Raw genomic sequence first — 66,193 nt, 5'->3', positions numbered from 1 at the left:
AACAGCAACCCAAAAATGTTTAGTTTATTGACAAACGCTCCCACATGTCTTCGTAAGACTATTGTATTCTCGAATATTAATTCATTTTTATTATAACTAGCGTTTTCTTATACAAAATTCCTTTTAACCATTACAAACCATGAAATATGTCAATACGTACTTTACGAAGTACGCCAGTTTTCAATAATTAACATAAGTATCGGACTATTAAATCGATTCAAATAACCCACAAGTTGGCTGTAACCCCGTAAACTTAACGTGATACTATTAACGGAATATTCCGTGGAAATATTTTCTAACCACCAGTAAAATATTCAAAATAATATGTTGATTTCCCATGAGAATAGGCTACACGGGAATGTTCGTGGACAAATATAGACATTTCAGAGTATCTTTTTACATTTACATAGCGCTGTTTTTTGAGAGTTTGTCTCCCGGGTGCTTTACGATAGATTAAAATATATCTTGGAACTATCTTTCTATAGCTTGGTGAAAGGATTCGAGAAACAGACGGGTATGGCTACCGCCACCCCGAAAACCATTCATTAGATAGTCAACATAGGTACCATTTGGCGACTTAACAGGGGTACATAAAGTACCTACACAACACACACTCTTTGGGATTGTGTGTATTGATGCATATTATGATTGATTGCACTTCTAGGTATTTTCTAATATTTTAATACATGTCTATAGGTTTAACCAAATATATTTTCAAATATGAACAACAATGTTCGTTCAATGTTTTTACCACTCAGATTGAAAATTATTTTAAGCTCACACTTTCGTTTCAAAAATCAATTTTAAAATGGTTTACGTATAAAAAATTATCTTTACTTTTTTAAACAATACCTCACAATTTTTTTAAATTGCATATATACAATAAGATCTTTTATCAAATAATTTTCACATAAGTGCAGGGCTTATTTTATGATCTTATTAATGCACATTAAAATTATTTCAACGAATTTTTCTGCTAGGTGGATATTGATATTTGGTTCAATTAAATAATCTTACTTTAATGTTAGTTCGTAGACATGGGGTAAATATCGGAATATTAATTTTCAATATATTCTTGTTATTTTCGTGGTCGTGCGTGCTCCCGATAATTATATTGAAAATATTTTTGAATTAACTTTTTTTTAATTCCTCTGGCCCCTTTTTTTAATAACGGCTCATTAAACTCCCCTAAAAGCCAACGGCTTATTATCGTGGAGACCAGAAATTACATGTTTTCAAAATGCCTTAAGCTAGTTTATTCAAAGTACTAATGAAATAATTAACAATCTCTTAAGCAACATTTAAAGTACGTAATTATTTTCACTTTTCCCGATTTAAAATGTTTTTCACGGTATTGTTTTTAGTTACTTTATTTTGTACGAAAAGCTTTTAAGGTTTTGTTTTGTTTTGGTATATTTATTTTAAAAGTAAATACTTCTAAAATTTTTTGTAAAATTCATTTAAGTTTATTCTTTAATATAGTTAGAAAGTTTAACATTGTGGAGATTAATTTATTAAGTAACCCTTTGTTCAGTTTGTGTGCCGGTAACCCGGGCACTTTATTTATTTGTTATTGCATTGTTTTCTTTACCTGCCTCACTAGACTGAATAGACAAATCTGTTCTGAGTGTGGTATTTAACAAATTATATTTATAAATATGTGCATTTATTGTATAATTAATGCAAGTACACATATTTTTAAAAATTAATTTTATAACTGCATACGATGTTTAAAGTCTATTATATTAAATATTAACAAATACTATTATTTTATTTATTAATAATTCACTTAAATTCATTTAATTTAACTAAATTTTAATACTAACTAACCATCACGCCGTTTCCCGCAGGGGTAGGCAGAGAGGACGGACCGCCAAACAAGTCGGTCTCGGCACACAATTCTTGCCTCATTTACATTCATACATCGTCTCATACATACTCTTCTATTATTCTGACTCTTGATATGGCCCAACTCAAATATTTGATTCACTTGATTGTGCCATGTCTTTCTCGGGCGTTCCCGATTTCTTCTACGGTTCACATATGCGTCATAAATTTTCCTTATACTCCTTTCTTTGTTCATTAACTCTAGATGTCCAAACCATCTAAGGGTCCTTTTTTAATCTTACTCATTACGCTTCATCAGCTTTGCACTCTTTGCGGATCTCCACATTCCTCACACGATCGTACATAGTTTTACCACACAGACGCCTTAGGTATCTAATGTCTACAGCATTCAGTATACTTTCATCCTTCCTCTGCCAGTTCCATGCCTCACTGCCATACATCAGGGTAGGTACCAGGACTCCATTGTGGACTGCTAGCTTCACTTCTTTGGACAATTTTTTTTTCAACGACAACCGCGTTCAGCCCCCATTAATGAAGTTAACTGCATTTAACTTTCTTTCAATATCTCTTTCAGCATACCCGTCTCTCGTAAACGTACTTCCCAAATTCAGTGCACTTATTCAATTTCACTCCGAAGCCAAGTAAATTCGCTCAATTATTGGATCAACTGTTCATGTATTTTTATTTAAGTGTTCTAAATTCCTAAAATCTGCGGAAAAAATCTTCTGCTTGGAAAAATGTAGATTGCTGGTGATGTATTATATTTAGATGAGACATAAAGCGAAAAAATTGGTCCCGTTTTTTTACCTCCAACTGACCTCCAACTCTCCCAACTACCGATTCCGTTTATCGCGTTCTATTAGTGGAACAAGTTTCAACGAGATATTAGTACGCATTAGCACCTCTAATTATAGCTCCATGAGTGAGATGCTATTATTATTGTTTTAACTTTACAAGAAATGTTTACATCAGAAGTTTTGTACAAAATGCACTGACGAAAATGATTTTCATCAATTTCACTTTTTGTAATGCTGTGTGAAGGGTTATTTTAAGGAAAGGAAGTAGAAGATATAGATATGAGGGTTGGGTAAGAAACTGGCTTTCAGTATGTTCAGGAGTAAAGGACGTAGGTATGAATCCATCCCTCCCACTGCGGTTCAAGGCGACGTGGTTGAGAAAGTCCTGTTGGAGAGATGAAATGATCTGCCTCAACTGGCCTCTCCCAATTTCCCCCCCGTTGATGAATCGCATTCGCCGTCAAGACATGGATAAACCTCACTCCATGAACCCGAGCACTCCTACGTCACAAAGCGTAGCAAACCACTTGGGTTAACTCATGTCACAGGTGTTAGTTATTTCATTTTACGTCACGTATTTCACGACAAAAAATAAATACTTTTACTCTAAACATTGACTTATTGTTGTAGAGATTGAGAAATAGTTTCACTATTTTGTAATTGTGATGTATGGTAATCAGGTTAGGTAGTTAAGCAATAGATGGCGCTAGTCATAAAGCTTACTCCAGAGTCCGCCAGATGTCACTAGAATGTAACAGATACTTGAGAGGTTATAGTGAAAGGGAATAAGCTTCTCGAGCCAGAGAATAAGCAATCCTCGGGTAATGAACAGTACAGCTATATCCAACCCTATTAATTGTAACGTAAATAAAAACAATTATAATAAAGACCCTTTTTCTGCTACAAAGAGTTCCCAAAACCGAAATCTGCATAGTAACTCAGATATAACAGTAATTTTACACGTTTCTTAGCAAAACGAAACCACAACTTAAAATATACAATTGTTGTACAAAGTTTAATTATTATACTTCCCTTACTGTAATGTATACTGTACCTGCAGTATCAGATGTGTTTTCCCACCAATCATCGATCATTTCACCCCAGTACACATTATACCCCATGGTCGTAGAAGTTATAGAATGAACATACGAGTATTACAGGTAACGGTTAATGACCGGTCGGTGGCTGAGTTGACATCGCATTTGGGTCCCACCCAGGCGTAGTGTGTTCAATTCCTCAACAATATACAACATCACAATACAAGCAACATTTTCTGCTTTCTGTGGTTGTAGTGGGAGATTTTCAAATATTGTTAGGTTATTCGTAACCCGGGAATGTTTGTCTTTCTTTTTAAAAAATAAAAAATTGATACGTCTTTCTATTTCGAAAATGATCACCGCTATCTAAACGAGGACCGCCCTTATGTACTGTAAAAACAGGCTATCACTTATGCAATATTATTATAATCACTTCATCGGAAGCATCACAATATGATTCAGGTTTGAGGTGTATCAAGTTGACATCGTCATATCATGATATGATGACAGGAACGGTTACAGTAATTACAGCAGCTACGAAGATATGCCAATTCTCAAAATGAATGAACTATGAAACCATTGCGGTTACAAAATATTAAGTTTTAATGAAAATACGCACCAGCCTTTATTATGGTGGTACCATAATAATTCCTTGTGTGTATTTAATTACCATATCTTCTGTAAATTATGTAACATTAATTACACAAAGGACCGTTATCTTTAAACAAAACAACAAAATAAAAAATACGGTGTATGGCAAGCCTACGCACGATGGAAGTGAAACTTTTAGTATTCTTCTCTCTAAACCACAATCAATAGGGTCTTTTCACAGTTTTTTTGTATTGTCTAAAAAAATAAGTAAAAAATTACGATAATAATGAAATTTTTATTTTATTTTTACGACGATGAATAAATTTTTTATAACACTTTAAAATGGGCTATTTTTAAAATGCCGCCGAAACGATAATTTCGCGCCGAATAGCTCTGTGACGTCAGCGCCGTCGATTCTGGCCATAAATGATAGCTGTTAGTTAGTAAATGGTCCGTAAGTTACAATAGGGTCTTTTCACAGTTTTTTTTATTGTCTAAAAAAATTTAGTAAAAAATTACGAAAGTAACGTAATTTTTATTTAATTTGTACGACGATGAATAAAATTTTTATAACACTTTAAAATGTGCTATTTTTAAAAAGCCGCCAAAGCGAAATTTTCGCGCCGAATCGCTTTATGTCAGCTCCGTCGATTCCCGCCAGTGTTACCATGTGCATGGTTTTTACCATGTTTTCATGGTATTTTGGGTCATTTCTAACTCCATGGTTTTTTCAATAAAACAATGTCGAACAAGACACCAAAAACCTGTACTTTCGAATGAGATACGAATTTTCAGCATGGGTCGAGTGGGGAAAATCCCAAACTTTAGGAATGTAGTTCAAACTTCAGTAGGTACCTATGGGTTCACATGATAACAATGTATATTTATCTACTTATTGTCTTTGTCAATAAATAATAAGAATACATTAATTAAATTAAAAGAAATATTATATATCATGACTTTATGTAGGTACCAAAACTAACTGGCAGTGGAGTGCAGTGAATTTTCAGTGAGCAGATTGCTATGATTGAAAAATACGACATTAATGATTTTATTATAGCAGAATTTTTTTTTTTTGTTTGAAGATTTTTTTAGCAAAGGTAGGCAATTTTTAATTAAGCTACCATGGCTAAAAATACTTCATACAATAAATTGACATTTCGAAAACAAAAAAATCATTTTCAGCTACAACAACATCATTAATGTCGTATTTTTCAATCTTAGCACTCTAGTTCACAAAAAATTCACTGCACGCCACTGCTAACTAGGTACTGTAAGATGTAGGAAATTTTTTTATTTTTATAGTGAATACCTCACAAGAGTCCCAACTGCTCCCGTCTGGAGCCAGTGAGACTATGGCATCCCCAATTGGGGGATGTTGTGAGGCTGAAGGTAAGTGGGGAAGGGAAAGAGGAAGGTGGGGAAGTACCTGGCTATTCAGATCTAGTCACTAAACACGGCTAAAGCCATTTGGAGCAACGTTTCAATTCTGAATGGTGGTCTTACATCAGGGCGATACTGGTAGTATCTTCCACTCTGGAACGTGCCGCAAATATACTATATATTATTTTAATTAATTAATTGTGAAATAACACAAATTAATCAAATAAAATTTATTTGCGCACGCCGGGTTCGAACCCGCGACCTTCGGAATGGCAGTCCAATGCGTTACCACTGGACTATGCCGGCCGGAGTTCTGGGAGAATTTTTTCTCCCTCGTCTCATGGGCCTGAAAAAGTTATTTAATTTTCATTATTATTTAATAGAGTTCTACAAATTTTACTTGACAACAGCAAAAAATGAAATTTAAACTTTTGTTTTTGTCCTATTATTGAAAGGAGAAATATAAAATCCGTTACTGTTGTTTTCGTATTTAAATTCTCAATAAAAAAAGCTTTAAAAAGGGCATGTTTTTTTTTCTTCATAATTTTGTAAAACATGGTTTTTTGTTTTTGGGACATGGTAACACTGATTGCCGCCATAGGTGATACCTGTCAGTTTGTAAATGATTCGTAAGTATGTATATTATAAATGGTGACCAGATAACTCAGACAAGTGGCATTTTAGACTCCCTTTTAAAAGTTATTAAAAATTAAAAGAGATGAAAAAAAACTAGCTTATATAGGTTAAGTTAGATTATGGTTTATTTTTTTTTTATTTTTCATCACTTTTAAAGACTTCAAAGGGTTTCTGAAATTCCACTTTTTCATGTTGCCATGGAACCATTATAATTATATTTGTGTCATAGTATGATAGGAATACATGATGATTGTGGTGTTTGAACGCATAATATGTATATACATTATATTTTATAGTAAATAATTACTTTTAATTTATTATGTATCAACATTGTGTAATAAATAATTCAACCTACGTTACTGTATTAAGTATTAAAATAATGTTTTCTACTGAAATATAGTTTTTCTTTTACTCACCTAAATAAAAGTACTTAGATTATTACTATACATATAGTATATCCACATACTACACGTTGAAAAATGTTCCACTATATTCAATTGAAAGGTTATATCAGTAATGAGAAGGAATCCAAGGAAGGTAATAAAAACACTTTATATGTACATGTCACACATCTACCCATTTATATTTAAGTTTTTTAAATATAGCATTGGACCAAAATTGGGTACATTTAATAATAAGTTCTTTGCATAATGCTTCATCATACATAACATTAGACTGTATGACTTTCTTAGAAGTCTCAAAGTCATAGTTAGCAACACAATAAAGTGCAGCCGGCTTCCGGGCAAAATGCATTTGTAGTTGCATCTGTGCCATGACTTTGGGAGTAGGTTCCATGGAATCGGTTAGGTAGTTTTTCATTGTCGACTCCTTCGATGGGCATTTCACTTCAACAATGAAATCTTCTCCCAAAGCATCTGGAGAAGCACCAAAAATTGGATACTCCTTACTCAAAATGAGACCACACTTTTTTAATTTAATTTTATTAGTAGCCTCAATTACTTTTAAAACTTGTTTTTCGAGGATTCTACCACGCTGAATAGCTTTAGTCTCAAAGACTTTAGCACCGAGAATACTTTCAACTAATGACCCGTCTAGTGTGCAGCAGTGAGCCGCTTCATAAAACTTTGATGCCGTCACCCTACCGTAACGTAAGTTATGCCATAGTATATTGTCAGACTGGCCGATGGTTTTATAGGCTGCCTTCTGACAGGCCTCAACAGTCATTGCCTGTTTACAATATTCAATAAAGTCCCCGGGTGTGGAGCCCATATTATTTACAAAAAAATTACATTCCATGATGTGGATTGACAGATTTTCAAGAGGTGTTGGGTTTGCATAAACTTAGTTAACTGTGTATTTATGTGAATGCTATCAGCTCTCTTGCGAAACTCCCATCATCCTCTGGCAAATCCATATGTCCTATGGTCCCCATGTCTTTTGCTTTTATAAACTTCAGGCTTGTACCTATTCCCGCCATCTTGGAGCGTTTCCAATAACATTGGATTGAAGTTTTTGGAGGTTCCTCACTGCGTCTGTGGAGCCATGATAAGAAGGCAAGTGCGTGCTTACAGCCACCTGGAACAATGAGAAGATGCAAAAATTAAGTTACTTTTATTTTAAATGTATGCTTATTTGGCGCCATTGCAGATTGAGGATCAGACATTTTTAAACATTAACTGCATACTTGGATCCATGTTGTCGGAGGGAGGAAACATAGAAACCGGCAAATCATTCTTCAGCCGAGCTTGTAATATTTTCGCCTTTTCACCATTTTCTTTTATTTTTATTTGTTTAAAACAATATAAAATTTTCTTCTCTCTTGGCTATGACCGATATTTAATTTTTCCTCTAAGGCTTTGCATATGTGTTCGCAGGGATGGAAAATTCCTCCCCTACAACACATAAGCCTCCATGAAAATTGGACCCTTTTCTTTGATATCTACAGAAAGCTACTTAAAGCTCTCTTGTACTATATATCTTCATAGACATATGTACCCAACTAATTAATACGTTATTTACGAACTTGAACGCAAATATTTCCGTATTTATATTGTAATTAAATTCCATCAAACGTTGTGTAATTTTTTTGATTTATGATATAGGATTTTAATTACATTCATTTTTGTGGTAACCCCCTTGGTTCTGATCGAGGTGTTGAGTTTCACAATTTAATTGGTCTTTCCATTGCAAACCTAGACTTAAATGAATTCTCCGGATGAGCTAACTTTCCTATTGTAATTATTCTGATTCCCTGCATCCTAACAAAAACGTAGTTAAACGCTGATAAAAGATATTATACATGTTTATTTGGACAGGTAATTAAATATAACTCAAATGGTTAATTGTTAGTAAATTTGATTTTGGTAAACTCTTGTGTCTGTCTGGCGCCAATCCTTTATGATTCTGCTGCTATAAGGTACATGTAAAGATTGATTTAGTAGGTTAATGTAATTAGTTAATTGCATATTTGACGAACTCGGAATAGCCCATTTGCTGGCATAATTTGGCTCCAAATCCTCCTGCAAGTAAACGAGATGATCGTGAGTCAACAAGAAATTTGCACAATCCTTTGACACGGCTCTTTGATTGATACCTAAGTTATCGCGTCCCAAAGAGCCTTCCACGTCATCATGTACTGCATTCAAGTTTCCCCTCGGGTCTCGATACCCCCAAATTCCGACCCCTCCTTGGACTACAATTTACTTAGGGCGAACCGGTTTCGTCCTATATACAATCATATACTCACGGTTGGTGTGGACTTACGGGTCGTGAATCCTCATTCCACGTTTAAAAGAGAATGCGAGAGTGGTCTACCGACCTAAATGCAAGCTGTATGCAGGTCCGCATTCTCCAGTAAACAGTACATACGAATAAATATATGTATACATACAGTTTGGGAAAGGTTTATAACTCGCAATACGAGGCTATCTACCTCGCATCCCGAGCTCGGATCTCGCGCCAAGAACTCTGCGAAGCTCTAGGTCTGGTAACCGAATATATACGTACTAATAAGGTGATACTAATAAATACTAGTAGAATAAGGTCATATTTGATAGTTTGTTTTGGAGAGCTATCGAACTCCAGGCTTTTGTTTGTTTGGTTTTGACGTTTTTATTTAAGAGAATCGCCATCTCTATTGGATTTGGTTAATGGTCTTGTTATAGGAGCGACCACTGCCTCCTATTGATGAACTGTATTTGTTTTAAATTTTACCTCCAGGGTTCAACATTAATTTTTGTTCATCCTATCCCGTGATTTTCCAATTGTTTCAAGGGGTTGATTGCCACATTAGAGAGTACTCGACCCTCAAATATCTCAGGCAACTGATGGGGTTTTGTATGAGCACCCAATCAATAAAATTCAAATGTTTCGTATAATTATTCGATATAAATCTGGCTAACCCGTGATTTTTCAATTGTCGATTGTGAATGATAAGTATTTGTAAGCACGCAGCTTCCAGCTGTTTCAGGTAACTAATAAAAACTGTGCGATTATCTAATCAATGGTATTCAAATGTTTCATGTAATTTTTTGATATAAATCTGGCTAACCCGTGATTTCTCAATTGTCGTTTGTGATTGATAAGTATTTGAGAACACGCATCTTCCAGCTGTTTCGGGTAATTAATAAAATCCTTTGTGACTAACTAATTATGGCCAAGGTCGTTTTCAAACTATGCGGTTGACCCAATTCTCCAGTGATCCTTTGTTTTGTAAACAAATAATATAAACATCTCCTGACACACTAACCTAAATGTGAGATTTGTTTATTTTAAAATTCCTTAGAAGTCATTTGTGCCTCTTTACTTTTATTGTGCACTATTAATTAAAATATTTTTAAATCCTTTATTGAAGTTAAACTATTTATTTCATTTCCCGAATTTAGTAAATTTACTAGAAGTTAGGTGAAAATAATATAAATATATATATATGTACACATATCTCGATTGTCAAAATACGTTAAATAAGATTACATATATTAATAAATAAATATAAGGTATATGATTCTACATGGTCTTGAATATTAATAAATACATATTTTCTTTTTCAATAATATAGGTATGTCCTCGGGTAGGTATTAAAAATCGCTACCATTTCGATGTTTCGATTAATAAATAAAATACATATATATAATTACATTACTCATATATATATATTCTTTATATACAATATTTTATTTTATATTTATAAATATATATACAAATATTTATAAATATATATACAAATATACAATATACATATATTAATGTGTAATTCTTTGTTTTGTTGTTTTAATTTAATATTCAATTGATATACTTCCACTTCACAGCCCTTCTGTGTCTCCTGGGACCTGAAAATTATTTATAAAAGGAAAACTCACCCACGTCAAGGTATTTCCGGTCGGGTAGTACACAACAACCTTGATGAAGAAATCCTACCTAATTAATTGTATTTTTCAACTAATTTCAAAATAAATCTTTTCGACTATTTATTCCTATTTAATATTTTATTCTCGCTTGAATCGTATAAATTAGCTGATATTTAATTTTTCTTCCAAACGAAATCCTAATCCAGAAAACCCGTTGATTTAATAACACCTTTTTAGTTTAGGCTTTTGAATGATAGCTGTTTCAAATTCTTTTTCGAAATGATAGACTGATGATTAAAATTCCGGTTAAAACGACAAACACTTTTAACACTGTCGCTATACGCACGATGGATTTTAATTGAACAATTTATTAATTCTAAATTTCTTTTTATATAAATTGATAAGAAAATTTATTCCAAATTGTGCAAACTTTTAATTTACTCGACTATTAATAAATTAAATTTTTTCTAACTGTTAATTTTAGAACAAAGATTTAAACGTTTATTATTATCGAATCCTTTTTTTTGTTTTTGTGTTTCTTTTAACCTAAGATGAAGTATTTATTACTATTATTATTATTTTTTAACCAAATTGACGTTAAATTATAATCTATTTTTAAATATCAATACGCGATCACGTTCACTTTAGATTAACGATAACAAACTCTTAAATTTAATTTGAATGTTTTCACTTTGAATGAAATAATTATTTTTAAATTTTTAATTAATTCACAATTCACTTTTTAGCACTTCTCACTTTACTTTTAAAGCACTGAGTTTAAACTGTATTTATTTTCACTGTTTGATTTAATTTAACTGACTTATTAAATTTCACTGACTCTAGCACTTGTATTTTTCACAAAATTTTCCTAAGTCCAGGGCTTATTTAAAATTTAACACTTAAAGATTTTTCACTGTTAGTCCTACCAAAGACGTAGTACTGCCACGTAACAACTTTTCGAATCCTCGGCGCGACTGTCTCCTGACTGATGTGTTCCATCTTTTATACCCCTCTCAGGTTCCAAAAGACGTATCTGAATTTCTCTTGATGCTTAATTCTATCTCCTATCAACTCGTAAATCCAAACACCCCTTCCATCAATATCGATCGTTCCTACATACGATCTTCTGTTGTCCGGCTTTGGGTGGCGGTCAATTTTTATCTCACGTCGCTAACTTAATAGGGTCCGAATCGGGTGAGTCTGTGTTAATCGCCCAAGCTCCCTTTGTCCTCTGTTCATACAAAAATGTAGTTAAAATCTCATGATTTTGCGTTCCTTTTTTTTCTCAATTCGCGATAGGTCCGTCCTCAATAACATATATACAGATCTCAATTTTATGCATCTCGTGCGAAAATTGTTTAAATCCATGTCGAAATCTTTACTACGCATTTTTGAATTTCGATTTGTTTAAATTCTACTTAATTTTATTGTTACTTATGTGAGCTTTTCCATTTCCACCCGTACTTTCTATCTCCCTGTCGCAGATTTGAGTTTTTCCTTTATCTTTGAATTTTATTTTTATCCGCGACGTTTTCTTGCACAATTTCTTCTTGATTCTTATGTCATTTCTCATAACTCTTATAATTACTCATTTTCCAAGTCGTATTTATTAATTTCACGGATAAATTCGAATTGTATCGCTTTTCTCCACTTGGATTATTCTTTATCTCCGTTCTTTACCCTTCCTTTTATCTTTTCTCCACTTTTCCCGATGTGTGTGGTCTCCAGGAAAATTTCATACTTCATCTATTATTAATTAATATATAGTTTTCCACACTTCTATGGGAGATATACCTAATTTGACTCTGGGATATCTGTCACTTTTATTGCCTGATCCAATCTCCGCCCCATCCTCCATCCCTCACTTACAAGATTTCACATAAATTATATGTCTGGACACCTGTTTACGTTTAAAATTTTGGTACCAGACTCGTAAATTTAATTTAATTTCAAACCTATTAATTTTAATCTCTTTTGCTTAATCTAAATACTTCATAAGGTCCACGTTAAAGTTAATCGCTTTTCTAATCGTTTATTACCTTAACGTAAATAAAAATCATGTTCGGATTTTTATTGTTTATCCTTCAAAATATACATGAGACCGCCAACCTTTTATCTTGTTTCGATCCCTCCGTAATATTGGGTAACTCTAATATATATCTAACCTAATAATCATGAAAAATGTCTACTTTTCCTGAATCTAATCTATCGCTATATGTTTAGTTTTACTGTCTTCTTCTGATACTCGATTTTCACGTCCCTAGGACCTTCGTAGCAATTCAAAATCTCTGTATTATCCTTCCATTCGGTCGCCGCACTTTTCTAAAATGTCTATTTTTTTTGCGAGATTTTCATTCAAGATTGATTTACCAATATGTCCGTTTCATCTTAAATTGATAACAATTAATTTCCATTGTTTCCAACACTCACTCCTCTCTTTAGTACGATTTTTATCGAACATGACACCCTCCTTCTATCATAAATAATTGCACTACAGTTGAAATTCCGCCAGTAACTTTCCTTCGCTTTTCCCGTCCTTTTTTTATACTATCACGTTTATAAATTTTCCATTGCATTTTCGTGCGTGTGTTTTTCAATTTGTAAAATCTTCAAAGCACTCGATTTCAACGGTTCGATACCCCATAAATGTCTCAGTCATTGTAAATATTCCCAGGAGTTTGTCACCTTGAAAGTCGATGTTGACCCTAAAGTGCGTTCACCTCTAATTTCTGTGGGAAAGAAGAAGCCATTAATTATCTATTTCATTGCCCGATCCAAAGTTTATTCTTTTGTCTGTCGTAGACACACTCCCCTCCGCTCACTGATTGGTTACTCAAAATTTTATAGCTCTTTGTTCAGATCTATTGGTTGACAAAATTCAATATTTATTTTTTAGGCCTAGGAAAGGGGAAGTACCAGTCGTCCTAGACGATTTTACGACCTCTCTGCTTAAGTCCCGGAACCTTGATTTAATTTCAACTATTACAGGTGTCTACTGCAAGCAAGCTGGATCAATTCTTTCTCCGCCAGATGTCGTTAGCATGTCCGTTTTCATAAATAATTTGCATATTTTTTTGCAGCTATGGTTTATCTGTTTTTTTTTCACTGTGATTTAAAGCCTTTCATCACAAGCTGTTGAACTTTAGAATGAGTTTTAGAAACGACCCCTTCTCTTGTGACAAATGTTAACCGTGTAAAAATGTGGGGCGCCTGTTTGGCATGTTTCTCGACTATGAACCAATGCCGAAGGGATCAGTAACACTAGGTCCATCGGACTATCTTTCATTAAAATAACAGTAGAACAAGGATAGCATTCCCACCTAACACATGTGCTCTAAAGATTGCAATCTAAGTACAGGGTCAGCAGTTGTGTACTATCTGCAGTATCTATGGGTCCTGTACCGTACGCACAGCTTCTGAGAGGCTAACTTGACTCTGTCTTCGATGGCGCCCCAGTACCTGGGCTGGTCACTTAGAGTTACACCGAGCATATCAATGGAAATAATATCGGGAAGATTGCTTCCATTGAAGGAGACTAGTAGATATAAAAATGAGAGTAGAATAGAATAAACAAATTAGGAACTAACCTTGGGATGCAGGACAATCTTCACACTTGCATGAATCTACAACCTCCAGTACTTCATTGCAAATCAGTGTTACTGTGTAAGCCTTTGTTCTGATTTTGTGCTCCGGAGTGACTCGAGCTTTCACAGTGCAAATATTGTCAATTCGTTTCACTTGGACATATCCCACTGCACTGTCTCCATAATTTTCCCGTGCTGATCTGTAATATACATAATATTGTTTATCAAAACATTAATCTACCAAACCATAGCATTATCAGCAGGCAGGAGGGAATGTTTTTTTGCAGATTTGACATTTAACATTACAATGAGAACAAATTTATTAACTATTTATATTCATAATTTAAAGGTGGAAACAATTCTACAACCTTTGTATGCGGTTGTAATGTTCAATGTTCTACAGAGCATCTTCTGTCACGGAGGTTAGGAGGCTTGCTGTCTTGTTTTAATTTCATGAAAAGGGGCCAAAATAAACACTATTTGTTCGCATGTTTTTGAAATATTGAAATACATATAGGATTAGTGTGTATACAATATGTTTTTCTTACCTTTTCGCTTTAAAACCTCTAAATTCAGCACTTAGAAAATCACTATTTCCAGCTATAAAAGATGCCATCATTATAGCGTCTATTTTAGGCAAATTGTCCGACTGAGCACGTAAAAAACCGCTGTCAGTCATTATAACTACACAATATTATTAAATTACTATAAGAAAATAACACTAGCGTCTTGAATAAATCAAATATAACCGGTAAAAACTACAAATAATGTTTTGCCTTCTGACAGCGACTCGGCGTTCATAGAAATGATGTTGAATGATGTTGACAGTCGGCGGGCGTGACGTCATGATTCGGTCAACCAATCATGGTCCGTTCGGATATGCTCAATTTTAGGCTGCTTTTAAAATCATTAATTATGAATGAAAATATTAAAATTGGACGTTTTTAGTACGATAATCATAATCAGAAAATTAAACTTTAAATCTTCCACATATTTTTAACGGTATCCCTAGTTTGTGAAAATACCCTATTACGTGGCGTCGTTGGCTAGAGAGAGAGGAAAAGAGAGAAGAGAGAGAGAGAACGTTCGTCAGTGGCTCCCTCACCTCAATAAGCGACTACAATGAGAGAGCGACAGTGAACGGTGAGCAGTGGTGGGGGTCCCGTACCCCCACCACCAAATGATCACGGTTTTTCGTGACGGTCATGAGTCGGTTTTACTCCGGTCCTCGAAAATGCATGACGCGCGTAAAGAAGTTTCAATTCAATATATTCCTGTACATCATTGAACGGATTTAAACTCATAACAAACATTGTTCATATATTATAATAAAACAAATAAAAAACTTTATTCCACTTAATTTTATTTTGACCGTAACCGGTTTCAGCTCGTCAAAGCCATCTTCAGACTGATGGCTTTGACGAGCTGAAACCGGTTACGGTCAAAATAAAATTAAGTGGAATAAAGTTTTTTATTTGTTTTATTATAATATATTATAATGGAATTCCACCACGAATTATCGGTCTCAAAAATAGAAATATTAAACATTGTTCAATTTTTTAAAATCTTTTTAAAATAAATTTATATTAATTACTTACTTACGTTACAGATTATAAGAATAAATGCAACACCCTTTTGTACATGGAATTTTATCAACATATTTAAAACTATAAATATTATATTTTTAACTAAAAATTCAAATAAATCAATAAAAATATAAAACTACCAAACTTCCGTATAGTAAAAATATTGTTAGCAAAAAAGCTGCGTTCTTAAAAACCATACTTGCTTAAAAAATACTGTTGTTGGTGAACGGGGTCGTGGGTACTTAGCTAGATTAATCTTTGAAATTTAAATGTTTACTAATGAAACAATATAAGTTTTATAATTTCCATTATCTTTAATACGTCTGATACACCACGTCAAAGCATTTCAAAATTATTTTAACATAGTACATCAATGCCTTAATGTGCAAATTTTCTCCACTTTCAGCAAATCACTATTTTGATTAATCTTTATAACGAATTGGTGTACATTATGAATACCAAAAAATATGCTTTAGATAAATTGAAGGTTTTCCTATCGCTTCGCTTAAGTAGAATACAAATAAATTACTCAATAAAAAATATAAATGCAAACTACTAAAAATTTTTTTTTTTCGATAGAAAAGTATGAACGCAAAAAGGAAACAATTTTTTTTTAAATACTGTATTATACCTTATATCTGTAACAGTTTCATTTGATTAATTTTTTTGCTTTCTTATAAAATTATTTACAAAATAAATAAAAAACAGTTTTTTGCTTGAAATGGAACGTTTCTAGACTCTGTTTGTTAAGCGATTGTAATGCCTATTACCTAGGATATAAGGTATAGATACCAAGAATATACGCATTTTTGGCTTATAGCTTCCTCTTAATTATAAGTAAAACTGGCAGGCAAAAAGTAATCCATAGAATAAGTGATTTTATTAGTATTGAAGTAGTAGATAATACTAATAGTGAAGAGTAAACATGAAACAGAACAAGACATTTAATAATAAAAAGATAACGGCCGCAACTAGGAATCGAACCCGGGATCTCTATCTAGCGGGACAGCTTCTTAACCACTCGACCATTGGGACTTAGTTATTAAACTTCATATTTTTCGATCTCATAGTACCTTTCTATCTTTAGAGTGGTTTAGACGCTGTCCTGGTAAAACAATAGGTCGTGGGTTCGATTCCTAGTTGTGACCGTTATCTTTTTATTTGCTGTGTCTTGTTCTGTATCATGTTTTGCTTAGATTTGTTAGTATTATGTTTATTAATTTAATATTAGGTAATAGTTAATATTCAATAATATAATATCGAAAATAAAACTATTAGTTCGTGGCCGTAACTATTTTTTTCCGTATGTTTCGTTCGAATTTTTTTAAATATTTTCAAGACCAGTATTATTGTGATTTATTTTTGGGGTATTATGCCATGTCGCGCTACCGCCTTCTATTCCATTACACATCTGCCCTGATGATGGACACTTTAATGTTGTCCGAAACGTTGGCTAAAGAAGGAGGTAGCGCAATACGGCATAATACCCCAAAAATAAGTCATTATAATTTTATAAATATTGTTTATCTATTTTAACATTATAATGGAAACGTAAATAATACATGTCAAAAATGAGAGTTAATTTAAAAATTACCAATATCCTTATTTCGGAAAAATATGATTAGATAGACATTATTTTTTAACTTGATACCCATTATTAATTCATAGAGAAATCGGCTACATTACAATAACTATTTACCTGTTAAATTTAGTACCTAAATTGGACTATTGTTCACCATATGAATCTTCACGAAATAATGGCACACGTTTCATTAAAGTTATGCGAGACAATAATGGCCGGCCATAGTTAATATATGCAGTCAGGCAGCGCTATGCAGCTTTCCCGGGCTTGAAATTAATGGCTGAGAAGGGAAATAAGCTGGAAAAACTGGAGATATGTGAGTTTGGCGAGGTGTGGCGCTGAAACCCATCTGCCTACTGTGAGAGATCACAGAGTTGTTCATCTGGCATTGATTTATACGTTAGATATTTGTGTTTATTTTCAAGCAAAAAGCTTCACGAATTTAAAACTAAATATTAATGTTGTAAAAGTATTACGCAAACACAGATTCTGGCACTAATAAAATTCATCCAGGGAAAGTTCACCGCGCACAATTCACCGAGGGAAAGTTCATCGCCCGCAATTCACGGAGGGAAAAGTTCTCAGCCCAAAATTCACAGAACACAATTCTTATTAAATTAAAGTTATTTTCCATTATAATTTGGAAGTGTGTGTTTTTTCACTTAAATATGCTTAATTTTTTATTCATTTATTAACGCCTTTTATGGTTTGTTGCAGTTCACTTTCGCCCCGCCACATTTATGGTTAATTTATCCATAACTCTATCTTCGGATCGCCTACCTGTCTATGGGATTGCCGTCTATGGTAGATCGGAGTCAGCAGCGCCACTGACGGTCACGGAGGATTCAGTACCAAATGGACAGCGGGAAAGGAAACACATTCATCTGGAGGGACTGGAGCGATTGCTCCAGGCGACATTATGGTAGGAATCTTGCGGACATATTGTTCCTGTTTAGCTAGCTGATGTTATCGCCGGACATCACGTTATTCGTTATTAATTTTACAGTTTCGATATTTGAATTGTATGGCGCCTTTCTATGAAACACATCAGATTATAATCGTTGTATTCCTTTGTCACTATTACTTATAAAAGTGCTTACATTTTAATTCCAACTGTGCAAGTAAATCTTCGATCACTGCACACACCCTGAGATATCAATCCTAAATTATGAGTCTCATGTTCTGGTTAAATTTAATTATAATTAATAACTTAAATAATCGATGTTTCGTTATTTGAAAATAAATGATATCTTGTGTCATTCTCAAGTTATTTTAATACTACTTATCTCACACCTACCTCACACATTGGTATTTGTTGTTATAAAATGAATCTTGGTACAAGTAGTGTATTATCGAGTCATGTTATAACCTTTCTGTTACAATGGCGTCCAACGCGTGTTGAGATAATCATTTTATTACAAAGTGGCTTAATTTTTTGGCACTCAACGTGGTAATTAAGTTGACGCAATTTTACAGGTTTTCACATGAAATAGCAACAATAGAAATGTTTATTATGGGCGATGAATTTACAAATACCCTAGATTCTATCTAAGACACGAGTAAAGATTATTTTTTAAATATGTTACCCTCACGTATGTGTCCATTTCTACGTTTCAATATCTAATTTATAGTCTATGTATCTTAAAATATAATTCAATGCTAACAGTCGGCAAAGATTTTCACTATAGTAGGTTTTTTAACAAAATAGAATATATTTTTTTGTGATACATAATGTTTAGGTTTATGTGATAAATCACGTTATGATACGAGGCGTATCCAGAAAGTAAGTGTACCGAATTTTTGTAGGTTACAAAATTTTTTATTGAAACAAAAAAATTACATGGTTACCGGTAATTACATGGTTTGGTATGGATAAACTCGTATCATAACGTGATTTATCACATATACATAAACATTATTATATAATGCAATGCCGTAGGGATAAGATTAAGAAATTATGGTTTGGACATGTACCGCGAATGATTAGAGAAGGGAGTGTAAAGAGAAAATGTATAAAACTACATAGCACGATTAAGGGAATTAAACAACTTTGTGAATGAAGAAAGGAGGATGTGCCGAGAGAGATTTTTGTGGCGGTCAATCCTCTCTATCCACCCCTCCCGATAACTGGTCTGATATTTACTTAGATTCATAATTTTCTTCGAGAATTCTCTGGCCTACGAAGCCCATCCATCCGAAGCCTTCATCCCGCTTCAAACCAGTAGTTCATCTCATCTATGAGCGGCTTCAGCTTCTCGTTCCTAATAACATACTAAGGTTAGTAAGGTAGTGTATCGAACATAATTGGTGAACGAACGATTGGTGAAAGTTGGTTCATCCGCTTGAATTCTAATTGAACAGAATTTATAGATTGCTTAAATGTCCTTGAGGTTCTTGCTTTTGCTATTTTATTATATTTTATTTTAGAAGCTCTTCAAATTAATGTTATTCTATTACAAAATATATAATAACACGTATTCTGACATCTAAATCTAAATTTTCTAAAAGTTTATCAGGAAACCACATAATTCATTCGTTAAAGGTCCGCTAGACCTATGGCCCTGTGGGCCTAGCTCCGGTGTGGTGGATGTAGTTTATAAACATTTCCCATGAACAGCTACTGGCAATAAACCAACAAGCCTACTTTCTCAAACTATCGATTATTTTTAACTTCGTGAAATATCGCGGAAGCACCCCATAAGGAAACGGCTGAAAAGCTTCGGTCACATCCAAAGCTCAATTCAATTTAATAAAAATAGTATTTGGCCACTTTTTTTTAAGCTTCTTTTTAGTTATTCAATCACCGCGTGGTAAAATTTCATTGACTGCTTAATGTATACTTATTCATTTTCATGATAACTCAATACAGTGACAATTTATCACACCTTAAAAAGGTATTCATTCTCAATTCATCACACCTTTCATCTAAAGTTATGACTTGAAAAGTGGCAGAAAAAAACAAACATAAATCTTACCTACGTAACCATCGTAACCATGTTTTGTTTCATGACATTTATGACTCTATAATACTTTTAAAATTATTTTTGAATTGTCAATTTGATGAGTTATCCGGTCACTACTTTTTAATCGTTTTTCTTGTTATTCCAATTATAAAATAAAGCCTTCTGATTGAATATAGAAGTGAAAAAAAACTCCCAAAATCACAACACAATTTGAACAAAAGGTTGTAAAATTATATTTTAAAACAAGGCTGGTCAGATCAGACCTAATGTCGGATCACATGAAGATGTCTATGATAAGCTGAAACTGGTCACTGTCAAAATATAAAATAAATTGAAAAAGTTTTAAATTGTTTCAATATTATAATGGAATTCCACCAACGAAATAAAAATAAAAAATTTTGGCCACAATTTTTTTCTTTATTTCTTGACCGGATTTGACGTATTATGTGATTAAACTAAAATGTGTATCATACATCGAATACATACATCGACTTATTCATTCTAAATATACGAATAGATCTTAGATATTTCTGAACGAAAGCACGTCTCGGCTATTCAGTGCTCAGTACAGTTTGGAACTATTAAAAACTTTTCGTCGTTATAAAATGTCTGAATTACCTTTTTACGAGATAGGTGGGTTCCAAAATTATCACACTTAGAAGAAGTTGAGTTTTTAATGTCTGCCTTTATGCTTGGGAAACAATAATTTTATTTCTGTTACACGCTTATTATGAAGCACTTTTTTCTGTAATCTTTCTGTCCTAATTTAAATTTTGGCGAATCTTAAAAATATTTCTCTGTTTTCCAAATAACTTAATATTTTGTTTTCTAGTTCGGTTATATTTTTTATAAATAGACTATTTACACCAAACAAAAATTAATGCCGTTCACAATAATCTTTAAATTTTAATTTAATACAGACAATGAACAGTAAATACTCATAAATAATAAGTAAATTAGGAAGTTACTAAATAAATACATCTATGAATGATTAAATAATTAATAGATGAAAAACATAAATAAATACAAAGCCTACAATCTTAAGAGATTCTTTCTACAATCACACCAAAAGACCGCCACTGAGAATGGGAAAAACAAAATTATTGTCACACCTAATTTCGACACCTTGGCCTATCTGGTCCGGTGAAAAAGATACGACTTCAACATTAGATTTTTTTTTATTATTTTCACCTAAAGTGAGGAATATTTGACCTTACTTTGGGCACACTAGAAACATTAATAACACTATTATGTCAGTTTATCTCTTCAGATGTCAGTACAATGACAATTCATAGTTATAGGATGATTTCTATAACACAGTTGTTGTGGGAAAATCACCTCAAAAGAGCTTTAAATTTGCATTTATTTAACCTACAACTTATCGCTTCGACTTAAAATTTATAACTTACGGCATAAATTTATAACTGGTAATATATAACTAAGACCAGTGGCGTTCTTCCGTAGGGGGTACAATGGGGACAGACCAAAGATATTAGAAGAACGAGATGTGCTATGAGCAGTTCATACTGTGTGGAATTGTTTGGCCGAGTGTCGCCGGTTTTGTTCACCAATACTACTGCAAACCTTCGCTTACGCTAAGGTATCCGCACTAATACATAGAACAGATTTCTGTGCGTACACGTCCCGATACCGTTCAAAGTACCCTAATTAGGTAGTACTCCGGCTACGGTCCGGCGGCCAACATAGCATATCTCGTTATTCTAATATCTTTGGGACAGACCCTCCAGATATCCCCAAAACCTGCTTAGGAAAAAATAACATTCGATATCTTGTCTACATCAAAATGAATAAATTCTATTAACATAAAAGCAATTAAAGTATATAATAACCTTCCACGTAGCATCAAACAAATAACCGACATACTTAAATTTAAATCATCATTAAAAACATTTCTTTTAAACAAATGTCACTACACCTTAAATGAATACCTTACAAAAATTAAATACCTCTGTTTTTTTATTTTTTATTTATTATTATTTGAAAGTAAACGTTGTCCAGATCAATACCATCCAATTCTGCCCTTAAAAAATCATTAATCATCTCTCAATAGCGCAATCCATTCACCGTAACTGATGCTCCAGCCTCATTTTCGAAAAAATAAGGTCAAATGACTCCGCCGGACCATAAACCACACGTTGAGGATAGAGAGGCTTTTCAACAATAACTCTTCCCAGATGCGACAATTTTGCTTGTTGACGAAGCCACCGAGGTGGAAATGGGCCTCATCACTCAAGATGATTTGCATTTGATGACAGCTTCAAAAGTAACATCTACCGAAATAGCGAGCTATTCAAAATAACACCTCTTATTTGAAAACCCTGTATATTATAAATTGGTTCATACCTATATAAATATCAATTGTTCAGTCATGGCGAGTCATAAACGTTTTTGTTACAAAATTTTATATTATATTCTCCGGGTAGTAAGATTTCAGTAAACTACAGTATATAAAAAATGTCGATCCCCACCATCGAAGAAGTGCTCGAGCCGCCACTGACTTAAGACTTATTCCTAGAAACTAATGTGATAGCTAGTGACTTACAACAATCACATACTTATTTATGACCGAGTGGATTTTAATACATAATACTTCTATATGACTAACAACTACGGCTTAAAACTGGAAACTTGCAACTAACATACATTATTTTCTTTCATTTTCAAATACATGTTAAGATTATGTATCAATGACAAATTAATGTTTTTCTTCTATCTTTATTGTAAATAAACGGGAATAATTATCATGGCTTGTATTCCAGTTTGGCATTATTATTGACGGATTCTTCCAAAGAATTCGAACAAATTCTTATTTAAGATCTGTTACTATTCAAGTACTTTGAGACAACCGGCCCATGATGATATATAAAAATAACTTGAATAGAACTATCACAGAACTAGATTTTTAACTTTTAAATTTGATGAATCGTTAAAATTCTGTGAACTATTCAGACACATTATAAATATTAAAGAAAGTATTAAATTGCACAACATTATAAAGTACTGTTAAAGTTTTTTTGTTTTTAATAATACAACTGCACTTTGAAGCTCCTAATGTAAGGAAGCCCTTTTTACCGTTCCAAGTCTTATCACGCGAACTCTTCCAAGAAAATGTAATCGGGGTGCATACAAGGTGCGATGTTCTCTCGTCGTGCCTTTCCACCACCGCCCGCTCTGCATGCCGCCCGGTAACGCTTGAGCGGAGGCCCTAACGAATATTGATGGACTTATTAGAGTGATTGAGTGGAAAAACACTCCTGGAATAATTTGAAGTTATTACAGGTATTCGTCATATTCCTACTTTGCTGCCAATTGTGCTCTTGTTTAAAGGAAACAATAATGTCGTCGGTCGGAGTGCAACACCGCCTATCTTCAATTTCGTTGAAATTGAGATATTTGATGGTCAATTAGTATTAGTACTGTACCTTAGTCACACAATACACGTTCACCCAATAGAAATCAAATATTTGAAAGAATAAGAAAATGCAATTTTTTTATTATTTGTGAATGTTAGAATAACGGGGTACGCGTGACGTCATACTTACCTCGGTTTAAACAGCAAGGTCAACCCAACTCGGGTCGGCATGAAAACAAAAAAATACACTAACTAACCATCACGCCGTTTCCCCGCAGGGGTAGGCAGAGAGGATGGACCGCCAAACAACTCGGTCTTGGCACACACTCCTTGCCTCATTCTCATTCATACATCGTCTCATACATACCCTTCTATTGTTCTGACTCTTGACATGGCCCGACTCAAGTATCCGATTCACTTGGTCGTGCCATGTCTTCCTCGGGCGTCCCCGACTTCTGCTACCATTCAAATTTGCATCGTATATTCTCCTTACACTCCTTTCTTCGCTCATTCGCTCTACATGCCCAAACCATCTAAGCGTCCCTTTCTTGATCTTACTCATTACGCTTACATCAGCCTTGCACTCTTTGCGGATATCCACATTCCTCACACGATCATACATGGTTTTACCACACATACGCCTCAGGGATCTCATTTCAACAGCATTCAATCTACTTTCATCCTTTCTTTGCCAGTTCCATGCCTCACTTCCATACATCAGGGTAGGTACCAGCAGTCCACAATGGAGTGCTGGTACCTACAATTTTTTGTTAGCGCCAACTGCGTTCAGTCCTCCATTAATGGAGTTACCTGCATTTATTCTTCTTTCAATATCTCTGTCAGCCTTCCCATCTCTCGTAAACATGCTTCCTAAATACACAAATTCATCCACCTGCCCCAAGTATTCCTCATTCACAGCTATATTGCACACTGTTTTCGTACTTTCTCTTTCAAACACCATTACTTTAGACTTACTTACATTCATCATTAACTCATTCTTCACGCATACTTCGTTCATCCTAGACACGAGAGACTGCAGATCATCCATACTATTAGCAATCAGCACCGCATCATCAGCATATAACAGGCAACATACTTTAAGATTACTCAAATTCGCTCCCAATCCCACCTCTTTCAATTCAAAGTACACAATTTAAGTATTAAGTAATAATAGTAAATCGTGAATTCTTTTAAAATAATTTGTAAACCGCAGTAATGACTCGTGTGCGAGTATACGCGGCGCATTTTTAATGCACGCGGCCGGCCGATCCGTGAGGTAACTGTTTAAGTGTTATCAGAACCAGTTACAGTTACATTAACCCAATTACAGGGCATTTGAGTGTCTTACGAATTCTTATTGTAATTTTATATAATAATACTTATATATTCAGAATTAACGTTGTTTGTTGGTCTAAATGAATTTGTGTTCTTATACCACAATATTTTTCAGTGAAATTCCTTACTGTACAAGTAAAACCGCAGATCTAACTGTTAAGAGCATCATCCTTGTAAACCGCCTATCGATTTGCGAGTTAAAGATTGTTTTTGTATGAAATCAGAGCGTTGCTATTAGGAACTGCCACTGTTTGAAGGAGCAATTTTTACACTTAATTTTTGTAAATTAAAACACCCCTGAAATGTAAGTGAAACCTTGGTATTTTTTTGACAATTTTAATTAGTTTTATCCTTGTCCATAAAGTTACTTAACTGAAATTCGATATCATAATTAAATCCAATTATTAATGACTTAGTGAAATTGTAATAATAACCAAGAACATTTTTGTGTTATTTCACTTCGAGTGCGCTTCATAATCAGATGGATATTCTATTCACTACACAGGGAAACAAAATTTAAGCATTAATCGTAATTTATACTAGCAATTTAAATATGTCTTACCCAGTTACTACTATTTGAAATTAAATTATTGATTGGGGCAAACTTCTATAAATACGCTACCGTTACATTTAATGTAGAGCATTTGTTCATTTAATCATGAATATAAGTGAATAATGACTTTATCAAATGAATATTTAAGTAATACCTATGTACGTAGATAAAGGTTCTCTATAAATACATATACTTTTTCTTGATCGATAATGAATATTCTGACGCGTAAAGATGTATTTGTTTGCCTAACATTTCCTTATTTGATACATAATTGAAATGGTTCATTTATTGATTGGTTAAGCCTTCCTTTGTCATACTCATAGTAGGTACCGTAGCACAGGACAAGAATACGTCTCTTCGTTGCTTATTAATTTGGTGCTTGGTTTTCATTCACTACGAATTTCCTTTTTTCTCCCATCCTATTTCAACGTTTAAATGTATTTTCAATGTTTCTTCCACCCAGTTTTCACTAACTTAGGTTGCTTAAAGCCCACTTTCACAGATGCTATCCACCAGGTACCGTCCCTAACTGTTTTTTAGAGTTCTTTGGTTTTCCCATCTTATTTCACCAGATACCGTCCCTAACTGTTTTTTAGAGTTCTTTGATTTTCCCATCTTATTTCACCAGATACCGTCCCTAACTGTTTTTAGAGTTCTTTGGTTTTCCCATCTTATTTCACCAGATACCGTCTCTAAGGAGGGGTTGTTTCGGAGAATTTGAACAATTCAACAAATTTCAACGTTCTTTTTCGGGTTCTGTGAAAGTTCTATTCAAGTTCTGGTATTATATCATTATAGGCTAGTTGCTTGACAAAACTGAAATAAAAACAGAACTTGAAAAAATCATTCACAGAACTTGAAAATGAGCGTTGAAATTTGATGAATTGTTCAAATTCTCCGAAACAACCCGTCCTAACTGTTTTTTAGAGTTCTTTGGTTTTCCCATCTTATTTCACCAGATACCGTCCCTAACTGTTTTTTAGAGTTATTTGGTTTTCCCATCTTATTTCACCAGATACCGTCTCTAACTGTTTTTTAGAGTTCTTTGGTTTTCCCATCTTATTTCACCAGATACCGTCCCTAACTGTTTTTTAGAGTTCTTTGGTTTTCCCATCCTATTTCACTGGGTACCGTCAATAACTGTTTTATAGAGTTATTTGGTTTTCTCACCCTATTTTACCAACTTTCTTCCACTAAGTTTTCACCGCCGCCAAATGCGTGGTGTGCCTTATAAGGAGAGGCCGGTTGAAGGACCTATCATCGACCCACCACCTTGCAAAGCAGTGGGAGGAATGGTTTCACATATTCGTCACTCCTGGAAAGTCTGACCCCCCCGGTACATAATATTACGTATAAAAATAAAATGGACTCTATTGAGATTAATTTATTTAAATGACGACAAATGAAATTAAATAAAACATCTTGTTTCTTGAAACATTATAAATTTACAATTTTGGTGATTTTCTCAACTATCATACTAGCCTTTATTATTGTAGTCTTACATGATTTAAATTATAATATTAGAAATAGGAAAATAATATTTTGTACAAAATAATAATAATAAATCATACAATATACTACAATAAATAATATACTAACAGACCGAACGATTAGTCATAACTCTCCATAACTCCATAACTCTCAGCTGTATCTATATGCGGATGACAAAAAGATTGTCAAAATAATTAAGTCTGAGAGGGATTGTATGGAGCTCCAGAATGATCTGAACTCTCTGGTTAGTGTATATTGTCTAGAAAATCGTCTTCTTCTGAATGCAGATAAATGTAGCGTCATCTCTTTTTCTCAAAAGAAAAACACACTATTATATCCATACTTAATTAAGAACAATATTTTAAACAGGGTAAATGTAATAAGAGATCTTGGAGTTCTATTAGACAGTAAGCTTATGTTTCAATCTCACGTCGAGCAAATCACATCGAAGGCTTTGAAAATGTTGGGATTTATACTTAGAGTAAGTTCAGTTTTCAAAAATCCACAAACTTTTAAGATTCTTTACATATCTTACGTCAGAAGCCACCTGGAGTACGCTTCAACAGTGTGGAACCCTCATTGTTCTACTTATAAAGCACATCTAGAAAGAGTTCAGAAAAAGTTTATCAAATATGTCTCTTATCGCGTGCAAAATGATGAATACTATGTCCCTATAAACCTTAAATCTCTTGAACAACGCAGTGATATCAGAGACCTATTGATGCTCTATAAGATACTTCATAACCATATTGATAGCCCATACTTACTACAAAATATTCGTTCTTTAAAATAACTGGTTCACTTTCACTTGAAAGGGGACGAACTTTTTTAAAGAATACATGTTTATCCAATGTAGAACAAGAATAGTAAAAAGAGAGACAGAATTTTATATCGGGTCTCAGTTTAATCAAAAGATATGATCTATACCAGGGCTTCCCAAACTTTTTTCAACTGTGACGCGCTTGGAAAGTTTATATATTTTTGCGACGCCCCCCCCCCCCCCCACCGGTGACTAAAAATCTAAGCCCTCCGCCGCTCATTTGTACCAAGCGTAGTATTTTGAAGCCCCTCCCCCCCTGAACGGGTCACGTAGTATGGGTACGTTACCTAATAACAATTTGTCAGAAAAACTCCAAATAGTATCTATATTTTTTTATTAGAAAATAAAGAACACAACATAAAAACAAAAATGGAAGCAAACAAACAAAAAAGAAAAAAAAAACAATTTTTTTCTTTGGCATTAATGAGAAGGATGTGCTTGCTTTTCTGAGCATAGTTTCTCAAAACGAGGTTGAAGTTTCGAAATCGCCACTCTCGTCTCTGTCTCTAAATTTATTTTTGATCTGTACTTATTCGTAATTACTGCAACTGCAGAGAAACCTGTCTCACACAAGTATGATGTCGCAAACGGTAATAAAACCCTTAACGCTGCAGTGCTGATGGAATGATATTCTTGATAAACTGAGCTCCAAAATTCAAGTGGTTTATCCTTATTATATTGCAGCTTAAGGCTGGAGTCACAGGACAATTCTATTAACTGTTCTTCTTCTGCTGTCGAAAGTGTTGATGGTGAGGTCGACTGGAAAGGGTTTCTAACCCAGTCATATTGCTCCAGATGCGCGGCGGTGTGAAGTGGCGCGGGACTCAGTCGCTCCGAAGTGTGCGTGTGGAAGACGCTATAAAGATTGCCTCATGATGCCCCTGGGATGATCCCGCGGCGCCCCGGGGCGTCGCGACTCACAGTTAGGGAAGCCCTGATCTATACAGTACTAGTGTTTCATTCTGTTTCTTGTTGGAGTGGTGACATCTGCTGGTATATATCCTTATAGAGTTATTTTATTCTTGAATTTAGGTATTCGTTTGTTTTAGGATGCATTTTGTTGATGATACTCGTATTTAAGTTAAGATCCCCAATTATTTAGATGTTTTGAGAATGGTCTATGTTTGTTAGAATTCCATGTAGTGAATGTATAAACAAGGTGATGATATAATGTATATTAGGAGATCCGAATGTATATGATTGTAAAATTAAAGTTGAAGACAGTTTAGGTTTTTAATTGTTACCTCTTTGACTGTATATGTAATATAATTTTTAATGTATACAACCCTATCATTTTGAATTTTGATACGTAGTGTTTTATAGTGATTGTAGTTTTTTTATCATTTTATGGATTCATTTTCTTGAATTCAGCATTGGCTCAAAACAATTACATCGAAATCTGAGGCAAGGTAGGTGCAAATAATTAAGAGTTTTATATTTTTTATGTTTATACTCACGATATTCATAGAGAATATCTTAACGGTAGAATCAACTAAATACTAATTGACGTACTACATTAGAATCATTAAGTTCGTGAGATTGGAGTTGTGTTGTTTAGTAAATTTGCGAGGTTTTCCATTTTTTGATTTTTTGTTTCACATTAATTAATGATAATAGTGTAGTGACAAAATTAACAATTATAATAGCAATGTAAGGGGTAAATTAGAAATACTTTTAATAGTTGTGCTGGTAAAAAAGAAAACTAGAAAAAATTTATGTTAAAATCTTTCTAGTAAAAAATATATAGTGTTGTGTCCGACATACTGCTCTGGGCTCGACCGCGGCCAACTAAAAATGTAAAAATGTATGTAAACATGTTAATAAATAAATGAAACGTCTCGGAGCTTGTCTGAACAGACAGAGAATTGTAGAGTTGTTAGAGAGTTGAGAGTGAATAGAATTATACAGAAAACATAACGGCATGAAAAAATGACCGGCGGTACGCCGTCATTACATTCCCCGCGAGCACGATTCCGAGAATCGCGCCTAAACACAGAGGGGCCGTAGAAACGTTCGGCCACGGCCCGAAGCGATCGGCCGTACGCCGTTATGACGTAACAAAATGACCGGCGGTACGCCGTCATTACGTTCTACACGGGCGCGATTCTGAGAATCGTGCCTAAACAATGGAAGGCAGTGGTAGCGTTCTACCGCGGCCCGAAACGACCGGCCGTGCGCCGGAAAAATGACCGGCGGTACGCAGTCATCGCGTTTCCACACGGTTCTCGATTCCGAGAATCGTGCCTGAACGCCGGGTCAGTGATAGCGTTCGACCACTGCCCGCGCCCTATAAAACAGGCACAAGGCCCTGAAAAGGGCAGATCGCCAGCAACCATTATCAGCTATACAACTCTCTCTGCTCTGCCCTCTACCTCGCTCCGACTTCTGCCTCTGCTCGCCTTCTTTTGCTTCTGACCCTCGCCTCATCCTAGACCTCGGACTTTCCTACCTCTTCGGACCAGACCTGGACTCTGCAACAAGGATAAGCGACAAATGATTGGACCAGCTCTACAGCGGCTACAAAGACGGCTCGTTCACCTCCCCTACGCCACTGAAGGAACGACATCTTCCGCCACCACGGATCGGGACCTTCGGTACTTTACAGTATTGTGTATCTCACCCCGTCTGATACAAGTGTCAATTATATTATTATCGTTAAATATGTAATGTTCTTTGTTAGATATGGGTTCAGAATCAATGTTTATTTCCGAAGCCATTTGTTTACATTCGTGTACAAGCCACTTGTGTACATAGCGGTTCAGAATCAATGTTTATTGCTGAAGCCATTCGTGTACATTAGAGGTATATACAGTAAAACAGTTAAAATTCAGCCTGCTTTATTAATAACTATAAATCACTGACGTGTTTTATATTTATTGTTTAAAAAGAGTGTTCAAAAGTTTTTACATTTTTATTTTTGAACCAAGTATAAAAATATTGGTTTTCTTTAGCTTTTTGATTAGTCTTTCACGGCAGCTCCTTGCAGAATGATGATATGTCGCTAACAAATATATTCTTCACTTTTGCAATCTTGCGTGAGATCAAAATTATCTGGTGCGGTTTTTCATCTTGAAAATTATTGTACCTTGTACCTAAAAGCTCCACCCTCTTTTTTATGTGTTCTTAACAGTAAATAAGTTATAATAGTACACAACACAATAATGTTTTAAAATCAAATTAAAGATAATGATACCCTCACTATTTTAAAAGAAATTTAAACCACAAAATATGATGTAATCCACCACCCATCATTTTCTTTCGAAGAAAACTGTATTGCATTCACGATATTTGAATAAGTTTTCATCCGCAGATGCTCAATATTCTGGGAATCGGGTATCTTTCTATTTTCATCTCGAATTCATTTTGAGGTATCGCGTCGTTCTAAAAGTGATGAAATATTTTATGGTGAAAGATATATACAGTTTTCATTTAAATTAAACACATTTTTGTTCGCACTATACTGTATTTAAGTATAATAATTTTTCTGGCAAACCTAGGACTCTGTAGTAAATATTAAGGCAATAATAACCAATTTTCAAAACATGAATACATAATTTTTCATAATGCGTATTTTTTTATTCTTATTCCATAACCTAAAAGAATATAATATACTGACTTATAGTATTGTGGGCACTGCTTCGTCCATCGACTTAATTCAATGTTTTTGTAATGTTTGGTAATCAGTTGGGTTTTCAAGCGATAGATGGCACCAGTCATAAAGCTTACTCCAGAGTCCGACAGATGTCGCTAGAGTGTATCAATTGCCTGTGGGATATCATTGCCAAACAACAAGCTTCTAGAACAGGGAATTACCAACCCTCGAGTAATGAACAGTGTAGCGAAATCCAGACTTATTTTACGTAAATAAACGCAATTATAGTAAAAGAACCTTTTACTTTTCACAAGAGTTTCCAACACTAAATCTGCAAGTAAAGCAGAGATATAACAAAACGTTGACGAAACGTTCTTCAAATTGTTTTGAACACAGAAGACATTTCTTGGTTGACTTCCAACCCAGAGATCGTATGACTTTGAAGTACCTTTTGTTCGCTGCTACGGGCACCGCGTGAAAACTCAAAAAATGTACTCATTTCAAAAATATGCTATACAATACCTTTGATAAACTTAACCATTTTCACGTCAGTCTTAAATATGAATTGCTGTTATAAGATAAATCATTAAATAGTGATTCAGTTATATATTTATTTTAAGTCAATGAGTAAAAATAAATAGTTTCATTTATATAATTAAAAATAAATGGTTTAACCAAAATATACTAACCCCCGGCCGCTCCGCATTTTCATAGAGCCTCTGTATTTTTATTGTGCAATGCAAATATTTACATGACGGCTGCCCTTAATTTGATGCTATAAAAATTTTGACCATTTTAATCGTCATAAAAAATAAGCTCCTCGATGAATACAATATTAACATGTTTAAAAATCTAATAAATGTGTGACAGGAAAGCTTTTCAAAACTTTCACATCCCTGTGAAATAATATTTCTGCAGCTTTTTTATTCGAAACACTATATTCTCGTTGACTGAACCCTTACGCGGCTTCTTGACTGTTTATTAATAAACTTTAAACTTTTTTAAGCTTATATTTCATAATTAGCTGACTGACAGTTCAAAATAAATGGAAAACCAACAATAGCGTTACACGTTATTCTGGAAAGACGATTGGAATTTGATTATGTAGTTTTTATAAAATAACGAACGTCACGAAAGCAAGTAATGCAGGATAGCAAGAGAAGAGCCTAACTATGCAATGCTAATAAGTAATTTCTTCGTTTTCTCTCTGTGTGTTATTAGGGCACTTTATCTGTTTATTCTCTACTCAATGGATACTTCTTAGTCCTCCTCGTTAGGGGTTCACTGGGCTGAGGCGGACTAAAGTTATTTAAGTCCATTTAACTGTCGTTTTTAGTGTTTTTTTATAGTTTTTTCATCGACTTCGACAGCCAGATTTTATTTCTTGATTTGTACTCATTAAACTTTTATATCCATTTTATATCTGGGGGAAGGATTTTTTGGAGTTTTGTTGCAAAATAAATTTGAATTTTCCGTCCGAAAATGATTTAATAACCTGCTTTATGTAATTTTGATTTGATCTAGTATGATGGATACGCGATCTAGTTAGAGGATTCTGTATTTTTGAATAGTATTTTTTGGCATATACATATTTGTTTTATATTTAGTACATTAAAACAATTGAATATTTCAATCGAAGGCGTTCTTACGGTTGCTTTTAGTATCGTGTTTTTTTAATATATTTTATTTTAATTTGTATTCAGATTATGTATGTACTGTGTAACTTTATAACTGGGCAGTAGCATTGAACTGTTATTTCTACGGCATTTGTGTAATTTTAGTTTTAATGATTACATTTCGTAAGACTTCGATAAATAAGTGTCAAGTGTTACAATATAAGTGCAATTTTAGCAAACTGCTCCAAGCGGCGTATTGCTGATGTATCACATCTAGTATGGTGAGGTTTCTAAACTAGTAGATTAAGTTAGGTTAGGTAACGTTAGATTAACTCTCCTTCCTCGCAGAATGGGCATGTCAACTGGGCGGGAAACGCTTTAACAATCTTCGGACTGTAATTGAAATCTGTGGACCACTTTCATGTAAGGATCGGATTGATCGTCAATTTAATGTGTAATTGAGTAGCTTTCCCTTGCGGGGCGACTGATTGAATTTGCAAGATTTGAATTTAACTCACGTTGTAGATTTAAATTAGCTGATTGTAGGAAACGGGTGATGTTATGAATTAAATTCATACTAACCATTATTATTCAGACAGTGAGTTATTACACAGAACTGGTATAACAATTATGAATAATGGATTGAAATACATTTTTTGTGACACATCACAAGAATGCCCCTTTCTGTACAGTGTATTTAGAGCGTCGTACTATATCGCCACCCCATTGAGTAGCCTGTGAGGCGGGTTAAGGTAGGGGCTGTTGAAAGAGATTTACTAATGCGGATTTTGATGAGGCTTGGATTATATGAAGGAGGAAAACCGATGGAAAAAACTGTGGAAGAGACTCACCATACCTAAATTGTATGAAAGATGGCTATTGGTCCTTTAAAAACGGATTGTCAATCAGACGGAATGCCCTCTTTTGCACAGAATCAATTAAGTTTTTAGGTATTTTGGGGCTCCAACTCAGAAATGGCTGCCAAACTCAATTAATGAACTATTTTAGATTTGTATGACGGTTAGCTTCACATTTATATTAAATAAACTGCTAGCCCTGTAAAAATTTTCGGATTAGGTAAGTTCTATCAAATCCTTCTAAAAAAAAACCCCTTTTTTATTTTTTATTTAATACTTTATATATATATATGTGTATGATCGATATTGATTATATTCGCAGTCCTCTTTACTAGGAGATCCTGTGTTGAGGGAGACTAGATTTTGAAAGTTTTCAGCGACTTCAATTGTTCGACTTCTTTTTTTGGGTAAGGTTTTCCAGAAACTTCTACGCCGATGGTTTAAATGTGCTAGTGAGGGTGCTGGTATAGTTATTTTTTGTTTTGAATTGTTTGATACTAAGTGGGAGTTTGTTATATACCTTTAATGCTTAAAATGAAAAGGTTCAAAGATATAGTTACACTTTGGTATATTTGGTATCTCTGTTTGTTTATCTCTGGTTTTATGAGTATGTAAGGTGTTTGCTGTAAATATTTTTTGAGGTGATGTACCATAATGTTTTTGGCATAGATTTTCTTTATACTAGGAACTACACACTTTAAAAAAAATTGTGTTGTTGACATCCTTATGGGAACTTTTATTATGGTCTTTATGATGCAATTCTGATTTACCTTGCCCTGCCCCATCCTATTATTCCATATTCCAATTTAGAGTGGCATAAAGCATAAATTTACTTTTCCAAAATGTATGCAGTTATGAAATTGATATAGTCCAATTAATTTCACATCCTCTGCACCTCCCTACACAATTCAATTGCTATATATGTACAAAACATTTACATATATTTTGTGATAATAGAATCTTATAAAACAGGGTTTTCCAATTAGAGGTGTTATTTTGAATAGCCCGCTATTTCGGTAGATGTTACTTTTGTAACTGTCATTTAAGTAGAAACTACACCATTAATAAAAATGGAACGATACACGCTTCCACAACGCATTGAAATGATTAAAATTCACTTGAGTGAATCAAATGCAAATCATTTTGAGTGATGAGGCCCATTTCCACATCGGTGGCTTCGTCAACAAGCAAAATTGTCGCATCTGGGGCTTGGAAAACCCAAGAGTTATTGTTAAAAAGCCTCTTTATCCTCAACGTGTGATTTTTTGGTGCGGTTTGTGGTCCGGCGGAGTCATTGGACCTTACTTTATCGAAAATGAGGCTGGGGCAACAGTTCCGGTGAATGAAGAGAGATGATTAATGATTTTTTATGGCTGAAATTGTATAGTATTGATCTGGACAACGTTTAACTTCAACAAAACGGCGCTACGTGCCACACAAGCAACGAAACCATTGATCTTTTACGATTCAATATCAAAATAACACCTCTTATTGGAAAACCATGTATAATATAATCGCAACTGAATGCGATGTTCTGGTAGAAAAATAATAAATATTTGCCAAAAATATATTCTGAATATTAATTGAATAAAATATATATTAATACTTTTTTTATAAGTGTTACTTTCCTTTTTATTTTTTTTACAGTTTTTAACGATCTTCTCAGAATGAACTCCGAGTCACATAGCCTATATTTGATGTGCAATGACGATATACAGCTATCTGTTCTAATTAATATATATCTAAATAGTTGATTTATGTTTAACTATGTACAAATATTTTAACTAGTAATTATATATGAACAATAATTAATAAATATTTAATAGATGGTTGACTTATGTTTCTCGGTTGTATGTTTGTTCCGAAGTGATTAATGGCCATAGTTATTGTGTTCAAATCATTAGCTCAGTCATGTGTCTTTATTTTTTAAATATCATTTAAGTGCCATTCACTTTCTTTTTGCCTTTCGTTTTTATGGCACCAGACATAAATTTGCCCAGAAAATTTCAAATTATTTAAAAAGAACTCCAAACTTTTTTCACTTTGAAGTTTGCGCCCACTTATTGCCGACATTATTATTATTTTAATAACCCGAAGAATAAAACCTTAAATTGTATTATAATATCTGAAACCGAAACTTTTTTCTGATTTTTCTGTTCGAATATTTCGTTTCAGAGTCGTTAATATTGTCTTGATTGTTACATAAAATTTAAGATAATTTTAAATGATTCATATGTAATAATCAATGCCAATTCCAGTATTATAATCAATGCCAGTATTCATAATAACAACTAGCCTACCTACCTACAAGTCGACTGTCAAACGCTCTACATAAAAATCTAAAAAACATCACCAAAATCACTGTAATAAAACCAAAAAAGTGTCAAACTCTACTCACAGTGTCATCACTGCGTTTCGCGCTGCTTATATAAATGTGATAAACAAATTAAGTATAAAAAAAACGAAATAGTCAAGTGATAAAATAGTGAAACTAAATCTGTAAAATCGTGTGTAAAACGGTGAAACCTAACGGTCTAAAAATTACTCTGTGGCTACCTATATTGATAAGTGAAAAGTTAACACCTATTTAAGTTTTAAGATTGTATCTAAGTGAAATTTAGGATCATATTATCAGTGTCCATAATTACTTTGACATTAAACAAAATTCAAAACAATATACCTATCTCGCTATTGGTCAAAAGTGAGATCGCTTCGTGCTAAAATTTTGCGGAAAACTATTTTTTAGGCGTTGAGGATTATTAACCACAATGCTTAACTGTGAAGGTTGCCTAAACCCAATAAATAAAGATGAGTATATGTTTACGTGTACCAAGTGCAAAATAACATTTCACAATAATTGCCTCAATATCTCTGATTCCAAATACAAAAAAATGGCAGAAAAAAATAAAACTTCTTGGAAATGCCCAAAATGCCTAATCAGACCAGGATCACCGTCTACATCCTCGGCTGCAAATACCGACGATGATGATATGCTCTTTATTCGTCTGACCAAACATTTTGACCAAAAGGTCACTGAACTTAAAAAAATGTTCGAAGACGAAATTAAGGAACTGAAGAGAAGCAACGAATTTATAAGTAATCAATATGAAGATCTGTTATCAAATTTTAAAGTACTACAAGACCTACAAAAAGATACACAATCCTTACGTGAAATAAATATAAAGAATGACTTAAGAATTTCAAGCCTGGAAACCAGACTAGCCACTATGGAACAAAATAATCTCTGCGACTGTGTGGAAATGGCGGGTGTTGAATTGCGGCCGGGAGAACAACCAGCTGAAGCCGTTCTTCGGGTAGCCAATTCCCTTGGTATGCCATTGTTGCAGCAGGATCTACGCCTTGTGACCAGGACCCAGGACCGCAGAACTAACGCCCCCGATAAACTGCAAGTAAATTTCTACAACCAGAAAACGAGAGATATGGTCTTATCTTTCAAAAATACAGCCAAAATACTTAACCCAAAATCACCCATTTATATTAGTGAAGTGCTTACGCCTTACTATAAGGAATTGCTGTGGAAAGCAAAACAAAAGGCTAAAGAAACAAAATTCGAATTTGTATGGTTTAAAGCCAATAAATTACTCGTTCGTAAGGGTCCGGGGGAAAAAATCATTCAAGTCAAACATGAAAGTGACATTAAAAAAATGGTATTGTAGATTTTTAATTCTAGAGAAAACCCTTACTGTAATGGATATTATTAAAAATGGAATGTATTACCAATTATAGGACGTCAAATCCTAAATTCTGTAAAAATGAACTACAAACACACTCATCCTCTCTTCAAATCTTACAGCAAAATATTAGATCAATTTCCAAGAATTTTGACGAATTCTTGCTACAACTTGATAATATTGGAACCTCTTTTCATATAATTATTCTTACTGAATGCTGGATACCAAAAAATTATGCTCCTAAAATTTTGAAAGGGTATGATCACTACAGCACTTCAATACATACTAAACAAAATGATGGAGTTGTTGTCTATACCAGAACTGACCTGATTGGTTTATCTGTCAAGGAAATCCAAGTCAGCGGTGCAAACTGTTTGCAAATAACTCTCAAAAATGACACATGTATCTTAGCAATATACCGTTCTCCATCCTCTTATAATATTTCACCATTCCTAAAATCAATTAATAACTGTTTAACTGAATTATGTAATACTAAAAATTGTATTATTGCTGGTGACCTCAACATAAATATTCTGCCCACAAACGAACATCCTCAGTGCCAAGAATACTTAAATACGCTCACTTACCATGGATTCCAAAGCACCATAAACACTACCACACGTGCTACATTAGACTCCATTTCATGCATCGACCACATCATGGTCAAATCCAACTGCCCAGTAATATCTATTGTATATGAATCTTCACTTACCGACCACTACACCACTATTCTTTCCATACAAACATGCAACAGAAAAGACAAACATAAAAACACAACAAATAAGAAAAAAATCATTCAAATCAATTATGATTGTGTTCGTCAATTTCTGATGAGTAAATCATGGTCAGAATTACTTAACATTACAAATCCAGAAGACGCCTGGACGTACTTTATCAATTACTTACAGACTACCATTAACGAACATACAAACATAATTATAAAACATATACCAAATAATATTTTACCAATTAAGCCATGGATTAACCACACTATTATTAAATCTATCCGTAAACGTAACAAACTCCACAAAAACGTTATTAACAATCCTTATGATATACAACTTCGAAACTTTTATAAAAGATATAGAAACATTTGTACCCAAATAATAAGAAAGGCTAAAGAGATATATTACAAACAGAAAATAGAAAACTGTAATAATGATCCTAAAAAACTTTGGAAAACACTTAAAGAAGCCACCCACTCTCAACCTAATCCTACGAATGACTTAAAACAACTAAAAGTAAATGATAAAATATTTAGTTTTTCTAGTAATCCCGATATTATTGTTAATCATGCAAATAAATACTTCTCAAAAATAGGTGAACAACTCGCAAAAAATATCGATGTAAACCATACCAACTCCAGTTCACTAAGCTGTAATACAAATTTGCCCAACAACTTGCATTTTAGTCTAAAACAAATTTCAAATGAAGATACTAGATTGATCATAAACTCATTAAAAAACTCGTCTTCAACTGGCTTGGACGATATATCAAATATTGCCTTAAAAAAACTTGTATCAGAAATAGCCACTCCCTTAACAAATCTTATTAACCTAAGCATCCTAAAAGGCCGATTTCCCGACAATCTAAAACACGGAATCATAATCCCAATACATAAAGGAGGCTCTAGAGCGGACATAACGAACTATCGTCCAATTACATTACTAAATAATAAAATAAAGTCTTTGAAAAAACTATTAATAATCAACTAATTGAATACCTTGAACAAAATAACATACTATCACTCAACCAGTTTGGATTCAGGAAAAATAAAGGCACCTCCGAAGCCCTGGCAACAGTTACCGATTTTCTAAATGAAAACTTAGACAAGGGATCAAAATGCATATCAATATTCTTAGACCTGTGCAAAGCATTCGATACTATCTCTCACTCTAAACTTTTACAAAAACTATCTAATATTGGTATAAATGGTGATGAACTTACTATTATTAGTGATTACCTGTCAAACCGAAAGCAAAGTGTGAAAATCAACAACTGCAATAGCAATCAATTACCAATTAGCTACGGCGTGCCTCAAGGAAGTGTTTTAGGTCCTACCCTGTTCTTAATATACATAAATGAATTATGTAATCTTCAAATAGATGCCAAAATTGTAAGTTTCGCTGATGATACGATTCTCCTCTTCAAATCAAGCAATTGGAATGATGTATACATAAAAGCTAACAGGGGCATAACTGTGGTTAAAAGATGGTTAAACAATAATACACTTACAATGAATGTGACCAAAACTAAATACATTGAATTTAGTATTAATCCTTCCTTAAGAAACCCAGAAAATCAAATTAAAATTTGTGCTTGCAACCTGACAAATCCGATAATATGTGATTGTCCTTATTTAGAACAGGTAACTAAAATTAAATACTTAGGTATTATTTTTGATAGCAATTTAAAGTGGAAAGAACATATAACCTCTACAGCAAACAAACTTAGAAAATTCATTTATTTTTTTAGACAAACTCGCAACTTTCTCAACCTAAGCCAGCTCAAAACAATCTACTATGCACTTTGTCAATCTTTAATAGAGTATGGTATCATAGCATGGGGAGGAGCAAACGCTGCCGCCATTGATCCAATATCTAAAGCTCAGAAACTTATAATAAAGATTATCCTCAAACTACCAATCACAAGCAGTTCGGATGAAATCTTTAGGAAAATCTGTGTTATGGACATTAGGCAACTTTATGCCAAAAACATACTAACATACCTCTTCAAACACAAAACTACTTTTGACAATATCCAAACTGCTCGTGATACTAGAACAAAAGGACATAATTTCTTACAAATCCCTTTCGCTAAAACAACTTTTGGCCAGAGAAATTTTAGATATTTTGCAACAAGGCTATATAATGCTCTCCCACTAGCCATTAGACTGAACGAATTTTTTCTGAAATATAAAACAGACATCAAATCTTGGATCATCAGCCAAGACAGATCCATGATAAATTTTTTTATAAAAATCCCTACATAAGTATGTACTCCAACTAGATGCTGATTAACAAATGTATCATTTATTATTATTATTTATTATTTTCTATCTTTTTCACAATGTCATTTAATGTAGTGAAATATTTAATGTATCAAAAAATATGTAAACATTTTTAATGTATCAAATACGTCTGTCTCGACACAGGTTTATCCTAGTGAGACAGACATCGAAAAAAAAAACCTGTAAAAGAAACTTTATATTGATAATAAAAATAAAAAAAATAAAAAAAAATGCAAAAGGTTCCCAATAATAATATTTGGATACTCAAAATCGCATAAAAGTGCTGTACAAATATACGATCACTGATACAAATATATGTTGAAATGACTTATGCCATGCATTTTAACCTACAAAATCTATTTTTTTAACTTTAATAGACCTACGTCCTCTCCATTTATACACTCATGCAAATATTTCTATTACCTGCATTTTATTTATAAAATCTTGATTTTAAAAAATCCCATCTAGTTACCGTACCGTTCTCGTATCGAAGATTCTCGGAAATTACCTTTTAGAAATAAAAATCTTGAGAATAATTTGGATTTTTTATTTATTTTTATATATATAAATTATAAACAATACAAAACAAAATGAACCTTTGTCTGTCCAACTGAGAAGGATTCGCGTTTCAGGACAGCCAAATTGTGAATTTAGTACATAATATTCTTACAATAGAATGGCGATGCTGTCAAAACAAATTTTGAGAACATTGTTGATTGCATTTGAAGTGACAAGATGGTTTCTTTATCCTCCTTAAGAATCGCAAAGATGTAATTTATTACCAGGGTCAATTTGAATAACATTACTAATTGCATTCAGAACAGTTGAATGGTTTCTTTCGGGACATCACAAGTCTGAGATTCTTTCCATGGCATTTTGGAGAACATTTACAATTGTATAGTTAGAATTTCCACATTTATAAATCAGTATAAGACATATGAATCCTTTAGTACTGTATATTTAGAATTTCTTAGGTGATAAAAATTACACATTACTAGACCAGAATATGAATTTAAAATTATAAAATTTCGAATCTTTATTTATTAAATGGCTAGTCATTATTATACAGTAATCGAAATAAAACCGGACGAAAGATTCGTATTTAATTTTTTATTTACCGTTGTTGCCTAGGCGCGAAATTTTATTTATTAATCTTTTGGCGTTTTACGTTAAAAATAAAAATTAATTAATATTGAGGTGTTTCTGGGTTCGTCATATGTTCACAAGTTTTATATTGATACCATATAAAAGATACTAACTCCCCGGCATTGATCGGGCTTTACACAGAGTTTTTCAAAATGATACTCAGACGTTCCTTCTGTTTTCAAGTATGCAAAATATAAAAGAAGAAAACTATAGATTAGTTGAAAAATAAATAAAAAAACTTACCGCTACTGCTAATGTTCGTTGTGTAAATAGAACTCGACGTTGCTCGGGGTTATTAATTGTTAGTTTTGGGATTGTGAATTCTATTAAACTGGCTGTAGTTTCAAGGTGGCAATAATAATATTGGCAATAATTGAAAAGGAAAATTTTCTGGGTATTTGATCCACTTCATCTTGGCATTTCTTCCTCGTCCCTTTCTTCGCATCCACGATTTCATCGCCCATTCACTTTCACATCATTTAATCTCACAACACTCCATTTTCATTCATCCGCTCTCTATGAATCTACAAATCATGTAACATATTCATATTATCAAACATATCTAATATAAGATTTTTAATATTCATATTATAAAACGGTTCCACACACTTTTAAAAAGTGATATAAAGTCATTAGAAACGATGGAATTTTTCTTTTAACCTAACTTAATTTAACCTAACCTACATAAACCAGTTAATAAAGTTTTTTTTTCATCACTTTCCATGACTTTATATAACTTTTTTAAGATGTGATGAATTATCATTGTGATGATTTATCCGGTTACCTTATAAAACATATCTCTATAAAACATCAAACATATTCAATATTCATATTATAAAACATATCTCTATAAATCATATAACATATTCAACACTTGTTTGGAATAAATACAATATAAACGGAAAAATCAAATTGAAAATTGTTCAGTGTTGTTAATTTGAATTTTACTTCTACTAATTTCAAACGTTTTAAAGTATTTACTTTCAGAATCATTTATTCGAGTATTTTAAACTACGTGAATTTATGCAGTTTGGTTAAATTAATTAAATCCCCAAGTCTTAATTTGTATTCATGGACATAAAACGCTGACAGCACAACACAAAAATCTCACTTAGGAACTGCATTTGAATTGCTTTTCATTGGCATTGCTTTCCATTTCAATCACTTTTTATATTTTTTTAATTATGTATTTATTCAAAAACAAAATTTCGATAAAATTTTTTACAATGTATCATTTCAAATAATTTTATACATAAGATGTACCACCATGATAAAGCTGTGCTTGTGTGTATGAGGTGTGTTATTATGTTGTAGGATGAAATTTAAAATCTTAACTAACCATCACTCCGTTTCCCGGCAGGGGTAGGTTTAACCGCCAAACAACTAGGTCTTGGCACACACTCCTTGCCTCATTTACATTCATACATACTTTATTATTCTGACTTGATACACTCGATCGTGCTATGTATTCCCCGGGCGCCCCTGACATCTTTCACCACTAACAATTGTGTCCACTTACACTCCTTTCTTTGTTCATTCGCTCTACATGCCAAAAACATCTAAGCGTATCTTTATTAATCTTATTCATTACGCTTACCGTAGCCTTGCATTCTATGCAGATCTCCACATTCCTCACACGATCATGCATGATTTTACCACACATTCGCCTCAGGGATCTCATTTCTACAGCATTCAGCCTACTTTCATCCTTCCTCTGCCAGTTCCACGCCTCACTTCCGTACATCAAGGTAGGTACCAGAACTCCTTTGTGGACTGCTAGCTTCGCTTTTTTGGACATTTTTTTGTTAGCGCCAACCGCGTTCAGCTCTCCATTAATAGAGGTACCATATCTCGTAAACATACTTCCCGAAAAACAAATTCATCCACCTGCTTCAAGTATTCATTGTTCTTAAATCTCAAATATTTATTGTTTTTTTTGTTTCTGAAAAAACTTAATCCAAGATATTTACAGTTGAATAGACCCATTGTTTTCCTGAAAAAACTTAATCCAATATATTTACAGTTGAATCGACCCATTATTTTCCTGAAAACATTTAATCCAAGATATTTACAGTTGAATTGACCCATTATTTTCCTGAAAAAACTTAATCCAAGATATTAATAGTGGAATTTACCCATTAATTTTCTTAAAATATGTCCCGATGATGGACACTGCCATGCTGTCCAAAACATTGGCTAAAAAAGGAGGTAGCTCAACACGTCATAATACCCCAAAAACAAATCACTACAATTAATTTAAGATATTTACAGTTGAATTGACCCAATAATTTTCTAAAAATTTAATCCAAGATAACAAATAATTATAAGCAAATTGAAAATATCTCCCGAGTAAAAATAAATGCCGCCAACGGGAATTGAACCCCTGCCTCCTGATGTTCGGTCAGGTGCTCTGAAACCACTGAGCTATGTCGACTTATTTCCAACCCGCCAAATGATTCAATATGTACTAGTACCTCAATCAGGCGTATCCTCAATTTCAGACGACTAATTATTGCTTATCATTATTTTTTATCCTTTATGCTATGCATAAAGCCTTGTCTTATAAGCATTAGTTTTATCATTAAAAAATATTAATACAGGGTTTTCCAATAAGAGGTGTTATTTTAATATTCAAATAAAAATGCCATTTTTTAACATAAATGATCGAATGTTTATTTTATTATAAAGAAAAAGGTATGCCGTTAATAGCTAAAAATAACATTTTTTTTAAATGACCACCACGACCACGCCTACAGGATCATATCCTTTTCATGAAATTTTCCATAACCAAATCGCAAAGTGGCTGTCTTATATGTCCTCTATAGCCTCACGAATTCCATCTTTGAGGTCTTGAATCGACGCTAAACTGTTGGCGTAGATCTTCTCTTTCACGTGGCTCCAAAGGAAGAAGTCGCAAGGTGTTAAATCACAAGATCTCGGTGGCCAATTGTGATCACCTCTTCGAGAGATAACACGGTCCGGAAACTTTTCCCGTAAAAGATCAATGGTTTTGTTGCTGGTGTAGCACGTAGCGCCGTCTTGTTGAAATTAAACGTTGTCTAGATCAATACCATCCAATTCCGGCCATAAAAAATCATTAATTGCTTAATTATTATTCAAAATAACACCTCTTATTGGAAAACCCTATAGTTAAAAATTAAAAAAGATATTTCCAGTTGTATTTACAAATTATTTTTTTTACAATGTCCAATACTTTTAAATTATGATTATAATTTGTATTTCTTTAGGGTTTTTGATTCTTTTCTATGCAAAATGGCACATAATAAGTTTTTTGTTTCTATTTTGATGTAGTAAGTTTATATGAACCCATTTACTTAGTTCATTGATATACCGTTATGAGAACTATAATCAAGAGATAACACAAAAACTGATGTCTAAGGCTGTATAATTTCATTATTCCACTTTGACCTCCACTGCTTCAAGAAGAAGAGCAATTATATATGCTGGCTCCGATGCTCCGAACACGGAATGAAAATTTCCAACGAAAAATATGTTATGAATTTTACCAAAATTAAAAAAGAAAAACACTTCTATAGGTTTATCTCTTCAGTGGTTTCAATGGATGGCTAATCAGTACCTACCCTCAAAGAAAAATAATTAGATTATCTTTGAATCCAATGCTTTAATAAGTAATTCATAAATTACCCCCTCCAACATCAATGTCCCCTTCGAAAAAGCTCAAATTCTCCGCCAAAGAATTGCTTAATTGAAATTCCATTCGTTTATTTGGCACATTCTAAGTCACTGTCGTGTAATATATTAGTCACTTGAAGGGATGGGGTGAAATATCTATGGGCGTTTCTTTTCGTTATTTAAACTCGTCTTCTGGGAATTGTCTCTTTTGGAGAAGTCGAAAGTAACAGAACAAAAGGCACTCGTTTGAAGAAGTTGTAAAATAAAAGTTCTCAAACTTATATTTATCATTTGCGAGTGTTTATCATATTATCCTATAATTACTATAAATGGAAAAAAGATATCTGATAAGGACCAAGCTCTACACTGGAAAATTTGAAGCACAAAGGAATTGAGTAAAGGCTTATCTACATCGATGTCAAATGTATTCATTTTTAAGATTTATAAACGATCAAATAGTTTTTCCCATAAAAAAACAACAGTACCGATAAGAAAAAATAATTGAAACAAACGAATATCAAAATAACTTTCATTTATAAAATATTTATTAATATCCGTCGAACTGAAATCATAAATTTTATATGATCCTAGAAGTATTCTTAGGCATAATAATTACATATTAGCACTCTATAATTAAAATAATATATAATATACTTAACGACAAGAAAATCAATTTGTGATTCAATTACCCGTTGTTATGAAACGAACTTTCTTAAAATTAAAACATTCAACCCCGTAATATTTTCTTAAAATCAAGTACTTTGTATTTTTAAATTCTTTCATATGGTAACCCCTTGGGGGGCGTTGACCATTATCGGGAGAGGCGGGGAGAACGAGCGGTCCTCAGCTCGGTTGGAAGAGACACCGGTCTCTTTGGATTCCAGCGCTGTTTGCGAGAGGTTGTTACGTGCTCCACTTTGAATTCGAGACTTGCTTTGCTAAAACAGTGTTTGTCAATTAATTACTAGTACATTTCGATTCATTCTTTCTACAGTGTTTGTCAATTCATTACTAGTATATTTCGATCAATTTTTTCTACTGCCTGCTCCCTGGACGTCTACAAAACTACAAAAACTGCGGTATCGTTCCTTTATTTTTTTATTAATTTCTGTCTCTGCTTTCTGCCCACTAATTTAACATCATTCTTTTAACCGTCCACAAAGAGATTTAAGCTTTTCCTACGCGTAGATTCCTGTGCTGTAATTATATAGTCTTTTTGAAGGCATTTAAAGGCACCACAATAATAGTGTTTTATTTCCCAGATACCCTTTGTTCTACCCACTTCTAGAAGGCGTATGTTCTCTCTTAATACCAACGAACTGAAAACACGGTACCTGCTCGAGCTAGCCAGGTATTCTTGAAGATATAATACATTTCTATACGCGGTTCGATTCCGTAGAAACTCTTTATCTAACACGCGGTTCGATTCCGTGGAAACGCATTATCTAACACTGGACCCAGAAACGTGGGGCTTTATTTGAGAGAATCGCTTTCCTGTTGTAACTTTTTATTGTTGTCGTGATGTTCATATATGTGTGTAAATAATTGTTTTTCCTACATCTAGGTACCCCTGTGTTTAAAGTCAACGCGTGTTTTGCATTCTTCGCCATTTTTTACTCATAGCGTCAGTGTGTTTAAAGGCCACGTGTTTTCCGTAATAACCGCCATTTAATATAAACGTTCGTGAACTGGTGTTTAAATTCAACGCGTGTTTTGCATTCTTCGCCATTTTTTTTACTCATAGCGTCAGTGTTTTTAAAGGCCACGTGTGTTCTGTAATAACCGCCATTTAATAAACGTTCGTGAACGGGTTTTTAAATTCGACACGTGTTTTGCATTCTCCGCCATTTTTTTACTCATAGCGTCAGTGTGTTTAAAGCCCACATGTGGTTGGCAGTCACCATTTTGTAAACGCTTGCGCCGTTCCGTTTTAGCCCACGCGTGTTTGGCACGCATCGCCATAGAATCATAGTGTCCTTTAAAAAAAAAAATAAGAAGAGTTTCGACAAATACTTAAATCTTGCGACAGTTTGCGTTCAAAAAATAAAATAAATTCCGCGTGTTTTCCTAACAATTTATAATTTCCTTCCTACCCTTCTGTGTATAATTTGTTGCGGATTCATTCAAGTATTATAAAGTTAGGTTATAGAATAAACTCAAAGCGTAATAATACAGGTACCTACTTGTGCGGTTATATTCGTGTAAAATTTAAAGACAAAAGATTTTAAAGGTTTCTTTCTCATTTTAATATTGCTAAATTGGGTTTTGGAAAAATAATTACTTCCCAGAAATACGTCCAAGGTGGGCCGGTAGCCTTTTGTGATACCTGGGAAAAACCTAAAATACGTTAGTAACAGATTTTATAGGTCGTGATCATTTTAATATTGCAAAATTGGGTTTTGGTAAAAATAATTACTTCCCAGAAATACGTCTTGAGCCGGTAGCCTTTTATGATAACTAGAAAAACCGCGGACAATAATAAAGGGAAAGGGCGTACCTGGAATCTATTCACTACTTAGTTTTGTCTCAATAGTACACAAGTAATTTTAAGAAATCAAGTCGGCTAATTTAAATAAAATTAATAAAATGGACGCCTTAATTCGCTTTAAGGAAGGCATTATCGTCCACGTTGATTCTTCAAGCGTTCCGCAACTAAAAAGGGCATTGAGAAAACGTGGTATTGTCGGGAGTAAAGATTTGCCAGCTTTACAAAAACAAGCCCGTCAGTTTAACAAGGCTTTCGTTCGGCGAATAAAACCCGCAAACGACAAGGTTGATCCTATGCCGTGCGCTGATACGGAAGTCCGGGAACGGCCAGTAGAGATTAGGTATATTCTGAAGGAAACAAAGGTGACAAATTTCGCTTCATGGAACCTTAAATTTAACGGAACGACCGATGTCAGAGAATTCGTAAGCCGTGTGGAGTTATTAACCATATCCCGGGGTGTTAATTCTGAGGAAGTTGCTAAATGTTTCAACGAACTTTTAACGGGAATGGCGCTGCTATGGTTTCTCTCCTTACCGAGAGAGAGTTTATCCTGGTCCGAACTTAAAAAGCTCCTTCTCAGCAAATTTGAACCGCCTAATTCTAAATGGGAACGTAAACTCGAAGTTTACGTATCCAAACAAGCGCATGGGAAGACGGCTAGAGATTTTTTTATCGAAACGCGTCATAAAAATCACATGTTAGAATCGCCCATGTCGGAAGAGGAGCTGGTGGAAACTCTCAAACGTGGCCTCCTCCCCCAATACGCTAGTATGTTGACCATGCATAGCAGTAGCTCTATCGAAGATTTAGAAACCGCGTGCACGATATTCGAGAGCTACCAGAAACAAGCATCGCGCCCGCCCCGTGAGGCGAGATCGGGAGGAAATAGTTACCTCAATAGCGTGGCTTCATCAAGCCCTGCTGCTCTACCGGCAGACCCCGGGAAAAATAGCTCAGACAGCGGTTTTCGCAATACTCGCGAACAATATAAACATATGAGGGCGGGCGGTGGCCGCCGTTACGAAAATAAGCGTAATAACATATCCGACCATCCGTCACCTCAGTCAAGTTTTCTCCCCGCGGGAATAGATTTAACCCGACCACCGCCCAGAATACCGAATTCAAAAAACTAATTTCCAGCCACTCAAATAGCCCCCTTCCACGACAAGGTGACGCTGGCCGTGGACGTATTGAGTGGCTAGATGACCAAAAATTCTTAGAAGAAACGGCACATCTTATGGAAATTGAATGCATTGAAGCCGTAGACGGTCGCCCTTACGCGCAGTTTACTATAAATAATGTGCCCTTTACGGGATTATTAGACTCGGGGGCAAATGTTAGTTGCCTAGGAGGAAATTCGTACGCGTCATTCATTAGTATGGGAGTACCAATGAAACCGTATAGGTCTCCGGTGATCACGGCTGATGCAAGTCACCAAACCGTGTTAGGTGTGTTATCTCTGCCCGTCACCTGCAGTGGATACACCGCTACTATAGATTTTTTAGTCATACCGTCATTATCACCTAAATTTATCCTTGGTACCGATTTTTGGAGATCCTTCAACGTGGCCCCGAAGATCATCACTCCGACGGCGAGAAGAGTTCTTTTATCGCCTCCGAAAATAGACGAGATCAGAACCCTTATCCCGGTTGAAAATCTTACTGCCTCGCAGGCCGATAGCTTACAAAATATCACGAATAAATTTCAAGATATCTCCTTTGAAAAATGCGGCCTCGGGCTGACTCACCTTGTCGAACATAGCATTGAAACCACGGGACCGCCAATCAAACAAAGGTACTATCCTCTTTCACCGATCAGGCAGCAGCAATTGGAGCGAGAATTAGACGAAATGTTAGCACTAGGCGTCGTGCGTCCGAGTCGTAGCCCCTGGACGAACCCTACTCTGATTGTGACCAAAAAGAACGGCTCGGCCCGCTTTTGCCTCGACAGCCGCAAGCTCAACTCGGTGACCAAGGCTGACGCTTATCCTCTGCCATTCATTCACCGCATTTTAGACCGATTGAGAAATGCGCGGTACATCTCCTCAGTAGATTTAAGTAAGGCTTTTTGGCAGATACCGTTGGCTAAAGCCTCGTGCGAAAAGACAGCGTTCGTGATACCAAACCGCGGAATGTTTGAATTTACCCGCCTACCCTTCGGGTTGCGTAACGCGCCGGCCGAGCTTCAGAGATTAGCCGACAAACTTTTTGGACCCGAGTTAGACGAGCAACTTTTTTGCTACTTGGACGACCTTATAATAGTGAGCGATACCTTTGAAAAGCATATAGCCACTCTCCACTTGGTGCAGGAACGATTAAAGTCGGCCGGGTTAACGATAAATTACGAAAAATCTGAATTTTGTAAGTCTCGCCTCTGCTACTTAGGGTTTGTCATAGACAACGCAGGGCTCCGCACCGACCCAGCCAAAGTAGAAGCAATAGAGAATTTTCCCCGTCCTGTAAATTCCAAGCAAATCAAATCATTCATTGGGTTGGCTGGATATTACCGGCGCTTCATAAAAGGTTTCTCTGACATAGCCGAACCACTGACTAAACTCACCGGTTGTAGAAAAGGCATAAGCAACTTTAAGTGGTCCGATGAAGCCGAGCGGGCCTTTGTAACTCTCAAAGCCGCCTTAGTATCAGCACCGGTGCTAAACTGTCCGGATTTCAATCTCGATTTCTGTGTACACACAGACGCTTCAAATGTAGGCATTGGGGGAGTACTTACGCAAAAATTTTCCGATGGCGAACACCCCGTTGCATATTTTTCTCGTTGCTTAAATAAAAATGAACGAAACTATGGTGTCACGGAAAAAGAACTTTTGGCGGTACTGGAGTCGGTACGTTATTTCCGCGGATACATAGAAGGCGGAAAATTTACTATAATAACGGACCACTCGAGCTTAAAATGGTTACACTCTCTAGATAACCCTTCTGGGAGACTGGCCCGCTGGGCCACACGTCTTTCGCAATACTCTTTCGATATTGTTCACCAACGAGGAGCACTTAACGTGGTACCGGACGTTCTTTCCCGCGTAGAACACGGCAAAATATCAACTGTCAGCACGCCACCGGCTACCTCCGATACCTGGTACCTAAGCACTTATAACAACTGCCTAGAATCCCCGCAGAAATACGCGAACTACACTATCCGCGAAGGGCAGCTATTTCGACACTGCCCTGCCGCGCTCTCTGTACGGGAGGATTATTCGTGGAAACTCGTTGTACCATCCGAACAGCGGCAAGCTCTAATAGTAGAAAATCACAATTCTGATAAAGCTATTCACCCCGGCATATATCGCACTTATAAAAGGCTTAGCCTAAGACACTTTTGGCCGGGACTGTATCGCCAGGTGAGCGCATATATATCGAAGTGCGGGATATGCAAAGCATACAAACATAGCACGTCCGCCCCTCTGGGACATATGAGCACCCAGAAACGTGTGGACAGACCTCTACAGGTGTTATCCGTGGATTTGATAGGCCCTTTTCCGAAAAGTTTCGCCGGGAATATGCATATTCTTAGTGTCGTAGATACGTTCACCAAATTTTGTTGGATATTTCCATTAAAAGTCGCCAAGGCCACAGTTATAATCAAACTTTTAGAAACACGTATTTTTTTACTGCATGGTGTGCCTCGTACCGTGATATTAGATAACGGGAAAGTATTTATTTCACGAATATTTAAGAACTTTTTGAGTAGTTACGGAGTGCCCGACATATTTTACAACAGCTATTATACCCCGATGAATAACGTTGTGGAACGGTATAACCAAACGATTGGCACGGCCCTGGCCATAGTGGTAGAGAAAAATCAACGGACATGGTGTAAACATCTGGATAAAATTCAGGCGGCTTTAAATAATTCCGTAAATCTAACCACTGGATACACGCCATTTATCTTGGATCATGGCTATGAGCAGGTACCCCTCGGTGGCCTTCATAAAACTCCATTCCCCAGAACCACGCTAACAACGAACGAATACGCCGACCGGCTAGAAGAACTATCCGCCGTTTACGGCGATGTCGGTGACGCTTTGTTCCTGGCGTATCAAAAGAGCTCCGAAAGATACAATCTTAGAAAAAAACGCGTGACGTATTCCGTCGGTGATACGGTTTGGAGGAAAAATTTCGCTCAGTCAAATTCCGCTGCTTACTTTTCTACCAAACTCGCCCCGCGCTTTGTGAAGACTAAGGTGATTAAAAAGGTTTCCGACGTCATATATGTGTTGGCAGATGAGTCAGGAAAAATCTTGGGTAGATACCATGTAAAAGATATGGTTAAATTAGGTAGCTCCGCGGAAAACCAGACCGATTCTCCTATACCCTAACTGTGACCCCTTAGGAATTTAAAAACAACAATTGGCAACCTACCCCAATTGGATTCTTGGAAAAATCTGTTTGAAATCTGGTTAATGCGATGAATATTGGAAAGCCAGTTTTGTTGACTGCCCGGATGGGAAAATATTCTATTTTAAAGGGAAAATATTCTATTTTAAAATTCGCAAGGAAAGATAAATAAGGTACAAGTACTCATTGAACATGCACATCCACACAATACACGGCACTGTCTTCGAGGGGGCCCCTTCGAAGGCAGTGTATACAGACTCTAACATTACAGTCACTCCGGAGTAATTAACCGGAGGCGGCTAAATACACGACACTATCTTTGAACATTCCTACACGCAGTACGACATTCACATTGTGTCTGATTCGTACCCAGTTCCTACTTGCTATTAATTTGGTGCAAACTTCACCAACTTTATTAAAACACTGAAAAAATTATAAAATAATTATTTGTGACTTCGATCCTATGGTTGCTTGTTAGCCATAAACAAGATGGCGCCCATATCGGTATATATATTATTATGTAATAAATTCTAACCCATTATAATCCATCGTATACGAAAACTTCAAAGTGCAATGACTTGCGACAAAATATTTTTAATTTGTTTTCTTGTTCTTGTGTTGTTCATTTTGGGAGGTTTTTTGTATGGATGCAATGATTTTGCACACAAATAAATAAGGTCCACAGCACTAAGTATTTGAAAGATACGTCTTGTATTATACCTATGTCAGCAATTCTTACAAGATTTCTGGCGATATGTAGGTCACTAAAGGAGGACGATTTTGATTTTACTCGTATGTTGTGCTATCTTCAAAAAGCTATCTGGACCATTAAAAGGTAGATATGCTGATTACAAAAAAAAAAAAACTAAAACGTTGAAGCTGATTGCACCGAAACAAATCCGTACCATTAAAAGGTGGATATTGATTTTCGTGTGTGTTTTTCAACTTATATTGTTTGTTTTGTGTTATTTCTTTTCAGCCATTCTTCAAACAGCTATCTGGACCATTAAAAGGTAGATATGCTGATTAAAAAAAAAAAAAAAAAAAAAACTAAAACGTTGAAGCCGATTGCACCGAAACAAATCCGTACCATTAAAAGGTGGATATTGATTTTCGTGTGTGTTTTTCAACTTATATTGTTTGTTTTGTGTTATTTCTTTTCAGCTTGTCTTCAAAAAGCTATCTGGACCATTAAAAGGTAGATATGCTGATTAAAAAAAAAAAAAAAAAAAAAAAAACCACTAAATGGTAGACGCCGATTGCACCGAAACAAATCCGTACCATTAAAAGGTGGATATTGATTCTCGTGTGTGTTTTTCAATGTATATTGTTCATTTTGTTTTTATTTCTTTTCAGCAATGACCATACGGAAGCATATTCGAACCGTTAAAAGGTGGATACTGATTCTCGTGTGTGTTTTTCAGCATATATTGATTATTTAGTGCTAATTAATGATTTTAGTATGTTTTTTGCCTTATGTATAAAATATAAACATATGTGTGTGCGTCACGACATACAATGGGAAGTTCTGCCTGTATACTGCTCCCCTGTGCAACTATATTTACTATTCAATATTAGTTTCTCACTCCTTATGTGAACGCGATTTTTTATTTTTTATTTATTTTTTTGGTTCATTGCCCACTGCTTATTTGCATTTTTTTAATATTTTCTTATGTTTCGCTTTCATGTTAACGCTTCTCCTTGAATCGTTCCCGCCGGGGATCGAGACATCTACGCCATGACGAACGAGTTTACGCTACTGCTTGCGGCCCTTTGCAGAGAGAGCCGATGCCATCACTTGAGAGCCGATGCCATCACTTGCTGCTGTTGCTCTTACGATTGTCCCCATCACTTGCTGCTGTTGCTCTTACGATTATCACCATCACTTGCTGCTGTTGCTCTTACGATTATGTGCACCGTATTACCAAAAAAAATGTATATATATATAAATAATAATTTGAAATAATAATATGTAAATTTTGGGCGTAGGTTTTTAATGCTGAATCTCTATGTGGATGACTCCTTTGTAGCTTTGGTCAAAGGGATTTTAAGCGATTTAGAGTCAAAAACTTTCATTCCCACGGCAGTTTTTTCGTTGTGTTTTCGGGGAAGTGTTATGAAACGAACTTTCTTAAAATTAAAACATTCAACCCCGTAATATTTTCTTAAAATCAAGTACTTTGTATTTTTAAATTCTTTCATATGGTAACCCCTTGGGGGGCGTTGACCATTATCGGGAGAGGCGGGGAGAACGAGCGGTCCTCAGCTCGGTTGGAAGAGACACCGGTCTCTTTGGATTCCAGCGCTGTTTGCGAGAGGTTGTTACGTGCTCCACTTTGAATTCGAGACTTGCTTTGCTAAAACAGTGTTTGTCAATTAATTACTAGTACATTTCGATTCATTCTTTCTACAGTGTTTGTCAATTCATTACTAGTATATTTCGATCAATTTTTTCTACTGCCTGCTCCCTGGACGTCTACAAAACTACAAAAACTGCGGTATCGTTCCTTTATTTTTTTATTAATTTCTGTCTCTGCTTTCTGCCCACTAATTTAACATCATTCTTTTAACCGTCCACAAAGAGATTTAAGCTTTTCCTACGCGTAGATTCCTGTGCTGTAATTATATAGTCTTTTTGAAGGCATTTAAAGGCACCACAATAATAGTGTTTTATTTCCCAGATACCCTTTGTTCTACCCACTTCTAGAAGGCGTATGTTCTCTCTTAATACCAACGAACTGAAAACACGGTACCTGCTCGAGCTAGCCAGGTATTCTTGAAGATATAATACATTTCTATACGCGGTTCGATTCCGTAGAAACTCTTTATCTAACACGCGGTTCGATTCCGTGGAAACGCATTATCTAACACCGTGAATAAAATATGCAAAAATTCGTTAGTTTTTTACAAAATAATATCTCCGTAATTTTTATATTTATTTTTTTGTTACAAACGTGACGTACAACCATAGCTGTCAACTTTTGTAAAGAATTTGGATCTGACCAATCTACTGTAGTGAATTTTAAATACATTGAAAAATCATTTTTTATCCGGTACGTATAAGGGGATCAATTCAAAGATGTAAAACCATAAGGTATACCATTGAATTGTTTGTTCGGGCGATTTAGTCCTACATAACAACTGGATTATGTTTTGAGGCCTAATGGGGATAGGAAAGAAATAAATAAGAGGAAGTTTGGGAAGTAGGTACAAATATATGCAGATCTGGTCACCAAATATGACTAAAATATTTTCGTGCAAACGTTTCGCTTCCCAAAGGGGCTTTCACTGGGGAGATACTGAGAGAATTCTAGAAATGACGAGAAATGAAAAACTAGATACTTTTTCCAAATTAAATCAATCTTTTCGTGTTGCTTTTTTACCGTACTTTTAATTTGAACAAACTAAACATGAATACAAAACACGAAGAGCGCGACAATAAATAATACTTTTGTCAGTCGCTGCTACCATTGTCCGGAATGTTAACCGCATTTCGGAAAACTGTCGCAAATAAATCTTAAAGGGAAATGTTTGGCGCGTGTTCGGCGGTATTTTAAGTTAATTTATACTAAATCTATCATGCAGATAAGAACGTCAATAGTGAAAATATCAGATTTCAATTTACCATACTAAACAGCTGTTTTCTTAACCCGTTCGTTTGCCTAATGGAAATTTAACCGTGTTTTTTTCAATTTAGATTTATTTTCAGATCGTAATTTCATTTTTGTTGGGAAGTAAGAGCTTCACAGATCCACTCATAGAGGGCAGTACATAGAACTTGCTTGGAAGTCCGCAAGATGGCCGCTAGTAACCAGTAGTCGCCAGGACAAGTTAGAATGCTCCCAGACAAACTTGTTGGTGTTTTCAGATTTCATTTAGCAAGCAACTAGTTAGGTCGACTATAGAGTCACCATTGTAATACGCGAAGTATTAATAAATCCCTGATTTTATATAAAGAACCTTTTATTTAAAATCTCCTTCCACGACGAGTTGGAGAACTGTTTGTGGGAACATAACAATTTTCATCAAGACAGACTAGACTTTCACGCCGCAAAGTTTCGCTTTTTGGAGTAAAATGAGTCACCAAATACGGCTAATGCCATTTCAAACAAGGTTTCAATTGTGAATGGCTGTCTTACATAAGGGCGATACTAACAGTATCTTTCATTCTGGAACGTGCCGCAAAAGTACTACATACTATTTTAAATTAATAAATACACCTTGACTTGTCTTCTTCTGGCGTCTCCGATTTTTTCTACCATTCACTTAATTGTGTCTTTTAAAATATCAATTTACTTTACAAAAAATATGTAAATTACCGAAAAGTTTGCTCCGTTTCACATAATTTATTCAATTAGAGAATTTAAATTTGGATAGAAATGGTAACATTTACCCCACACTACAGTTCAAAATAGACGTGTTTTAGTTTTCTCGACACGAAAAAATGATTATTTTAATAACAAATCGTAAGTTTACAGAAAAACCACATCACTAAAAGCATTTTTTTTTAAATTCGGATAGGCCACTAAATATGTTTTGTTAACGTTTTGAAAAATGATTATTGATTAACTTTCATGATTTCGGTAAGGATAATATTGAAAAGTGTTCTTGTGCTCCACCGAATAAACATTACAAAAATATTTTAATATTTACTTGTCAGATTGGCTTTCCGATTTAATTTGACACTTCCATGGCTTGTAACTTACTTCAATCAACCAAGTACCCACACATGTGGTTATGTTCACACGTTACAAAAATGATGGTATTACTACAGCAGACAGCAGACCCGTTGAAATAATCAGCAATTAAATGTACCGTTGCATAATCTTGCAATCATACATTTCACTATGATATTTAGCTTCATCTAAATCTCTGTTTAATGTTGATTTAACCTATGTAGTTAACCCTTTTTTGAATCTCATCTAACTTTTATCGCTAACAGGGCAATGAAAATTTTAGGTTTAATTATAAGGATTTCCAACGATTTAAAAAATATTCACACATTAAATTATTGTTCACATCTTCCATTAGAAGCACTACACAATATGGTAATATGTATATAATCACATTAATATCGTTGAATGAGTCCACCGCAAAATTATTAATTTTAGAGATGTAATTCCTTTAGAATCAGAAGAAAAGTTAAGTGATAAGAAGTGGTTAAGCAATAAAATTGTTGAAGTTAAGTGATAAGAAGTCGTTAAGCGATGAAATTGTTGAAGTTAAGTGATAAGAAATGGTTATGCGATAAAATTGTTGCAGTTAAGTGATAAGAAGTGGTTAAGCGATGAAATTGTTGAAGTTACGTGATAAGAAGTGGTTAAGCGATGAAATTGTTGCAGTTAAGTGATAAGAAGTGGTTCATCAATGTTTTTTGTTTGATTCTGTATTTTTATGTAGAATTTTAAATGATATGTTGGATATCCCTGATGTATAAATGATGATTCACTTTCTTGTTCCATGAACAAGTTGGTTGGTATCTTTTATTGTGACAAATATGCTATAGTCTCAGGCTACAATTCTGTTATGAATAGATTACACGCCATTTGTTGTATAAAGCTGTACTTGTCAAACACTTTAGCAGTTCATGAGAAATTTTAACTAGATCACTGCATAACAGTTTTTTTTCTGCCTCTGTTTTTCTTCTTCATTGATTTCGCCAATTACTAACTAACTTTGCTAACTTTATGAATATTTTCAATTTCTTTCTTAATTCTCAATTTTTATTTTATACTATGATTGATGAGTAATGTAATCTGTCTTTACTCGTCAATGTATTAAGAAATTTAAACAATAGAAACGTTTTACATTTCATTTCATTCATTTTTAAAACATTTCAAAGGCAGTTTTAAAATAATTTTCTGGTTAAAAAACATTATTTTACACAGGTTGGTACTTTATTGGTTGTCTGAATTTTTGACATATCATTTACAATTTTGAAAATTTCAATTGATATAAAGTTCTGTTGGAATATTTTATTACAGAAATGTACTTCACAATCAATTTTGAAAATGACAATAAAATTCTAAACAATTCCAGTTCAATGAACTAGAGTTAAATCACAAACAGACCCACATCCAAAATTAGTAGGGATATTTGATTAAAAAACTTTGAATCTTTCAAAGTATAAATACAGTGTGTGGCAAGCCTACGCACGACGGAAGTGAAACTTTTAGTATTCTTCTCTCTCTCTTTTCATTTCATATTATTTTTATTCAGAATGCTGTACATTATAGTTTTAAAAAGCATAAATTTATTTATAGGCGTGTTGTTAACAAATGAACGTTCAACTAGATTCCTAATATTGACATATTTATAGGTAGCATGTGATAAAAAAAATTAAAAGTTATAAAAATATGGGATTCGAACCCGGGTCCTGCATAACGAGTGTCGAACGCTCTGCCTCTAGACCGCGAGGAGAAGTATCTCGCGCGACGAGAACCGCGTATACAACGTGTACTCCTCAATTCACTTTTCCGCACAAATTTTCGTTTTCAAACACGGCAAATGAATAATATCACATAACGTCTCGTTAACGCTTTATATAGGGTCGAATCGAAGATATATCGGCAGTATGAAGTCATATCTGTCGTTTTTCAAAATATTTCCGTATATTTGTCCGTTTTGGAAAAGATCTATCGTGTTTTAACAGTATCATACCCGTATGGAGTCTGAATTTGAAAAACATTTCTAAATTTTGAAAAACTCACTTACGGCTGTGTTTTTTACTAAAAAAAACTTGCCACGCACCTCTGCGAGGGTAATTAGTCGCGTTATCGGCCTTGATTAGTAATTTTAATGATTCAAAATGAAAATAATGAATCAAAATACCGAGCGATTCTACCGGCTCGATTTGTAAGCTATATTTCGACCAAAATATCATATAGGTACCGACCGTTACTTCTAGCCAATTACTCGAGTGAACACCTGCCGATCTAGAGTCTCACTAAATGGATTTAGACATTTCGGGAGACTCTCGGTTAAAATTAACAAATTTATGTAATTTTTTACTACATTATTACAAATCACGTAGATATCTTCTTATATGTTTGCCTGACAAAGTCGCAGTACGAGAGCATTTTATCACTTTTCCTCGTATAAAAAAAAAATAAAATAAAATAGTTATAGCGGGGATCGAACCTCGGTTCTTCACGACGACAGTCGGGCGCTCTGCCTCTAGACCGCGAAGCTGAGTTTGGAGAGTGACCTAAACTAGGTATATAATATTAGCTAGGCTCCTATAGCGAAATGATCACGATTTTCGTGACGGTCATGAGTCGGTTTTACTCCGGTCCTCGAAAATGCATAACGCGCGTAAAGAAGTTTCACTTCAAAAATGTTATAGTTTTAGTACTATGATGTGACAGTTTTCATTTTATCTATTTATACATATATTATTCGCCCATATAGGCTTTTACACACGTGTACATATTAATTCAGTGGAACAGTAATCAAAAGTCAAATTTTCTTTTAAAATTATACAGAACCTACACAGAAGAAAAGCATTATGCTAACCTTAATTGTAATTATTACCTTAATTTTTTATTATAGCCTTCTTGTAACTATATCCATTAAGTTGTACACATCTGCGATGCATGCAAAAATGTTGCCCACTGCATGCAATCTATGTCTGTAGAAACGAGTGTCTATTTGACCAGGGGGGTATAACTCCGATCGAAAATTGGAACCGAAATTTTGTTGCATATGATTGCCTTGCTATTTCCACCAATGAAAAACTCCGAACGTCTATGGAATAAACTTTCAAAGTTTTTCATTGGTGTAAAGTATAATAAGTAGGCTACAAAAAAGAATTATACTGTCTATATATTGGCATATCTATGGTTCTTTATGACCAATTTGTTTCATGTAAAAAGCCCGAATATATCGATCTAGTGAGTGGTTTATTTTTGTATGACTATATTATGACTCAGTCCTATATTATTGTTGCAATTAAAAATGATTTTAGATCGAGAAGTTCCAGTTGGTACGTTGAATGTGATAGAATTAAATAAAACAGGGTTGTCTATAATTCCATTAATAATTTTAAAAACATTAGTCAAGTTGGAAACAAGTCTCCTATCTGAGAGTTTTAGTAATTTCAATTCTTTCAACAAGTGCTTGTAATTGATAGTTTCTATTGGTAGACCGAATATATAGTCGATATATCTTAGGAATTTATGCTGATTTTTTTGGAGTGGATTTTAAAGTGATGGGATATGTTTAGTCTCGGCCAGTTACGGAGCATGAAGCCAAGCATTTTGAATCCTTTGTTTGTTACTATGTAAATGGATGGAAGCTCTTACTTTTATTTTGCTTCTATCTTAATAAATAAATAACATACTATAACTAACCAGCTGAGGTGTAGTCGGCGTTGCAGGGGGTTATTCTAAGGAGATAGACGGGGTTGTAAATAGTTTGGAGTAAAGTTTTGAGGTTGTGAATTCTAGGATAAATATTGTCTTTTCTACATTTTCTATAAATATAATATGCATGTATTATGTACATAAACCTTTCGGAAGAAATTATCTAAGTAATGGTGAAATCTCTATCAAAATCCGTTGCGTAGTTTAGAAGAACCGAGTGCACAAACGGACAGGCGCAAATATCGACTTTATTTTATAATATTTAGAAATATGTCAAGTAATTAAACCCATTTGCTTAACAGAATACCCCATAAAACTAGCGTATACTTCGAATAAGTTTACTATACATAAGATTATGCTGGTACTGTGTTCGATGGATGTGCCAGCGAAAGTAGAAAATAAGAAGAAATTGCCTTTTTCTTGTGATAATTAATGTCGTACTTGGAGAAACCAATCCCGGGATACAGGCCCAATTCCCTGTATTTATGAATCTCGGGAATAAGAAATACATTTTCCAAATCTTTCGAGCTTTTAATTTCGTTCTATGAAACGTTGCGACGCTTCGACACATATTTAAAGAGAAATTAGTTTGTAACTAACCAACTAACTAAGTAACCATCACGCCGTTTCCCCGCAGGGGTAGGCAGAGAGGACAGACCGCCAAACAACTCGGTCTTGGCACACACTCCTTGAATCATTTACATTCATACATCGTCTCATACATACTCTTCTATTATTCTGTATTCCGACTCAAGTATCTGATTCACTTGGTCGTGCCATATGTTCCTCGGGCGTTCCCGACTTCTGCTAAAAACATATGAAAACCCGTTATGAAAATAAATGTTTTTTAATTGTTTACTAGCGATTACTTTCCTGCTCAAACTTCTTTAATATTTTTTGTTCATGTTTTTTTTTTAATATATAAACCTAACCTTAAATTTTTTCAGAGATAAATATTTATAAAGATATTTCAGATGTCCACAGTTCATGACATACATGACGATGCCGCTACGCCGATGTTACAAATACTGCAGGAACACGGTGAAAATGTTGATTTATTGCAAGTCTCTTCAAATTACTAATAATACTGTTAAAAACAAGACCGTAAGCCGCTTCCTGATAGAGTGTTGGTAAATTCGTAATAATATCAGATCCACCTGCGTTGGTCTTAATAATATATCGGAACAAAATGTAAAAATGATAGGTCTCGTATGAACACGTGTTCGAACATCGTGACAAAACATTGGTATTTTATTTGCTGTTTTTTAGGATACTTATCAATTCATCCTTTAATGGCCTACAATCCCGTTTTCAACAGGAAAACGAATAATTTGATGAAATTTTTATTATTTAGCAATATCTTTATCAGGAAGTTTTCTCCGTATAGGTACTATAAATTAATCATGCCAGAGCTTACCACTACTTTATAGATAATACGACCACTCAACAGCTTAGTTGACAAATGCGTAGAGTTCCCAAGTGCGTGGATTTCTATTTTAACCTTAAATTTAAATATTTTAAAATTTCGGGTTTCTTAGTTTTTCGGGTTAACCCAGAAATATTTCTCTTTTTGATTAATAGCATTAATCGTAAATAGTTTACCTTGACTTATCATTTGAACTATTTGATTTACCGATAGATCACAAAGCTACAGAGATGTGCTTTATTTCAAATAAATCCATTTCAAATGGAAATGCAAAATGAGTATTTTCCATTTTGCATTTTAAATGCTTTTCTAAAAACCATTATGCATTTTGCATTTTAAATGCTTTTATCAATGCATTTTCCATTTTAAATGCTTTTTGCAACATTCTTCCTACTATCTCCACTCATCTTTTTTTCATATGCCTTAAATATCAGTCGGTCCTCAACCTCGCTATGAGAGATAATTTACATTTATCAAGTTGCTCCCTGGTAGGAGCCCTAGCAATTGAGTGATATCATTACAAAAAATACTGAACATGGGGCCATGACGTTGTAATATTAAATGTTAGATAGCAGTTTCTATGTTTTTACGTTGGCAACATTAGTCCCGCGCAAATTTTTTGTGGTTTCATAATCTGTAGTCGTGGTGTTTTTGGATTTACCATCATGTAATATGTTTGTTCTACATTGATGTCCATTATTAAATGACAAAATTGTTTAAAAATTCTATAATTATTTTGATTGTTTGACCTGAGAAACCATTTTGCATTTTCAATGCATTTTGTAAATAGGTATGTTGCATTTTGCATTTGAAATGCTTTTCTAAAAACCATTTTGCATTTCACATTTTCAAATGGAAAAGTTTTGACCCATTTCCATTTTGCATTTCAAATGGTTTTGGTTACCATTTTGCACATCTCTGCAAAGCTATAATAATAAAGCGTGTTTTTGTGCTGCCAACTCCTAGCATAGGTTGGCTATTATCAATCATCAGGGCAATCTTCAGCAAGCATACTGTTGCCCGGAACAATTATACCCCAAAACCTTAAGTAACCTTTATTGTAGCTTTCTTATGAATGTAACTAATAAGTTTTACAATATTATTTATATGTGAGTACCGCACAAGGGTCCCAACTGCCCCTAAAAATGCTGCAAATATGCTGTGCTGTATTATTTTCCATGAAATAAAATTTACTTGAACCCGCGACCTTTAGAATTGTAGCCCAGGTTCTTAAGCCCCCAGCCACGGAGGCCATCAGATCGTTCTTTGATGATGATTAATTGCACAACCATGCACATTACTTAACTCAATTCTTTTCTAATTTTTTTTATGATAAACTTATGTTTATAAGACAAGGGTTTTTATGCATAGCACAAAGCATAACAAATTATTATAAGCAATAATTAGTCGCCTGAAATATCCATACAAATTGAAAATATCTCATGAGTAAAAATAAATGCCACCGACAGGAATTGAACCAGCACCTTCTGATGTCCGGTCAGGTGCTCTGAACCACTGTAATTCAATATTTACTAGTACCTCAATCAATAATTACTGCTTATAAGTACTATTTATTGCTTGTAAAAAATTGTTTTCAATTCTTTTCTTCTATTTGTCATAGTTTATAGTGACTGCGTACATGCATATATTTTACAGAAAATGCACTAAATATCGTCGAAATATATTATGTACCTAAACATTATATGAAAAATGCCTAGTATTTGACCCATTTTGTGGTGGCAAGAATACAAACCAAAATGTCAAGATACATTGCACAAAGTGCGTAAAAAAAAGTTAAATTAATCCTTTTCAAATTTTCATCCATTCCGTTGCCGGTTACCCGAGCGTTAATTATTATTATTAAAAAATACGTGAATAAAATAATATAAATAAAACTTTTTTTACAGAAATATTCCTACGCGTTATGTATTTATTATAGTCACCTATTGTCTTAAAATAAAGCCTGATAAAAGCTCTCAGTATTGCCTTGATGAAATATCATCATCCAAATTCTAAACGTTATGAAATAGGTTAAGCCAGGTTTTTTGATCAGCTTAGAACATTCGGGTGCATTGCAACCTTTCTCTCTCCTTCCCTTCTTAGTCTCGATTGGGGGTGACATAGTCCCACCAGCTCCGGACAATTGGCAGCACTTAGTACGCAAAACTGTTCTTGATTTGGTGACCATTTTCGTCACAAAGTTCTTGTTTAGGGTCTATGACTCTCCGAACGCAAGATATACTAAGAGAATATATAATACTGGAAGTATATCTACATTTGTTAATACTGGAAGTATATCTACATTAGTTAATACTGGAAGTATATCTACATTAGTTAATACTGGAAGTATATCTACATTAGTCAATACTGGAAGTGTGGAATAATGTGGACCTAATTGAAACGTCGCTTCAAATGGCTTGAGCCGAGTTTGGTGACTAGAACTGAATAGCCGGGTACTCCTCCACTTTCCTTTTCCCCACTACCTTTATCCCTACAATACACTTCAATTATTGGAGATGCCATAGTCTCACTGGCTCCAAACGCTTGGGATCAGTTTGGGCTCTTGTGCGGTTTTCACATAAAAAAAATATTCTCTGGTTACGAATAACTTGACAATATTTTAAAAGGTGACCGGGTAAATCATCACAATGATAATACATCACATCATTAAAAAGTGATGAAACAAAAACTTTATTAACTGGGTTTAGTAGGTTAGCTTAGGTTAGGTTAATTTTTTTTTCATCGTTTCTAATGACTTTAAATCACTTTTTAAAGGTGTTTTGAGTTATTATGCAATCATTTTAAATTATCGTACTACCACCACGGGAAATGTTGCTCGTGTCGTGACATAGCCAGCCGAGTAATTCGACGAACTCACGATGCCTGGGTGGTACCCAAACGCGATGCACACTCGGCCACTGACGGTCTTCAAATTTTCTTCGGTTCTTCGCATCATGCTCTAAAATCATTACTTTTTCACAGTTTTATACCCTAAAAGTAAGTAATAACATTTAAATTCATTTAAGGTCAACGCACGATCTTAAGGTGGGGGTAGTTATAATAATAATAGTACCGAAAACTGCCGACATTCAACGTGTATGTTTATTACCACATAGAATACTTAGAAAAGTGTGTCACTGCCATTAATTGTTTGCTGAAGTAATTGCTCGTAAGATTGTTAAGTTGAAGAGATCCAAGTGTTGAGATGGTGGTTAAGGCGATGCCATACGTAATAATACAAAATCATGTTTTTCTGGTTTGAAAATTTTTCGCCTAGAAATTTTTCATATTGTTTAAATATATACCGCGAGTATAATACATCTTGGCCTTTGAAATAATCGAGTATTTTTTAGATAAGTCTTTTTATAATCCCAGAAAAAATAATGTAAAGGCCTAATAAAACTGCTTTAAAGTTCAAAATCTCCTACTTCCGAACCCATCTTCGGTTATTATTCTATTGTATAATGTGACAAATTAAGTTATTTATAAAATGATAGAAAAAAAATTAAATATTTATGCCTGAACATCCAGAAACTAAAATAAAAGCCACTTTTTGGCCATGTTTTTTTCTTGCAATATAATCTGGGAATATAAACCTTATCGCCATCTACGTAAGGGTTATTATTTATAGGCTCAATTTAAAATATTGCACGACGTAGTGCATCGCTTTTATTTTTTTTAATATTATTTGGTAATGTGAGCCTCACTTTTATGTGACAAATTGTATGTAAATAACAATTAAAGGTAAAAGGAAGTTTTAAAACTTAAGCAATATGTATGTAATTATTAGTTCGGTTGTGTATGATATGTGTACTATGTAGGTAATATTTGTTATTCTTTTAAGATATGAAACATAGTTTTAATAATAATATATTATCTTTTAACCCGATTTCTAGTAGTTTATTTGGAGTAAAATATGTAGACCGCATTTCGGTCCCAATAATCATTTTTTTAAATCATTCGATAGTGGACAATTCTAGAGAAAGATACTCTTATTATCGTTCTGACAACCACCATTCAGAAATTAATCGTTGCTTGAAATGGCTTTAACCGTATTTGATGACCAGATCTAATAGTCAGGTACTCTTTATCTTCTTCTCCTCTCTACTAT

The 66,193-nt window shown here is 34.3% G+C and overlaps 2 protein-coding genes across 2 annotated transcripts; both read right to left on the bottom strand.

The window, feature by feature from the left end:
* Positions 1 to 6,856: 6,856 nt before the first annotated feature.
* On the bottom strand, positions 6,857 to 7,522 carry LOC149425877 (uncharacterized). Its single transcript, XM_089643776.1, has one exon. It carries the CDS (start codon positions 7,520 to 7,522, stop codon positions 6,857 to 6,859), a length of 666 nt encoding a protein of 221 aa, XP_089499902.1.
* Positions 7,523 to 7,610: 88 nt separating this feature from the next.
* LOC149425876 (uncharacterized) lies at positions 7,611 to 14,862 on the bottom strand. Its single transcript, XM_089643767.1, has 3 exons — positions 14,732 to 14,862; positions 14,187 to 14,383; positions 7,611 to 7,828 (listed from the first exon to the last, which is right to left on the bottom strand). Exons 1-3 carry the CDS (start codon positions 14,860 to 14,862, stop codon positions 7,611 to 7,613), a joined length of 546 nt encoding a protein of 181 aa, XP_089499893.1.
* Between the last annotated feature and the right edge of the window lie 51,331 nt (positions 14,863 to 66,193).

The sequence above is a fragment of the Hesperophylax consimilis genome, chromosome 2 (genome assembly GCF_061612785.1).
Source record: "Hesperophylax consimilis isolate HC1 chromosome 2, BYU_Hcon_1.0, whole genome shotgun sequence".
NCBI lineage: Eukaryota > Metazoa > Arthropoda > Insecta > Trichoptera > Limnephilidae > Hesperophylax > Hesperophylax consimilis.
The sequence above is the reverse complement of the archived record's forward strand: the minus strand, read 5'-3'. Positions and strand labels throughout refer to the sequence as shown.

What these genes read in the sequence shown, in the direction of transcription:
- LOC149425877 (XM_089643776.1), bottom strand. Translation starts at nt 7,522, where the DNA reads ATGGGCTCCACACCCGGGGACTTTATTGAATATTGTAAACAGGCAATG.
- LOC149425876 (XM_089643767.1), bottom strand. Translation starts at nt 14,862, where the DNA reads ATGACTGACAGCGGTTTTTTACGTGCTCAGTCGGACAATTTGCCTAAA. An exon ending in AGAGGTTTTAAAGCGAAAAG is followed by an intron (nt 14,384 to 14,731) that starts GTAAGAAAAACA and finishes TGTATATTACAG; the next exon opens with ATCAGCACGGGAAAATTATG. An exon ending in AGATTGTCCTGCATCCCAAG is followed by an intron (nt 7,829 to 14,186) that starts GTTAGTTCCTAA and finishes TCATTGTTCCAG; the next exon opens with GTGGCTGTAAGCACGCACTT.